The following is a 72,089-nucleotide window of genomic DNA, read 5'->3' on the forward strand; positions in this document are numbered from 1 at the left end:
CTCTTTATGGTTGCCACACTTTCTGGCCTTTCCGAAGAATATGATAATGTTCGTGATACTATCTTGACTAGTGGGGAGCCTGATCTATCCATGACGTATCAGCGTCTTCTGAATTTGAATAAGAAATCTGCTCCTGCATTGTTTTCTGCTGTTGATTCTACTGCTCTAGTTTCTCGTACTGATTTTTGCGGGAATATTGGAGGTGGACGTGGTCGTGGTAGAGGCCCAGAAGGCCGTGGCCCAGGAGGCCGTGGCCCAGGAGGTCCAGTCGGACGTGGTCAGCGACCTCGTTGTCATTACTGTCAGCAACTTGGTCATTATGAGGAACGCTGCTACACAAGGTATCCTCACATGCAACCTTCTTTTGCTGCTAATATAGCTCAATCGGATACTGCTTCAAATGGTACAATCTCTCTCTCCTCTGAAGAATATGTAGCATTCTAGGCCCTTCTCAGGAAGTCCTCTCCTCAATCTCAGGCCTCCGCTTTAGAAACTGGTAATCCTGTTGCTTGTGTTTCTCATTCTGCATCACTTGGTCCTTGGATATTTGACTCAGGTGCTACTGATCACCTCTGTGGTAATAAGGAACTCTTTTCTTCCCTTACATATTCTGAAAATTTACCCTCTTTTACTCTTGCCGATGGAACTAAGGCCCCCGTTCATGGGATTGGACAAATCTGTCCAACCTCCTCATTGACCTTGACATCTGTGTATTACATTCCTCACATCCCTTATAATTTAATATCTGTTAGTAAATTGATCAATTCTCTTAATTGTATTGTCACATTCTCAAACCAATATGTTTCTGTGCAGGACCCGGGTACGGGGAAAATGATTGGAGTGGGCCGTGAGTCACGGGGTCTGTTCTACCTTGATGTGCCGAGTCCTTCAGTTGCTTGTTCTCTCACAGAATCTCCACAACTCATCCACAGTCGTCTCGGGCATCCTAGTCTTGCGAAATTGCAGAAGATGGTTCCTCTTTTATCCGGTCTTCAAACTTTAGATTGTCAGTCATGTCAGCAAGGTTAGCACATCCGCTCCTCCTTTGCTAATCGTGTCAATAAGCGAGCTGATGCTCCTTTTTCAATTATTCATTCAGATGTTTGGGGTCCTAGTCGAAGTGTGTCTGTTTTAGGTTTTCGGTATTTTGTTACCTTTATTGATGATTTCTCCCGTTGTACTTGGATTTATTTAATGAAAAACCGTTCTGAGTTGTTTTCTATTTATCAAAAGTTTTCTGCTGAAATTCATACTCAATTTGGTGCTTCTATTCGTATTTTACGTAGTGATAATGCTAAGGAATATGTTTCTGTTGACTTTTCTCATTTCTTAGCCACACAGGGTACTTTACACCAAACCACTTGTCCTCACACTCCACAACAAAATAGAGTAGCTGAACGTAAGAATAGACATCTCATTGAGATTGCCAGGACTCTTCTTATTCACATGCATGTTCCTCTTCACTTCTGGGCTGATGCAGTCCTTGCTTCTTGCTTTCTCATCAACCGCATGCCTTCATGTGTGCTTAATAATGATATTCCTCATAACTTATTGTTTCCGGATGTTCTTCTCTTTCCTCTATCCCCACATGTTTTTGGTTGTACCTGTTTTGTTCATGATCTCACTCCTGGTAAGGATAAGTTAACATCCAAAGCCTTTAAATGCATTTTTCTGGGTTATTCTCATCTTCAAAAGGGTTATCGCTGTTACTTTCCTGATCTCAAGCGTTATTTAGTTTCCGCTGATGTCACCTTTCTTGATCAACAACCCTTTAATTCTATCCCATCTCCATTGTCACAAGTTGATCATGTTCTTCCTGTTCCTTTTCTTGACTTGTCTTTGCCAGATGCAGGTGCTTCTACTCCAGATAAGCAATCACCTATTGCTCCAGTACCTGAGAACCGTCCACTTCTCACTTATCAGCGTCGTAACACAGTACCTCCAGTCGACTCGACCCCTGCTGACTCATTGCCCCCTGCAGTTGATTCTTCCCCTCCGGATCCTTCACCAGAGGCTCTTCCCATTGCTCAAAGAAAATGTACACGTACTACTCGTAAGCCTTATCCTCTTTATACCTTCTTGAGCTATGATCGTCTTTCTCCTCCTCATTTCACCTTTGTTTCTAGTCTTTCTTCTGTTTCTATTCCTAAGACCACAAGTGAAGCACTTTGCCATCCAGGATGGCGCCAAGCGATGCTTGATGAGATGACCGCACTTCATACCAATGGCACTTGGGACCTTGTTTCTGCTCCTCCAGAGAAGTCTATAGTTGGTTGTCGCTGGGTGTTTACTGTGAAAGTTGGACCTGATGGCCATGTTGATCGTCTCAAGGCACGCTTAGTTGCCAAGGGTTTTACTCAAATATTTGGTCTTGATTATAGCGATACATTCTCTCCAGTCGCTAAGATGGCGTCCGTCCGCCTATTTCTTGCCCTTGCTGCTGTTCGTCACTGGCCACTCCTTCAACTTGACATCAAAAATGCCTTTCTTCATGGTGATCTACAAGAAGTTTACATGGAGCAACCACCTGGTTTTGTTGCTCAGGGGGAGTCTGGGAAGGTATGTCGTCTTCCAAAATCCTTATATGGTCTCAAGCAGTCTCCTCGAGCATGGTTCAGTCGCTTTAGTTCTGCTGTACAGGCGTTTGGCCTAATTCGCAGTAAAGTTGACCATTCTGTATTCTATAGGATTACATCTCCTAACAAGTGCATCTATTTGTTAGTCTATGTTGATGACATCATCATCACAGGAAGTGATCAAGACGGAATCCGTCAGTTAAAACAACATTTATTCAGTGCATTTCAAACAAAGGACCTTGGGAAGCTGCGTTACTTCTTGGGAATTGAGGTGGCGCAATCTAGACAGGGCATTTCTATCTGTCAAAGGAAGTATGCCTTGGATATCCTAGAAGAGACTGGTATGTTGGGGTGTAAACTAGTTGATACACCCATAGATCCTAATGTTAAGTTATTGCCCAGACAAGGGGAGCCGTTATCTGATCCTGGACGTTATCGAAGGCTGATTGGGAAGCTCAATTATCTTACTGTGACTAGGCCAGATATTTCTTTCACTGTCAGTACGGCTAGTCAGTTCCTTGATTCCCCTTGTGATTCATATTGGGATGCTGCTGTGAGGATCCTCCGATACATCAAAGGAGCACCAGAAAAATGTTTGTTGTATTAGGATCAAGGAAATACAGAAATTTGTGGTTACTCAGATGCCGATTGGGCAGGATCACCCTCGGACAGACGCTCTACTTCTGGTTATTGTGTCTTCTTCGGAGGAAACTTATTCTCATGGAAAAGCAAGAAACAACCTGTTGTTTCCCGATCTAGTGCAGAAGCTGAGTATCGTGCAATGGCAAATACTACCTGTGAGTTGATCTGGTTAAAGCAGTTGATTCAGGAGCTTCATCTTTGTGAACAGAAACAACCCATGACACTCATCTGTGATAATCAAGCTGCGCTACATATATCCTCTAATCCTGTTTTTCATGAGAGGACCAAACATATAGAGATTGATTGTCACTTCATTCGGGAAAAGATTCAGTCAGGAGAAATCTAGACAGCTTTTGTCAACTCGTCTAATCAACTAGCAGATGTTTTCACTAAAGCTCTTAGAGGTCCTCGGGTTGAATACATTTGTAACAAGCTTGGTGCTCATAATATATACGCACCAGCTTGAGGGGGAGTGTTAGAATATTAGATATGATATACGATTAGATATGATTAGATATGATTGGATTCCGTCTTATCCGTAAATATTCTGACTGTATTAGGATTAGGTTTGGGCCTTTCACTTAAGCCCATTAGGGTCTCTATATATTGTAACTCCCTGACACAGATCAATATACAACATATTCTTTTACATTTAACTTTATCAAAGGAAGCCCAATTCTTCCTACGAGAAGATCCCTCGGTATAAATCAAGGAGAGTATATGTTAGAAATAATGATGATGGAGGAGATGGGACAAATGTAACTGTGGCTTCTCAGTCCAAAAGTGTGGCTTCATCTGAAAGTGTGGCTTCCCAGTTCAAAAGTGTGGCTTCTCAGTCCAAAAGTGTGGCTTCATCCGAAAGTGTGGTTTCTCAAAAGCCGTCACAAAGCATCTGCAGATACTGGATGAAGGACAATTGCGCACATGGTGACCAGTGCCAGAATTTACATTCATGGTTTTATGGTGATAGGCTTTCCAAAGTAGCAAACCTTCAAGAGCATGAGAAGGTTCTTTTTCTAATACTCACTTTTTGTATTCAGTACAACAAACACGTGCATGTATATCAATGCTGTGTTTTGTAGAATTGTTCTTTATTAGCATTGGTTTGTATATTAGGATGGGTATCTAAATTAATTCAATTAAACTTGATATGTCATCTGAATTAATTTTTTACTGATACTTTTAATAATTACTAATTATAATCACTGAGTTTTATAATTGAACTATATGGTGTTTAAATTGGGAACTACCAACAACATCCAAATGAACCAAGAGTGAGCCGGATTGTTTTTCAAATTACTCTTTCGACTTCGATTCTTGAATAATCGATATCACTTCTTCTATTGTAACAACAAATTACCTTTTTATTTGGATTATGTGGAACCAACAAATGGCAAGTGTTTTTCCTTGTGTGGATCCTATTTTCGCGCTCCGGTAAAAAATCTCAATTCGTATTCGTTTAGAAGAACTCCATTCACACCATCTTACTTAATAACGTTGCAAAAAAAAAATCTACTCTTAATATATACTCTTCTTCTTATATTCTTCTATTGTATATTGGATTTATGGTTTCGATTGGTGCAAACCCAAGTTTCCTAGGAAATGCTAAAAATTTTGTGGTTTTCTTTTATGTTAATATTTACTTAAACTAAAACTTTTGACAATAGGTTGTCACTGGGATTGCACTTCCAGTTGGATCAGATAAACTTTATTCTGGCAGCGTTGATGGGACAGTTCGGATGTGGGACTGTCATTCTGGTCGATGTGCTGATGTGATAAATCTTGGTGTTGAAATTACCTCCTTCATCAGTGAGAGCCCATGGGTTTTTGTTGGGGTGCGGAGCGCTGTAAGGGTAAGCTCTAACTTCAGTTTTCGAGTTGTTTCATTGTGCTGTCATGTCTTATATATAGTAGCATTATTACATGTAAGCTGATAATGTGGTTCTGGTTGTTGTGAAGGCTTGGAATATTCAGACTGCTTCTGAGTTTACTCTTAATGGTCCTAAGGGGCAAGTTCTTGCCATGATTGTTGGCAATGATACACTGTTTGCTGGAGCAGAGGTAACTTCCCATACAGCGGTTTATGGTCTTTATTTATTACTATTTAGACTTTTTTTCCTTTCTGTAATTAATAATCAGAATTCTCTCTTACTTTTGAACAGCTCTATTCTGTAACTGTCGATTTATGTCATCCGATGATTTTAATTGTAGGATGGTGTAATTTCTGCATGGAGAGGCAGCTCTGAAGCTATTTCCCCTTTTGAACTGATTAAATCACCAAGTGGCCACACTAAAGCTGTGGTTTGTCTGACTGTTGGTAGAAATAAGCTGTACTCTGGGTCCATGGACCATAGCATAATGGTATGTATATTGTTCCTCAACATTTCTATTTTTTATTTTCTTTTAAATGTATGTTGTACTCCATGTGGAGCATGTTAAAAGATAGGTGATTTCACTGGGCCACTGATTGAACAATTTTAAAACCATCTTTTTAGTTCTTCGTAATGACATAGTAATTGCTAAAATGTTCTTGGTCTTTCTGCCGTGTAACGTTGAAATTGACTAATTTTGTGTTTTTTGGTTGATGTTTTCTTCATTATGAATCTCAGGCTGCATACTGTTTTTCTATCTTAGCTACTCAACTCATGTTGCTTGTTTCTACTTTGTAATTTTTCTGAAAGGATTATTTTTTAACTTGTTTTCTTCAGGTTTGGAACCTTGATACTTTAGAGTGTAAAATGACCCTCAATGGGCATACTGACATAGTCACATCCCTTATTTGTTGGCACAATTATTTGTTATCAAGTTCATACGACTGCACAATTAAGGTCTGGACTGCCACCGAAGAGGGAACTTTTGAAGTGACATATACGCACTCTGAGGAAAATGTGAGTTGCGTTACCACTATAACATCTGTGCATAAAGTAAAGTTTTTATTTTATGTCAAATATCATTGGGTTGTATTTTCATTTGTAGATATTTTTTTATAATTGGTAGAGAAGTACTTAGTTGATTCACCATTTACATACTTTGTACTTTTATTATAGGGTGTTCTTGCACTTAGTGGGATGACTGATGCAGAAGACAAGAATATACTGTTTTGCTCTTGCAGAGACAATTCAGTTCACCTGTATGAATTGCCATCGTAAGTGAACTCAAACTTGTGTCCTTTTTGTTCAGTAACAGTTTTTGTTATATATCTGCGTTGGGAAACTGTTGCAGTCCCTTACCATGTCTACTTTTACAGATTTTCTGAGATGGGTCGAATATTTGCCGAGAAAGAAGTTCAATCATTAGAAATAGGTCCTGGTGGGCTTTTTTTCACTGGAGACACGGTTTGCTGACAGTGTGGAAATTGCTGGAACTACCCAAGATGCCATCCTCATGAGAAATGTCCCTGAACCGCGAGCGATATTGATTGTTACAACTTACAAGATGTTTATATTAGATGACAAATTCCAATTTTCTATTTCTTGTGGTGCTAGTTTGTTTTTTCTAGCAGATGTATGGGTGAATCTTGTATGGCTGAATATTTTATTAATGGAAACCATTTTTTTTGTATCAACTTTTGTTGGTGTGTATCCACTTAAAAGTTTTATTTATTTAGTTGAGGCTAAAGTTGAATTTAAAAGAGTAGGTCCTTTGGTTGGTAAGGAGAAGAGTATGGTAGTTTTTGAGGTGTCTCCCTGATTCTCAAATGATATCCTTCGTGGGTAATAAAGGATATATTTTATTGTTTTGTATGTTTTCAACCAAAAAAAAAAATGAATTAGTTGTTGCTCTAAAGATGAATAGAACAATCAGTTTCTTAGCTTTTGAGTATGGACAGCATTTGCTGAGCTCTGGTGGTGATGGCCAAAGGTATCACAAGTATCTGAGAACAATGGCTTGCATACACTATTTCGTGAGGGCATGATGAGGAAGCCTATGAAGGCCATTGATAATTTCTTTACTTTAGTGGATTTTATGAGAAATGGTCATGATTCTCAAATATTAGCGATCTGTTCAAGCATGAAGAAGGGCAGTTTAAAATTGATACTGAATTTGTTGCAATGCAACTTTTGGTTACCCTTATCGATCATGGCATACTTTTTCTTGAGCAAGTATACTTCAGAATTTCTGGTTTGATTTTTATTCATGTGTAAAAGGGAAGTGTGTAAAAGTATTAAAAAAAGGAAAAGACAGTCCGTAAAGGACTTGCATAATTTGTATAGGGTCAGTGTTCGTCCATGTAAAAAAAAAAAGGAAGCGTAGAAAACTAATTGTAAGAGTAACTGTTTTGCCATGCTAGTGTATGAAATGATTTTGATAAGTTCAACTTCGTTGCCATTATATATTATGACAGTTTTTTTTTTTTTTTTTTGAGCAAGTATGCTTAAGAATTTTTGTGATAATTTTAGGGAGATTCATTATCTTTTCTAATAAGCAATGTTAAAAGGAATGTTGAAAGTGAGTTTTTTTTTTTTTTTTTTTTTGAATACAAAGGAAATTAAAAACCAACTACAGCCCTTTAGTCACACGAGACCAGGCCATTCCCCTAAAGTCATCACATAATAAGCTAACACATTCCTCCGGAGGCGAGTCTAAGAGCATTGTCTCCCACCCTTTAGTGGTAGCAAAGTTTGCTAACCAATCTGCCACCCTGTTTCCTTCTCTGAAAGTGTGAGAGAATTCTACTTGCCAATCATAATTCTTCAAAGCGTCAATCTTATTAAACAGCCCCCTAAGATTGTGCCCCTCAGCAACACCATCCTTTATCATACTAAGAGCAACCTGAGAATCACTTTCAACAACAATTTTCCTAAACCCAAGCTCCCAGGCTGATTGCATTCCCACCAAGACTCCCCACATCTCAGCCATGACCGAGCTACAACTTCCCAGATTGCGCACATAGCCTTTCAACCACTTACCAGAAGCATCCCTCAATACTCCACCACAGCCACAATTCATACAGCTTCTGTTTGCTGACCCATCTGAGTTCACTTTTACCCATCCTACAGGGGGAGGCAGCCACTGAACTTGAATTTCCCTCCTCATGCTATTTTACAATCCAGATCTGCAATACAGCTCACGAGCTTCAACAAAATTCATGAGATAAGAAGATGCCACTCTTTCTGTATCTCCCTCCCTTGGCATTATATTGTCAAATACTAACCTGTTTCTTTCTTTCCAAAGAAACCAACAAACCAGTCCAAAAAGAATATTTCCATTACTCCCTCCCACCATACAATCTTTCATCCCAAGATTAATAACAAGCCAGTCAAGAAAAGGTAAGGTACAAAATTCATGCCACAACTCAGGTTTCACCAAATTCATCCATACCTTTTTAGACCAGTAACACTCCCTTACAACATGTAGACAGGACTCAGGCTCCATGCTGCATCTGGGGCAAGTTGATGAGACCTCCAAATGCCTCTGGACTCTCCTTAGATTCGTGAGTAAGTTCTCTCCCATCAACATCCAAAGGGAAGTCTTGACTCTAGGAGGGCCATCCCACTCCCACACTGTTTTCCACTTACCCTGATCATGATTTATCTCTTCATCCCCCAACTGCTTAAATGCAGATTTAATACTGCAATTTCCATCCTGGGAATCTTCCCAGATCACCCTATCAGCTTCTGCATCCAGACTAGGGGGGCATATACCAGCAAGAACACTTAAGGCTTCCTGAGACAAAATATTCCTGAGCTCCTCCCACTTCCAGTCACCCTTAGAATCTACCGTAGAAGCTACCTCACCCTCAAGGAAGTTTAGAGGAATCTCTTGAACAGCATAATCCACCAAGGGGCCAATAGATAGCCATTTATCCTTCCAAAAATATGTACCAGTGCCATCTCCAATCCGGATTCTTGAACCATCAACCACCATAGGCCAAACTTTGGAAATTCCTAACCACATATTCGAGCTACCAGCTTTCCTGGGTATATCAGGGATAAGGCCCTCCCCAACCTTATACTTGTTCCTCACCACTTGAACCCATAGCTTGTTCCTCTGAGATAATAAACCATGTCCTACTTTCATCAAGTAGGCTTTGTTTGTCCTCCTTAAATTCCTGATGCCTAAGCCCCCATCCTCCTTCGCTCTGCATAATACATTCCATGGAGCAGCGTGCATTTTCCTTTTGTCCCCACTTGATCCCCACACAAAACCTCTCATCTTCTTCTCAACAGCATCACAAAGCCCAACAGGAATTAGGGAAGTTTGCATTGAGTAGCTAGGGAGAGCCGCAAGCACAACTTTAGTCAGGACCACTCTACCAGCCATGGATAAAGATATTTCCTTCCAAGCATTCAATCTACTATTAGTCTTATCCAGAATATACCCGAAGGTGTTTTTATTAACTCTGGTGTGCAAAATAGGTATACCCAGGTACTTACCTAAATCAGCAGCAATACCAAAGTTCAAAATCTGGCTTAATTCACTACGTCTTGTATGATTTACATTCCTGGAAAAGAAACATCTTGTCTTGCTGATGCTCACCCTTTGCCCAGCAGCCTCACAAAACTGTTCCAGAATTGAATTTATCAAAATTGCCTGATCACTTCCAGCTTCAGCAAATAACAGTAAGTCATCTGCAAAAAATAAGTGGGATATTGGAGGTCCTTTTTTTCCCAATCTCACAGGCTTCCAGCTTTTCTGGTCAACAACAGCATTAATGAGATGTCCCAGCCTTTCCATGCAGAGCACAAATAGATAAGGAGACAAAGGGTCTCCTTGTCTAATGCCCCTTAGAGGTCTGAATTCTTCTGTCTTCTCCCCATTCCACAAGATATCCATAGTGGAAGATGTAACACAAGCCATAATGAGCTGAACCAACCCCTCAGCCAAACCAGCCAAGATCAGAGTTTCCTCTAAGAATTTCCAACTAACCCTGTCATTTGCTTTCTCCAAATCCACCTTGATAGCAATCCAACCCTTCTTGCCTTTCTTTGATCTCATAGAGTGGAAAATTTCCTGGCAAATTATAATATTGTCTGAAGCATGTCTTCCCTTCACAAAACTACATTGGTTCGGCATAATCAAGGTCCCCATATGATTTCTCAGTCTCAAGGCAATCATCTTTGTGATAATTTTGTACACCACATTGCATAAGCTAATTGGTCTAAACTGGCTAATCCTTTCTGGATTCTCCACCTTAGGGATTAGGAAAATTAGAGTTTGGTTAATGTCAGCCACCAAATTCGGGTTCCTAAAGATATCCTTAATGAGCTTGACCACCGAATTTCCCACCCTATCCCATTGGGACAGGAAGAACACAACATGGAGCCCATCAGCCCCTGGAGCTTTATAAGGGTGCATCTTCCTAATGGTATTCTTGATCTCATCCACATTCGGACTTGTACCAATGTTTCTCCAACTCACATTGTCAATCACAGGGAAAAAATTGCCACTAAGATAAGTGTTTATATTATCCTCCTCCACATATAGACTTCTGAAAAAATCAATAGCCATAGCCTTCACTTCCTCAGGATCCTCCACCCAAACATCATCCTCCTTCTTAAGAGCTAAAACCTTATTCCTCCTATTTCTAGCAACAGTGGCAGCATGAAAGAACTTGGAATTTCTATCTCCAAAGGCTAGCCAATTACATCTAGACCTTTGGAACCAAGTAAGTTCTTCTTGGATGTAAATAGTATTTAGCTCTTTCCACAAAGACCTATGCAACCTGTCCATAGCCTCATCTGGACCCCTGCTCAATTGAATATCCACTCCTCTGATCCTCCTTTGAATCTGGTATTTCTTATTTTGATCCTCCTTGAATCTACTGTGGTGCGAGTTTGAAGCCTCACTATGAAACTTGTCCTTTGCAAGCAACCAATCAGCCTCGTTATTCCAGCAACTCCCTACCACATCCTTGAAGCTTGAGTTGGTTAACCAGGCAGCTAAGAACCGAAAAGGTTTGGGTCCACCAGTATTTCCACTCAAACTGCTGTCCTTAAGAATTAAAGGCCTATGATCTGATCCATTAAAATGAAGGTGTCCAATGGTTCTGTTAGGAAACCCCAACTGCCATTCTTCATTCACCACCAATCTATCAAGTCTTTCTTGTAGATTCCCTCTCCTCCAAGTGAAGTTAGGGCCAGAAAACCCCAAATCAGAGAGACCACACTCACTCAGGCAATTATCAAACTCCAGCATGGTATCCCAGCACACACCAGAACCCCCAAACTTCTCCCTCTCCAGAAGATAAGCATTGAAGTCTCCCATCGCAGCCCACTTCCCACCACAACTCTCAGCAATTCTCCTCAAGCTATCCCAAAGGCACCTCCTCTCAAGCCTTCTAGGACTGCCATATATGAAGGTGAACAATTCCTCACTCCCTGAACTTAGCCATCGAATATTGGTGTGAACAAATTGATGGTCCTCCTCTAAAATATTAACACTAGCTAGGCTTTTATTCCATAGGATCCATATCCCACCAGAAAACCCCACAGCCTCTCTAAGGAAAAAAACTATCAAAGCCCAAATTTTTGACCACTTTAGCAGCCTTATTTCCACTAATCTTAGTCTCTAGCAACACCAAAATCTGAATCTTATTTTGGAACACAATGTCCTTGATCAGGGCAGAAAATCCTTTCTTTCCTGCCCCCCTACAGTTCCATGTACACACAGACATGAAAATAATAAAGCATGTATAGAACACTAACCTCCAGCTAGATCCCAACAAAGGATCTTGACAGTTGCCCATCAGCATTGGTAATGTCATCCAGAGCCATCACTACTCTTCCCTCTTCACAAAGTCCCTTTGATCCCCCAGCTCCATCAGGGGGGTTCTCTTTGAGCTCTGAGCTAGTACTATGACCACTACCAATTCCAGTTTTGATAGTATCACCTCCAACTGGACCCAAGTTAGCCCCAAGAGAAGACTCTCCCTTACTGTTACTCCTCAAAAATCCCCTGTCCACCAGAATAGCTGCCCTATTCTTAAATTTCTGGACTGACTTTCTATTGAATCCTGAGTTCAAACTCGAAATCTGTTTCCCTGAACCCTTAGGTTCAACTAGATGCCTCTGACTTGCATCCAAACTCTCAGAGTTATTAATTTTTTTCCTTCTTTCTCCTTGGACTTTTTTCTGTTTACTTACATCACCAGAAAGCTTCTCACTAATCACACCTTCTGCCCTCCCAACCTCCTGAGGAGGATCTCCATCTCCGTTACCTTCCCCTAACAGATCAAATCTTGACCCAGACAAAACAGGAACAGGACTATGACCTTTACCTTCTGAGACCGGTTTCTCTTTGTCAGTCACGAGTTCCTTTGGCTTTAGCTGTTGAGCTGTTCTTTTATTGTTCTTTTTCTGGACTGTCATCCAGTTCCCAAACCCATCTATTTCCTGGCTTTTCTCAACTCCCTCCTTAGTGACTTCCTCATTCTTCCCATGTCCAGAACCTTGGCCCTGATTTCAGACGAAGACTTTATATACATGGATTGGAAAGTTCAGTAGTATATGTAGATGTCGGACATTTCATATTAAGGTTCAAAGACTGTCATTTAAAAAGGATTCAAGTTGTGTTCTTTTAGTTAATTATACAAAATTTAACCAGTTATATTTTGTGTAAATCTAAAAAGTTACTCTCTCTTTTTCACTTTACACGTCAGCTATGTGACTGGAGAGAAAAAAAAAAGTAACTTTTTTAGATTTACACAAAGTATGATATGTCAGACTTTGTGTAAATTACCTGAAAAGACACAAACTTGTATCATTTAAAATAATATTTCTTTTTCCCTTCATATTATTACAGTGAAAGTGGCAAGAAAATGGCATGGTTACATGCTAGGCAGAACCCTTTGGTGACCAGTTCAATCATTTACCATGAAATTTAAACTGAACTATAAAATTGGGTATGTTTAAACTTAATGTTTGAATGATTGAACTACAAAAGTTTTACGTCATGGTCATGTCATGTAATATTACTACAAGAAAAATTATATTTTTTATTATTATGGACAATCGCTTAGGGGTGTGCATGACAATCATTCAGTTCCCTGACACTTTTCTGAAAAGAAATAATTATTTTCTAGTTTTGTGCCTTGGAACAGTTTCTGAGAAAAAAAATATGTTTGACAACAGTTCTATTTTCATTCCGAGAATGAGAATTGCATTTGATGACACAATAAATAATATAATAAAAAATAATTCCTATTAAACATAAAAAAAATTCTGATCATCACTTTCCTTTTCATATGGTGATGGTGGCGACAGTGGTGGTGGCAGCAGCATGGTGGTGATGGTGACGGCAATGACAGTGGTGGTAATAGTGGCGATGGTGGTGGTATAGTGGTGGCAATGATGGTGGTGGTGACAACAATGGCTGCGACAGTGGTGGTGATGGTGGCAGTAGTGGCGGCAATGGTGGTGATGGTAATGTCAATGGTTGCGGTGGTGGTGGCGATGTGGTGATGGTGGCGACAGTGACTGCGACAATGATGGTAGTGGTTGGTGACGGTGGTGGCGTGGTGGTGGTGACGGTAGAGGCTCCGACGATGGTAGTGGTGACGATGGTGGTTGAATGGGGTGACGGCAGTGACAGTGGCATGGTGGTAGTGATGGGTGGAGGCGGTGGTGATGGTGGCAGTGACATCGTGGTATTGGTGGTGGTGGTGACGACGACACTGGTGGTACGACGACGACGGCGATGATAGTGGCGGTGGTCGTGTTGGGGTGATGATGGTAGAGGTGGAGACTGGAGAGTGATTGAGAGATCATTTTGTGCCCAGAAACAAAAAAAACAGAAATTTTTTTATTCTTTTTTTTTTATTCTTCAGCATAAAAATTAAACCTGTTTATTTCAGGATAAAAAAATAAATTAATTTTATCAAACGAGTTTTCTATTCATTTCTATTCCCAAAAAAAAAAAATTGATTCTAAAAAGGTTGTTATGCACGCCCTTAAAATTCATCATAATTGCACACGAATTATGTAACGGAAATTGATTCAAACATGTATTGACTGTATTTATGATAAAATACTCGGAAAATATTGTGGATTGGAAGGTACTCCCCTGTTCTTCGTTTATTTGGTTTTTGATTACGACATTTTGGCCCGAATTTGGGATTTATGGTTTGACATTTGATTCGCTGAGAAAGGAATAAAAATCAACTAATATTGGGATATGGTTGGTATTTTATGAGTTGAGTCATGTCATTCAACTGAGGCTCCTCTTTTATGAACAATGACCATTTTGTCACGTTTGGCAAAAAAATTTACTAAACTGTCACGTCAACAGTAAATTTTGTCAAAATGTCACGCGGCATATTTCACTACACTGTGTAGCGAAATATATTTGCGAGTAATTTGCTACACAGTGTAGCGAAATATGCCATGTCAAGCTGCATGGTCAGCAAAAATGACACGTGTCAAGCAGACAGAATTCAAGCATAATTCGCTACACAGTGTAGCGAATTTCTGTCTGCTTGACACGTGTCATTTTTTGCTGAATATGCATCCTGACATGGCATATTTCACTACACTGTGTAGCGAATTACTTGCAAACATATTTCGCTACACAGTGTAGCGAAATATGCCGCATGGCATTTTAGCAAAATTTACTGTTGACATGGCAGTCTGATAAATTTTTTTGCCAAATGTGACAAAATGGTCACTCTTCCCCTCTTTTTATCTTTTCGCATTGAAACCCAAATGATTAGAATTTTAACAATTCACATTGGAAATTTACGTTATATGCTTCAACTCATCAAATATTGTATTATTAGAATCCTTTTATACATGTCAGGTTTATAAATTTAAGGACTTGAGCATGAAAGTCACATTTTTAATAGATTTATCCGTACTCGCAATATTAATTATTAATTATTAGGTAAATAATATTTTTTTTAACATTTCAAACCAATGGAATCAAATTTGAATAACTTAGCTAATGTAAATCCATATTTAATACTTGTTTATCTGTTTTTAATTATTTAAATTTTGTTATAAGTTTATTTTTAAGCATTGAATTTATATATATTTTAACTTTATAATTAATTTTACTGCAAATATCATATAAGAATGAAAAAAAATATAAATAGGAAAAAAAATCTTTCACTTAAAATAATTCAAAATAACATTGTCTGAAATTTTTAAAAATCTTTCATTCAAAATAATTCAAAAATATATATACACATTATATTTATATTTATAAATATTTGAAATTTTATTTTTAAATGATGAGCATTTTGGTAGAGAATTTATTTTTTTTACCCTTAAGTAAATCTCAACCCAGCCCACTTTTTAAACATTGTCCGAAGAAAACACTTAATAGAATATGGACTTTTACGAATTAGGGCCTAATATAGAATTTTATGCGGTGTTTGGAACGAGAGAAATTTTGTTTACTGGAACTATTTTTTACCAAAAAAATGGTTGAAAGTTTTTTTACCAGGTAAGTTACAAAAAGATAGATATTTGGTAGGCTAATTTTTTTTCCAAAAGACTTGTGTTAATTTTACTAACTATGTTTGGTTGATTGTAAAAAAATGATGGGAATCTTACCCAAAACTACCAAAGTAGTCATAAATTTAAATATTGTTGAATTTATTCTGTCATCAAACCTTTGTTGAATTTTTTTCTTTCACACCACCATAAACTAGGATTGATTAAAGGGTGTTTTTGTCTTACAAAACTTTTTTGACTTTCCCCCCACGTGGTGAGTTTTTTTTTTTCTCCATGTTTTGAATGCCAAAATTGGATAATGTTTTCATGTGGAAAATAATTGAATGGGAGAAATTTTTTCCAACCTTCAATTTAGTTCTTCCCCCTACAAAACATGGCAAACTCATTTTCCCTATCACTCTTTCCAGGGAATTTTTTTTTTCCCTGATACCAAACAACCCACGATCAAGACAATTGGCTGAATCCCGTGAAACCATTTCATAGAAGTTCATTGATATCCTCTTTTTGTAAAGCAAATCGACTTCGATTCTTGAATAATCGATATCACTTCTGCTTCTATTGTAACAACAAATTCCCTTTTTATGTGGATTATACCTCATTCAAGAATTGTTTTTGATCAAATCCGGAGGAATCAATAGAAAAAGGCAAATCCGTTATGATACACCAGATCTGGCTCGGTTATTGATAGAGTGAATAGATCTGCCATTTTTTGAAATATCTCTTCTGATTCAAAATCGTGGTGTAACGTGTATCCCCCCTTCTTATAAGCTAACACAAAAGCCACCACCTTAAAGTGATGAGAAAATGAGGAGAAAAGGAAACATAATCATAAATGCCATTCAATATTCAAATTAGAGGTGTACAAAATAACCAAAAAATTAAACCGAACCGATTCACCCTTAAAATAACCGATTTTTAAAAACCAGTTTATGAACCGAACCGGTTTTTAAAGAACCAGTTCATGAACCGAACCGGTTTTTAGAACCAGTTTAAGAACCAAACCTTTTTGAACCAAACCGAACCGTTTTCAAACTGAACAAAATTGATTTTTATAACTTTATTTTTTAAATTTTAATTATTTTTTTCAAAATAAGGTCGACCTGAACCGGTTCCGATCCGAACCGAACCGTTTCCAACCAAATCGAACCAGTTTTAAATCGAACCGAACCAAATCAAACCATTTAAACCAATTCGGTTCGATTTTTAAAAAAATTCGGTTTGGTTCGCCCCATGCACATCCCTAATTCAAATAATAGTTTGAAACAAAAATGAAAGATGAGTAGTCAGTGTTTGAAAACTCCGTCCTATCCCAGGGTTGACCCCGTCGGGTCATTGACTCCTTCTCTATAAGGGTTGGGATCAGTAGTTAGACGCTACATGCACGTTGACCCCCGAATCAAATCGTGTTTGGAAGGAGTCTGCGATCGAAAATCATATATTATGTTAATTATTCTTTCATTAAAAATAAAAAAATGTTTCTTTTTTTTAGAATAAATGCAGATAAGTTATCTGCATTGAGCCTAAAATAATATTATTTTAAGGCAAAAATTAAAGTATTTTTGTAATTTTAAATTATTTTAAGATTATAATAATTTTTATCATGGTAATTTTTTAATCTTTCAACCCAAAATAACGTCTTTTAGGGAGTGAATTATTTGCAATCACTATTGAAATATTTTTCCAAATAAAAAACATTATTTATCAGATCATAATTAATGATGATAAGTTTAACATTTTTAAATTTGCAAGATTCTAATTACATCGATTATTATTTGACTAAACAAATATTTATGACACTAATTAATATTTAACTTGGGTGTGGTGACAGGCTTGTTCGAGACTCTGTAGGTGTGGCTTGGCCTAGGATGATTTCTTAATTGTTTTTATTTTATTTTATTTCCTTTCCTGATTGTTATAAAAAAAAAAAAAAAAGAGCAAGTGTTACATGACACGATTCCATGAGTTGTACACAGAACCGGTATGCGCAAGCACAACTAATAGGAAATTTTTTTGGTGTTTCGGGCCCGTCTGGTCCTTCTATTTAGAAGATGAAATTTGGATTATTTTTTATTTCTCTTCTTTTCTCTCCTCTCATTCCTCATTCCTCATTAATTATATTATTTTGATTGATCAGAATCATTGAATTAATGATAATCCAGTACCACTGAAATAATTCTCCAACTAATATCGTTTGGGTGTTTACACAACTGTTTTGGTTGCAGCACCTCGCAATTGCACATCTCATATGTGGAATTAGTTGCGCTTGCGCATCCTTCTCCTACTCCTACACAATTAGTTATATTATTTTGAAAAATAATTTTAAATTTGGTAATTTATTTTTAAAATTTTCATTAATTATGTTCGTCGGTGGTATCTTTGTAAAAATAAATAAGATAAAGTTACCCATTTCGAAACACAATACGATACAATACAACAACAGAGGCCCAGTTCCTTTTCCGAACTCAGAGTTTACCTCGTAAAGGCTCGTCGAATCTTGTCCCACCCTTGTCTCCTTCTCTCCTCTGCATTCAGAAACGAGGTATGTAGCTCCAACCCTTTTGCATTCTTCGCTCACCCTTTTGATTATTTTGCTCTATTCTCCGTGCTTCATTTTGATTCAAGCGAAACCCATTTTCGGATTCTTGTAAATTTCACCTATTTCTTCGGGTTAGATCACATCATTTACGATCCCGTGATTCATCCGAATCTGATCTTTGTCTTGTGGGTTGCTTGCTGTTACGATGATTTGGGTTTTAACGCTGGCAGTTGTTTTTTCTGAATTCCTGGAGATTCAAAATTTCAAACCAAGTTGTTGTTTTCAGTCTTAGTTAAGTTTCTATTTTTGGGTGTTATGGATGGGTGGCAATAGTTCATCTAATTCTGGGGATTGGGTGGTGTTTCAGCGAAAAGCATTCACTTTCTGGTCAGGATTTCAGTTTTGTGAATATAGAGTGGGGTTATAGAATAAGCAAGGAGTGCTAAATTAAAAAGCCCCTGGAGGGGGAAAAAGGAGTAAAAGAATAAGTAAAGATTAAATTGACGTGAGCATCTACTTTTACTATAAGCAAGAATTTTGAAGTAATTGACAAGTAGCTTTGCATCTAGTGGAGGAAACTTTGCATCTAGTGGAGGAAACAAAAGGAAACATTTAGTTTACTGTAGCTGAATTCTAATCTGCTTGAGTTTGGGTTTTTTAAAAGTCCCCTGCAAGTTAGTTCATCAATTCTTGAACTAATTTTGGCTCATCAACCGCTAAACCTTTGAGAATCATTAAACTTATTCCAACCCTCGCCCGTTCCTTTTACTGTCTAAACCGATTTGAGATTAACCTTCGTCTGTCTGCTGCAGAGGTTATGTGTACATTCCAGTGTCAAGTGTTTGGGATTGAAGTTCTCTATAATGTTTCTTCTGTAATAGCTGCAGCAAAAAAGTTATTCTTTGATTATATATTTAAAAATGTCGAGGAGAGGAGAAATATGCTGAAAACTCGTGTCTTTCTTGCTAATAGTCCTTTGCCGATATTGTCAACCTGACCTTGTCATAACATAAGAAAATAGCGTGTTGTTATCTGAGTCCATGATTGATCATCCTGTAATGATAGAGTTGCTTTACTCTTTAAAATAATCAAATATGTAATTCTATAAGGGAAAAGCATTATGGTATTGATAGGCATCATATATTATGCTTCACCTTCCTTTGGTGGTGTGAGAACTAAGTTGAAATGATCAATTTATTTCTTAATGATATGACGCATCCTGCTTGACAAGAAGGAAGCGTGAAAGTTGTAGTGTATGATGCAAAAGATGTTAATAAATAAGAAAGACTATGGTAAAGTGGAGATAATTTTCTTTCAGCATTAAGTGTAGCAGTCAGTGGGTTATATCTTATTTTTGTTATCAGAAATCATATTGTACTTATGGTTGTACTCTAGGGTTTGAAACATGATTCTTGCTTAAGATGAATGATAGATTATAACCACGATTAGGTTTCAATAATGTGGTATTCACAGTCATCACAACAGTATGCTTATAAAATTAGAGTTTGAGGTTAGATGCTCAAGTAAATTTTGATTTTAGGTCAAATTTCTAATACCCGATTGACAATATGCTCGTAAGAAACGGATGATTTGTGGTATAAGGAAGCTTTATATAATGTGGTACTCTTAATTTCTGATATTCAGTTTAGCCTAGAAAGTTGACTCTTCTAAGCAAGATAGTTAAATATTGTGTTGATTTTATTATTCTTCCCATACTTTACATGCTACATCCCACTCTCTAGGTGCCAGATTGAACATTGATTGATATGAACATCAACGCTCATTTAAAAAATTTTAATCAAGACTTTTATTTGTTTACTAATACAAAAATGTTATTTCTGACATAAGTGGCAGTTGAAGACCGTGAGAGCTACAATGAGTCTGGCATGTCTTGTGTGCCATAGTGTGGAAAGTCCATCACCCTCGCACTCTTTTAGAAGTTCTGTTTCTAGTTCAGAAAATGAAGGAAGATGTTATGCTATTGCTAGCTGCTTAACTAAGAAATTATCTGTTCAACCCCCTACAACACACTTGTTTCATGCATCATCTTCATCCAAAGTTACCCCGCAACCTACTGTTTCCTGTAACAGTGAGATACCTGGTAATCCACGGCTTGTACGAAGTTGTGCTGTGAGGAGGGACCAAGTGCAAGATTGGAATTTTGATGAGGTTGCAATGGCTTAGTCAACTATATGCGGTAGAAGAACACTAAGACTTTTCTTGCGGGATAGTTTTTCTTTCTTTTTATTCTTTTTTTTTCTTTCACTTTTTGGAAATTTCTTGTGGATTAGTTTAGAGGGAGCATGACATTGCTATCTGGCTACCTAAATTTTGTAATGGGTTCAACTAAACTCTCTCCAGTTTTCTTTTCTTGTAAGAGAGTTAAAACATTTGTGACTCTCAGCAAATTTTGATGCAAGACATTGTTTCTATTTTTCTTGGCATTTTTCTTCTGGTTTACGACTTCCAAATTTAAAATTTAAAAAGTAATATCTACCAAGGTTTATGAACAAACCCAAGTACAGAAAAATTGGTTTGCATTGTGTATCATTTGCTTTTCCACCTCATTATAGTACTATTATATTGCTTCCCTGTCTTCATCATGTTAGAGAAGTTATGTTATTACACCATGAGACTCGCAACTACATTTTGTGAAGTTAAATCTGATAACTTTTATGGAAGATTTTATTGAAAAAGAAAATTGAATGATATTTCATAAATAATCTTGCAGTGAACCGTAAGTTTCTTCATAGTTGAATGCAATGTGTGCAGTCAAAAGGGGCTGAGTATTTATCTATCAAATTATATCATCGATTTCAAATCCATTTTCTAGTGGCTTTTTGTGTTCTTATGTATGGTTGTCTGTAAAGACCGGCTCACATTCTCATCAATATGTTTTTCTCGGATCTCCCCTATATCATGCTCTTCCCCATCTCACTATAATCCTACACTTTGTGTTTAACCAATTTTATTATACAATTCTCATTTAAAAAAAAAAGATAAAAAGATAAGAGCACAACAACCTACATACATTTACATTTGTATAATTTCTAACATTTAATTATAGTTGATTCTATATTTTAAATTCTAATTTGTTTTTTACACACTTTAGAATAGCGTCACATATATCAAATGTGAGATGATATATTTCTTCTATGCTTGGAAGAAGCATTTTTCTTATAAAAATTATCAGTCATTTTTCACTCATAAATCAATCAAGATTTGATTTGTTTTTTTATAAAATTATTTATAAAACTAAAATATAGGGATTAAAAAAAAAAAAAAAAAAAAAACTCAACATTTATTTATTTCTGAAACTGCATAGTGCATATAGCTTCTTCAGTGAAAAGCACTGACGCTAAACTACCAAAAAAAGAAAAGCAGTTACGCTGAATCACATCACAGAGACAAGAAGCAAAGAAAACAAATCAATGCCTGTGATTGTGAAGAACAACAACAATGGTCCCTTCTCTGTTCCCAAACTATTCGTCGTGTTCACCCTTCTCTCCATTCTCTCTCTCGCTTTCTTCTTCTCGACCTCCACCACCAACACCAACATCAACACCTCACACCCTTCTCTTTCTCTCCAATCTTCCACCGATTCAAGCATCAACGTTTACGTGGCTGAGCTTCCCAGATCCGTCAATTACGGTCTCCTCAACCGCTACTGGTCCTTCGGCACCGATTCCCGACTCGGCAGCGACTCGGATCGCGAGATTCGATCGAACAATTTGGGGAAAACCCTAGAATTCCCTCCATATCCCGAGAACCCACTGATCAAGCAGTACAGCGCCGAGTACTGGATCATGGGGGATTTGATGACCCCTCCCAAACTGCGAACTGGGTCCATTGCAAAACGGGTTCTTGACGCACGTGACGCCCACGTGGTCTTCGTGCCCTTCTTTGCCACTGTCAGTGCGGAAATGCAACTCGGTATGGCAAAAGGGGTGTTCAGGAAGAAGGTTGGGAACGAGGATTACCATAGGCAGAGGGAGGTCATGGATTTTCTGAAGAAAACCAAAGCTTGGAAGCGTTCTGGTGGCCGAGATCACGTGTTTGTGCTCACTGGTATGTTATGTTCTCTTTGCTTGCAAGTTTGTTTGTGTTATTGTTAAGGTTGTAGTTAATTGTGAATTTTAATGTAGAGGTGTCAGTGAAATGTGATTTAATGATGTTATTTGGAGTGCTTTCTGTTGATTTAAATTGTCTGAGTTTTTTGTTTCAAAAAAAAAAAAATTGTCTTAGTTTTTTGCACGTGATGAGTATGGATTCGAAATGAACAAAAATTTCGAGGAAAGAAGGTTGAAAGTGTTCATTTAATTGCACCGTATCTTTGCTGGAATAAGTTTTTTGTTACCCGTCTCCAAATATTGTGTTCTCTTAGAAGTCTAATGCACTTAGGATGAGAAGTTTGATCTGCATAAATAGGTAGAGGTAGTCCTGCTTCTATCTTTTTGCTTTTGATGCTTGAGTGTCTGGCTGCATGTCTTGAAAATTGATTTATGTTGACCATGATGGTTTTGGCACAACAATAAGATTAAGTGGATAACGTAATGCATATCTAGAAATGAAAAAGGAGAAAATTCCGAGGCATGCTGTTACGAGCTTATGATTTAGTCTTTGAATTGTCAGGTTATGTTAAAACTGAAGCATTCTTTGGCAGACCCAGTCGCAATGTGGCATGTTAAAGATGAGATCGCCCCAGCTATTCTCCTTGTCGTGGATTTTGGTGGTTGGTACAGACTTGACTCAAAATCATCCAACTGTAGCTCATCTGATATGATTCAACACACCCAAGTTTCGGTACTTAAAGATGTGATTGTGCCATACACAAATCTACTTCCCAGGTTGCACTTGTCAGAAAACCAGGAGCGCCACCACCTACTGTATTTTAAAGGAGCTAAGCATCGGCACCGGGTCAGTATTGTTTCTTTTTGGACTAGCTGTGCTTACTTTTTTTTTGCCCCCCTCAAATTTTGCAAACTTTACCCTAGCATCTCTAATTTTTTATTCTTTGACTACTCTGTCCTTTTTGAGTTATCAAATTTGTTGAGTGACTGTTATTCTTTTTGTCTCGTTGTTCTTGTTCCTTGAGGATTTTTCATATCAGACACCTCTGTTATCAGCTGAACTTAGCATATAATCTTTATTTTTATGGCTTAATACTATATTCAAATTTCCCTTGGTGAGGCTGAAGACCATTTGGGTCCAAACTAAGATGTATGTGTGTGTCTCCAATTATAAAAATAAAAGAAAAATTGCATGGACCATATCTATTATTTGGTTGCCCACAGAACCAATCCTTGTGTATTTGGAGGCAAAATAGTCTCCCTTCTTTCTTTCTCTTACTATAAGACACTCTCCTCATGTTTTGCACAAAGCACATGCCTTGTAATAAGAATTTATCATTTTAGTGTCCCCATCCCCAAAACAATTTATTCAATTATTTGGTCACTTCCTATGCTTCTTACATTTGAATTCGATGATACCTGTGATATTACTCTCTTCCTGTCCTCTTAACAGAAGGGGGTTATTATGCCACTAGATGTAGATCATCGCTTACAGTACAAGTTTTCTAATATAATGCTTGATTTTAATAGCAATATGAGCATTATGGTTTTGACTTTTTTTCATATATCATTTCACAGATGTACAGGAAGTGTTAATCATATCCACTATCTGGGAAAATAGGGTTCTTGAAATTTAATGACATTTTGATTTACTGAAAAATCAGTTAGCGGGAAGTAACAATTGTATGGTTTGCCTTTGAGAAAATTTCCTGCCTCACATATCGGACCTTACTTTTTGACACTACAGAGTTATTTATTTGTGCATGAGTCAATTATTTAAAAGCCTATGAGAATCCATCTCAGATGTTTACAACTGTTTTAGGATCAAAGTTATTAATAAATTAAGGATTGATTAGACCTGTGAAATTAACTTGCGGAATATATATCTAATTATGTAATCAAATTTTATTCGTTGCTATCTTCATGTTGAAGACTGTGGATTTACCTTGACACATTTCATTGTATAAAAAGCCTATAGCATGATGTTGATGGTAAATGTTTGACATCCTTGTGGTGAATTCTCTGCTTTTTTCTATTGGTCTAATATGTGATTTAAGCTAAATCTGTTCCAGCTCTCAAGAGCACTGGAAGGTCAATTCCAGTTTGTGTTTTATTGTAAATAGATACTGATGATTTATTTATATCCCTATCCAACAAACGTATGATTATGCTGATACTTGGAGTTGTGAAAAACTAATGCAATATCTGTTTCATGCTTATCTCATTGACAAACTATTCAATTTACAGGGAGGCCTAGTTAGACAGAAGTTATGGGATCTATTGATTAATGAGCCTGGTGTTGTAATGGAGGAAGGCTTCCCTAATGCCACTGGGCGAGAGCAATCAATAAGAGGGATGAGAACATCAGAGTTTTGCCTCCATCCAGCCGGGGATACGCCCACTTCATGCCGACTATTTGATGCCATTCAAAGTCTTTGTATACCTGTTATTGTCAGTGACAACATTGAGCTCCCATTTGAAGGTATGGTGGATTATTCAGAATTTTCAGTTTTTGTGGCAGTTGATGATGCACTGAAACCAAGCTGGCTAGTGAATCATATTCAAAGATTTTCAAAGGAGCAGAAGGACAGGTTCCGCCAAAATATGGCTGGAGTACAGGCCATCTTTGTGTATGATAATGGTCATCCTGGTGGAATTGGACCAATACCTGTGGATGGTGCAGTGAATCATATATGGAAGAAAGTTCACCAAAAACTGCCAGCGATACAAGAAGCCATAATTCGAGAGAAAAGAAAACCACCTGGTGTTTCGGTTCCACGTCGTTGTCATTGTACTTGAATTTAACTGGTTATTTCTGTTTCTCTTCTTTCAAAGGAGCAGTGATATGGGTTAATATCTGGTTAAATTTAGCTCCATAATGGCGATTTATTTTTTTACTTAGAGAGAGAGAGAGAGAGAGAGAGGGGTTCTTAGATTGTGGATGCTTACGTGAATGGTATAGGAGAAATTAGTTTCGTTTTCACTTCATTCTCTTTGCACCTGAATTGATATGTTTCCATGTTTTTCTGTGTCGTAGTCTGATAGCTTTACGACAGGGAAATATTGATTTACAAATTTGTTACTGTTTACTGTTTGTTCGAGTTGCCAATTTCTCTCTAAAAAAATTTCTCTGCTAGGGAGGGGGTGATGTTCAATTTATCAAACTTTTAAATGGACTTGTGTACGGCTGAAAATATAGGGAAGCCCAACAAAAAAAAAATTGAGTGATAAAGTTCCCCTCATAGGAATGAGTTTTTAAGTGAAAATTTTGCAAGTGAAAAGATTTTGTTTGAAGAGAAGTGTATAAGTGGAACTCATGAAAATTGAATGATGTAGCTATATCTTAATTAAGAATAAGTTAATTGATTAGGAATAGGTTAAATGAAAGTATAAGTAAAACAACTTGTAGATTCATTGTTTTGAAGTTTTGGGGATATTAGTGTCAAGTTAATTATTGGGGATTTAATGCTAGGTTTATTATTGTGGTTTTCTTGGGACAATTGAGCCCTTAGAAGACTTTTCCCAAGTAAACGAGGGCGTGTAGGTTACTCTGGGATATTGATACAAGTTACACAAATCTCTGATTACATAGGTGAAAATCAGGTCTCTAATTCTGCATGGTCTATGCAGAAACTCGGAGTGTTTCAATGTAGAGTAAATGGGATCCGGCTGCAGCAAGAAAGGATAGCCAATTCCTTTTCTCTTTGAAGGAAACACTACAAAAAAATCTGCTCACTACAAAATCAACCACAAGGGGAAGAGTGTTGGTCACCTTTCTGGGCATTCCTGTGTCACATCATCAAAGTGTAATCCTGCTAAAAGCAAGAAAAGAGAGCAAGGATAATGATGCATGGAATTGATCAACCCATTTAGCCTGTATTCTGATGGCACACATAGTTTCTTCTTGCCACCATAGAAAGTCCATATCCCTCTGAATGTTGCCACCTTATAATAAACCTGCCTTCTGAAGGCGTCAGTGAAGGTGAATAAGACACAAGAAACTGCCAAGATAAATAGAAAAGTGCCCATCAACAAGCGATTCAGTGTGCTACATTCACCATCATTGGTTAGAATAGGTGCAAAAATGCTGAAGGCAAGTGTGGTGACTATGGGTAAAAGAACATTGAGCCTAGCAGTACCACTCAGTATTGCATTGATAACAAAGAAGTAGTAATATTCATCCATGTCATAATCATCAATATTATAATAATCATCCTCATTCTGTTCATAATAAACAAACCATGTCTTTGGCTGGTCGAGTAGTTCAACACCATAAAACAGCTATCAGAAATCCAAAACAAAGAGGCTACAAGAGATGTGTGGAAGAGGAAGCTTGTGCTAGTCCTTAAGTGCATGTGTGATAAGCATATATTCAATATCCAAGTAAAGGAAAAAAGCTGTTCTATGTGTTTCTATACTTTTTTTTTTTTTAGGTTCCTTCCTTTTAAAATGAAAATTCTTGTAGGAATATTCTTTTCCTTTTACAGCAAAAACTTTTCACCGGAATTTGCTTTCAACTTGGGCAATGTTTTTTCTTTCACTTGTTTACAGAAGAAGGATTCTGCAACATAATTTAGTATGGAGAAATGGTGGATAAAACTGGGAAGGCATTCCCTTCTTTTCGCACCCTACTCTTCATCATAGTTTATTTGTATATAAACAATGTGATTATTTCGGATGATTACGCAATGTATCCTATATATTATGGAGTTTGGAGGGATTTATACTCAGAAAATGCCATGTGTACAATTGTAAATAAATTTCGTAAAGATTACTTTCCTTCTTATTTTATTCAAATGATTCTTCAAAAAATAAAATATTTTATTTTAATTAGTATTTTTATTTTATTAGATACCATATATGAGACTCCAAATTATTTGAAACTTCAAATGTAATAATGCTGGCATAGGGAAATGTTAACCTGATTGCCATTTAATATAGCCTGAATAAGTTTACTTAATTGAAATATATATAAGATTTTGAACATAATTGATGTTTTTTAATAATAAAATTATTGAATTTTAGCTCAAAAATTCATGAAATTTAACATAATCCAATTTAAGTTTTGTATTTGGTCCTGGGCCTCGTCATAAAAATTAAAGAGACCAAGGAATAACCGGCTCAAATCTCTAATTAAAAAAATTAAATTTAAATTAAAACAAAACATTTTAAACAAAAGTTAAGGATTTTCCCACAAGTTTTGGCATAAGGGCTATTAGAATGGATGAAGAATATAAGGATTTTTGATTAATTTATTTTTTTGTTTCATACACCTTTTTTGAAGTCTCTGTAGATAAAATCCCTTCTAAAAATTATCCAACTTATGTTTTGATTTGGCATTGATTACCTATCATTTCTTAATGTATAGTATACCTCTCTAATGGATTTCTTTAGGTTGGAATTTAAATTATCATGTCACATGCCACCAAAGAAAATTTGCATTTAATGGAAATCACCAAATTCACTCCTTGACACCATGTTTTTTTGTTTTCTTTTAAATTATAATATTACTATTTTTTAGTCGCATCATAAATGATAAAATAATTACGCATGAATAAAAATATTATGAATCAAACCTCATGATCAAAGCATGTATCTGAACCGAAGTTACAAGAGAAAGATGTGAGCATTTTTTTTGAATCATGAGATTATTATTTCTTAAGTCACCTAGCAATGATAAAATACATTATATAGGAACAAAATTATCATGTATCAAATCTCATAACCAAACTACACAATAAGGCGAGCTTTAGCACAGTAAGAATAAAAAAAAAATTGAGATTTTGGAGTAAATCAAAATATAAAAATATTATGACCACTTGGTGACTATCTCACTTATAGTCATCAAGGGGTAATGGGAAGTGTGTAGGTACTAGATCTTGTCTCAGCCTTTGCAATCACCAAGTGAAGACCGACTATAAATGTAGAATATATATGGGTTCCAAGAAACCTTCATCCTAATCAGAATGAGTTTTAGGTTTCTTAGACTCTTCTTATACACTAGACCACCCTAATAGGCTGAAAAAGCAAAACCCAACAAGGAGAAGAGAAAAAAACTTAAAGGTAGAAGCGGGAGATGTCATTTTTATTTTTTATTTTTTGAGAGAGAGGGTTGAAAGTGGTGAATGAAAAAAAGAAAAACTGAAAAAGTGATTCTCGTTTTGTGCCCTGGCAAATTTGTTCCTATTTTTTTATTTCCCAGCACAAAAATTAAACTGGTTCATCTTGGGAACCAAACAAAAAATCAGTTTTAACAAAAAATTTCGTCTTTCTTTTGAGTTCTTTTAAAATAGGATAAAAAAATGAAAGCCGATCTCGGGGATAACCAGTAAAAGGCAATTCTACTTCCACAAATTGTTAAAAAACAAAAGTTATTTTTTTTCATTGGTTTTTTTTTTTCCTTTTCCAAGGATTCTAGATTGGATCGATGCCAAGGTTTAAGACGAAAAGGGAATAAGATCTTTATCTAAATACCATCTGTTAGCCATTTTTTTGGAAGAATTTTCGTGTTGTTGATTCCTAAACGTAGTGCTTCTTCCTCCGTGCTGCCTATTGGTAGTAATGGTGTAGGGTTGGGCTAACTCCATAGGTATAGGTATAACCTTTCGCTTAATAGTATAAACTTAAAATTGAAGCATATCAGGCTGCATTAATCGGGGATACACGACAGAGTGAATTCATCGTTTTATTTACAAATGTCACCCCCAGCAAATGTAGGTTTTTTTTTTCAATTTTTTTCTTCCTCTCCGAAGAATGTTTCTTTCTCCTACGACTGAGGTTGGTAAAACAAAAAAAGAATCAATTCGCACCATCTCTATAATAAGGGATTAGCTACAGCATTGCACGGGTCGATACGCACAGCGCCTAGTATCCATCGTTTACGGCTAGGACTACTGGGGTATCTAATCTCATTCGCTCCCCTAGCTTTTGTCTCTCAGTGTGGACGAATTTTCAATGTACTTGGAGAGCCTATTGATAATTTAGGTCCTATAGATACTCGCACAACATCTCCTATTCATAGATCCGCGCCCGCCTTTATACGGTTAGATACAAAATTATCCATTTTTGAAACAGGAATTAAAGTAGTAGATCTTTTAGCTCCTTATCGTCGTGGAAGAAAAATAGGACTTTTCAGTGGAGCTGGGGTGGGTAAAACAGTACTCATTATGGAATTGATCAATAACAATGCCAAAGCTCATGGAGGTGTATCTGTATTTGGTGGGGATGGTGAGCGGACTCGTGAGGGAAATGATCTTTATATGGAAATGAAAGAATCTGGGGTAATTAACGAAAAAAAATTGCGGAATCCAAAGTAGCTCTAGTATATGGTCAAATGAATGAACCACCCGGAGCTCGTATGAGAGTTGGTTTAACTGCCCTAACTATGGCGGAATATTTTCGCGATGTCAATGAACAAGATGTACTTCTATTTATCGACAATATCTTCTGCGTCGTCCAAGAACGACGTTCCGCGGAATATATGACTCAAGCTCCTTTAGGTTCTTTAAATTCTGTGGGTGGCGTAGCTACAGAGATCAATGCAGTCAATTATATCTCTCCCAGAAGTTGGTTAGCTCCTTCTCATTTTGTCCTAGGATTCTTCCTATTCGTAGGTCATTTATGGCACACGGGAAGAGCCCGCGCAGCTGCGGCAGGATTTGAAAAAAGAATTGATCGAGATTTTGAACACGTTCTTTCCATGACACCTCTTAATTAAAACAAGAAATCTAGTGTTGGAACTAGGAATTTTTTGAATTTCACCATACGCATTGGATTGAGTCAAGCAGGTAGGTCATATTGAAAAAGTCTTTTCTTTTCCCTTTTTTCAACTCATTTATATTTATTATCTAATCTTTTTTCTCTGTTTCTGTTCCCGAGAAACAGAAATTTAAAAAAAAAAAAGATTCTTAAATAATTGTCATGCACACCCGAATGTCATCACATTTTTTTTTTTTGAATTTTTTATCCACTTCTTAATTACTATAGAAACAAAAATGAAATGTAAAATTCTTGAACAGTATGTCCCTTTCGAATGCGGAATCCCGTTAAATCGAATTCTTATTATTAATTCTTTATTATTTTTAGTGAAAAGAATATCCTGAAATTCATAAGGGAGACCGTCCGATTTGATTCATACTCGATAGTCACGAGATGGTTATCTTAGGGTGATCCTTTTGTCACAGATGCTCCTATTGTACTCGTAGTCTCTGAAAGGTGAGAACCAACTATGTAGCATCTACATCGAATTCAAGCATTGTCTACGACGTTTGCCCGATCCTTTCTAAGAACTACCCGTAATAAAATAAATCTTTTTTCTCATAAAGGTAAGAATTAGATCAAATGGAATAAAGGTGTGAGTATGTAAGGTAATTTGTCTTAATTCTAGGGCGTGGCTAGCGAAAATTAATTTTTGGAGACAAACAAATTGGTAAAACAGCATTAGCCACCGATACGATTTTCAATCAATAGGGACAAAATGTAATATGTGTTTAGTATCTAGTTGTTGGCCAAAAGGCATTTTTTGTGGCTCAATTGGTGACTACTTTACAAGAAAGGGGACCGATGGAATACTCTATTGTGGTAGCCAAAACGGCAGATTCTCCAGCCACATTACAATATCTCGCCCCTTATACAAGAACAACTTTGGCTGAAAATTTTTATGTACCGGGAACGCCACACTTTAATCATTTATGACGATCCTCCAAACAAGTACAGGCTTGTCACCAAATGTCTCTTCCATTACAAAGACTATCAGGTCGCAAACATAAAGATAAAGTAATTTTCATTCGTCCTATTTTCAGGATTCTTACAAAATATCACGGGAGAACCATAAGTTCAAATTAATTTATTTTTTTATATTTATTGTTAAAAATTATTTTTTAAAAAAATCATTTTTTAAAATAATAATACTTTCTCTTAAATAATGATTTTTTTAAGTTTCATTTTTGAAATATTAAAAAAAATAACAGTGAAAAATAATAAATAATTTAATTCTGCTGGATAAAGACTTAACACAAATTAAACTCCAGGTTCGAGTTTAAAATTTCATGAGTGGTTCTGTTTACAATTAATGAGCAAAACTCAGATTTGACGAGTGAGATTTGCAGAATTGATTCGTGAAATTTATTTTTTATATTTAATTGGGGAAGGATATTGTGACAATCAAGTTGTGTTACTACCAAGTGACTACCAATCAATCTTACCGTTAGATCGATTATATTGATCCAACGGTTATATTTATTTCCATCTTTGTATGGTCATGATTCCCCAAATTTAATATTTTATATTTATTTTCATCTTTGTATGGTTATGATGACCATAAAAAAATGGAAATAAATATAACCGTTGGATCAACATAATCGATCTAACGGTGAGATTGATTGGTAGTCACTTGGTTGTCACAATATCCTTCCCCTAATTAATTATCGTTGCAACAATCATTTTATTAAAATTTTAAAATGAAGATTTCACAATTTATCTATTTTAAACCTGTCTCAAGAAAATTCAATTCAAAATATTTTTTTATCAATTTCATGCAAGATTGACAACACTTCAAATAACTTGAACTTTCAAAATAATAATGCTGGAATATGAAAATGATACCTTATTTTGCATTTAAAAAATTCTGAATAAATTTGCATAAAGTGAAATATGTGTAAGATTTTTGAACATAAATTAATATTTTAAAAAATAGATAAAATTTAACCTTGTCCATTCTAAATTTTGTATATGGTTCCGGGCACCAAAGAATGATTGGATCAAATATCTAATTAAAAATAATTTATTTAAAATTAAAAATTTCACATAATATTTGGCATAAGGATTATAAGAATGGATGTAGAATATAAAACTTTTACTGAAGAATAATAATAATAATAATAATAATAATAATAATAATGATAAAAGTTTTTTCTTCCGGACACTATTTCGAAGCGTAGATAAACTCTTATCTCTGTTTTTATTTGGCATCGATTACCTTTCATTGTCTAGTGCATAATTCACTCGTCCATCTGGTATTCTTCAAGTTAGATTTGAAACTGAGATACCACGTGCCACCTAAGAAGTTTTCTAAAGCTATTCCATGAACTCCTCAATTAGTTGTGACGTAAATTAAACAAAAATAAATCACTTTCATAGATTTACAAAATATTATAAAAAGATTGAAATGAACATATTTCCCCTTACCACTATCTCAAGAGCTACTCACAACTGGGAAGGTTTAATAAATTAATTTTTAAAAGAAAATGTTATACAGACAAAAAAAAAAATATTTTTAGGGAAAAATATTTTTCAATAAATAAAATTATCTTATACAACCTCAAAATGATATCATTTTAAAGTACAGGGAAAAAAAAATATAAGATATTTTAAAAAAATTCTTTCATTTTGTATTATAAATTGAGTTTTATATTGGTCATGTTACAAGAAATTAATTCTATCATGCTACAAACACAGCAACTAGTAGAGCCCACCACTTTTAAAAGAAAAAATACACATTTCAAAGGGTCAGGAATAGAAACTACTATCCTATTACATAACACTAGTTTTTCCCTTATAAATTTTACTAAAACGCTCCACATTTTTTTCAAATCCCAAAACGAAGTCATGGAAATAACTTTATCTCATACCACAGAAAATATATTAAACCCATTATTTTATACAATAAGTTGACATACTTAAGGACTCTTAAATAAATAATTAGTTCCTACTTCTTATCTCTTTATCTCTATGTAACAACTACCATTGGATCTAGCATATTTCTACAAAAAAAAAAAAAAGTTATGCGCAACACTACTCTTTAAAGAAATAATAATAACAAGGTGATAAGGAAAAACAAATAAATTCAAAGCATATGCTTTTACTCTATAGTCTATATAGTAGAAGAGCATGACAACAAAGGAAGGGGGAGGTATATTTTGGCAAGCCAGCAACTGCACTTTTCATTGACTCAAAATAAACCTTTACATTTTTCCTTAGGCTTTACAAAAATACACTCATCTCATGCTAGATAGGATGGACCTGTATAAAAGACAACATCCCTAGAAATTCGCTAAAAATCGCAGAATAGCAGGGGTAGGTTTATAAACAATATTGACTGTCCTATATACAGTGCTAACTAGTTGCATAAATTTTAAATTTGAATAAATAATTTAAGAAATTTAAATCAAAAGATATGGGCAGAGAAACCATTTGGCACCCCTGTGCTATGGTTTTTGTTGGGAAGGGCCATCTTCCCCTGTGCCACAAAGTTTGCAAGGACTGGGGGATTTCTGTGAACACCAGTGATCTGGAACACTCAAAAAATGTGTAGACATAAACTTTCTGAACCTCTTCTTGTATTCTTTTGGAGAGATTACTGTTGGCAACACATTCTTGGGCACAACAAGTGAAGACTTCATCCATGTCTCAAGATGCTTGTCCCAGGTATACTGCCTCAGATAATCAATGATCCCACAAACCAGCTGGCCCTTCTCTGAGTCTACTCCAACAAGTAAGGAATAATCCATCACATTGATATTCTGCATATTGAGCAAACAATAAAATAAACTATGAGAGAGCTAGGAAAAAGTCAAAAACAAGAACAAATTTAAGGAAAATATGAAAACAAGGGCAACAATATGCATAATATATATTGTCTACTAAGAATTTAGGAACCAAACAACAGTCATGTACTAAGGGAGTAATTAGTAGGATGAACATGGGAGGAAAGAAGGGAAAGGTATCAGAAATTCCAGATGTTTGAAAATATAGATCAAGTTCAAATCAAGGGTCAGTTTTTGGTCCTTTCCCTTCTATTCCATCCTACCGAGTATCAACACAGAAATTGGTTCGGAGATGCAAGCCCACTGGTAAGAGAAAAACAAATTAAATAGAAGATTTCAATGAGAAAAGTTAGGCTAAAAGGCAGAATGCTTTTAATGCAGGCTTACATTGAGAAAAGCTGTGTCATTCCAAACAGCCCGTTGAAGAACACGCTTTGCTTTATGACTGACATAAAATGGAGAAGAGTTCATGTCATTCACGAAGTTCTGATCCAAAAGAACATCTCCAGCACCACCACCAGCAGAATTGTACCGGGCAAAAAGGGCACCTTTAAGATCATACTGGCGAGTAATATTTCGATTGTAGGTAAGATTTTCCATCACCATGAGATCATGTTTAACCTCTTTTCCATTTTTGATATGTCTTTTAGTAACCTACATAGAGATTGAAATGCTTAAAATTCCATGAAGCAAGACAATGAAACAGGAGAAAAAGTTAGGAAATGGCAACGAAAAAGATATGTATAAAACAGTACAACAACCTGATATATTCCCAAGACTTTAGCAAGACATGTCTGGCTCCCAGACTCAAATGACTCTCTCATGTGTTTGAAATACAGAGAAGAAAATCCCAAAAATGAATCAAGTTCTGTCTTCTTGATTTCCTTTATGATGAACCTGTCATCAAGTGTTTTTGCAAATAGAGACTTGCTTTTTCCACCTTTAGCTTCCCAATTCCTACAGCGGCTTAAAGAAGCGATATAATCAAGCTCAGATGGGCAACACCAATTCCTAAGTTCGCGGAACTGCTTAACAAAATGACAAATCACTGAATACTTTTCCCTCCCAAGTGATTTTGCATATCCCATAGCAATCTCTACACTATGGTGCTCTGCAGCACGAGAGGCTCGTGACTCTTCTGAAGAAGTGCTTCCTGTAGAAAGCACAGAATCTGAATCTGAAATACTTTCTGTTGATTTGGTAGCTATTCCACTTTCTCTTCTATCATCCTCGTTATCAACTCCTGTCACCTCAGAAGAATCTTTCAAGAAGGCCAGTGCACAAGCAATCATGCTCGAGGGTTCACAGTCGAAATCAGACACAATATGATTATCTGTCTTGAGAGGGACATGCAACCTTGCACCTTCCTCAGTGATTAATTGATTGGCTGTGGGCAGGTATTCTGTCATAGAGCTGCTTACAGATTCAAATTTCGGCAATATTTTTTTCTGAAACTCCCTTATACCTATCTGCCGAATGTCAGCAAATGGCTTCCAGAACCATTCATTTGAATCCAGAAAGGTGGAAACTGGTGAATGCAGTGAAGCACTCTTGTTTAATACCTTTAAATCAGCAACAGGAGGACCAGATTGAAAATCAGTAGAAACTGGAAAATTTTCATGTACTTGAAGATGATTTGATAAAACAAAATCCTTTTGCTGGAAATTACCATCTGCTGAAGGGACCTGAGTGAAAACATCTAGACTCAAGTTCAACTTTTGGTCAGAAGATCTCTTTGATCTCAAATCATCAACAATTGGTATCTTCACATTCTGTGGGAAATCAGAAGTATTAGATGGATCATCCTGTTCATTGCAATCTAGAAGGGGTCCACGAATAGGAATTTCCTTTATTGGGAGTTCATTTACTTCCATAGATGTGTCTGACATAACTTTTCCATTGGCAACCCCATTAACATTGCCATTTTGCATAACTTTCTCAGAGACATCAGATTCAATTCTTAAATGATCAGGCGAGTGTAATGAGTACAAGCGTCGATCCCACACACAGGATTCAATCAGAAGATCCCACATCAATCGGTTTAGCCAGAGAAGTTTGAAGGCAGTCCGGTCTGGATCCCCTTTATTAGCAACAGCAATCTTGATGTTTGCCTGTTATCATGACACAACAAGTCAGAGGAAGAGGACAGTAGTATTCATACTAATAGCAGTAAGCAAAGCTTTCATCAGGAGGAAAAACTTGAAATCAAAGAAATGAAAATCCAGAACTAATGTATCACATGCAACAAAATGAATCTTTCCACGTCGTATGTTACACTATAAATTAAATCTTGCCATTGGCGTTAAAACTTCTAATTAGAGCTTTAGTGCTAGCAATATCAAATTTTAACCTTACATAGTACTATCTCTCACTTTCATTCAATGCATTAGTATCGTGGTAACTTCCACTATTGTTAATTATTTAAGAGAAAAGTTTTCAATAATTGAAGGATAAAACATCAAACAGATGAATTGTGACACCAAATTTAAACTTCATAGCTAGAAAAAATATATTTAGGGCATGCAACTTTTAGAAGCACATTTCAAATTTCAACCAAGTTGATTCCATGCCACATTTCATGTAAAAAAACATGCACCAACAGAAAGCTAACCTCAAACTCTTCTTGCTCCAGCTTTAACATCTTCTCGACCTCAGAGAACTCTCTTATTGATCCTCCAAGGTTCAAGATTGATCCCTCAAATCGTATTGTCTTCAAATAGTTTGCGATTTCTGTGAAGAGTGAAACGCCTTTCATGTACACCTTACAATATATAAAAAAGAAGGTAATTTTAATGCAGGGAATGTATCAGAATTAGGAACATAACTACGCCAAACTCATTTATGTTGTATTTCAGCCAGTACAAATCAAAAAATATCTATATGAAAATAGCCTAATAGGGAACATACATTCTCAGTCTCTTTCAAAAGACACTCTTGTCTTATTGCACCACTGAACTCTAGCTTTTGAGGAGGCAAAGACACAGTATAAGTGGTTACAGAAGAATATCTGAACATTGCAGCCATGTGACCTAATCTGCATGATAAGGAAAAATACAATAAGACCCAACATAAATGCCACAAGATATGGACTCTTTAGAGAGCACAAGATGCAAATATGCACACTCAAGCACAGTAAGGTACATGGCCAAAAAAAAAGATTTGGTAGCACTTCAAATTTGTAATGGTCCAAAATGAAATCAACTAAATTTCATTTAATAGCCTAATGTAAAAAACCACTCCCCGTTAAACCCGACTAGCGAGTGTGGGGTGGAGGAAATCCTTATACGCAGCCTTACCTTTGCATAATTGCAAAGAGACTGTTTCCTGGATTCGAACTCATGACCTTTCAGTCATGAAGAAACAGTTTTACCACTACTCCAGTTCGCCCCCTTAAATTTACAATCATTAAATTTAGAATTCGAGGCAGACATGATACCATGTTAAATAATAAATTGAACGAAGTTAAAGCAACAACATAAAATAAATTCACAGCAGATTATACTATAGAAGGGATTAGTAGATCATATTACCCAAAGAAGTAGAGAAAATCACTATCAAGAGAATGGCCACAGCACAATTTTCTGCTAAAAGAATATTGAGAAAGGCTAAGTTCCAAAAATTTCCCAAACGATAGACTATGGGCAGTGGTAGATATCAACACTCTCTTTGTAGAACCAGACATGCATTTTCCACAACGGCTCCACATCCAAATTTTCCCTTCTGCCTCCCCAGGCAAACTTTTTTCCTGGGGCAATCGTTTAACTTGTATGGTAAGCTGTTTATTGTGATGAGCATAATAATAAAAGTGAGCTTCTGGCAACTCTTGACAGGTGTCACAAAGTCTTGTCTGTATATATAGCAATAACAATCAGTTAGAACTTGAACATAAAGCTAGTCCAACCTCAGTTTGCAGAGAAAATACACACATGCACACACACAAATATAGTTCGTATCAAATTATGTTGCATTTGAAAACTTCATTCCCAACATACTTGCTTATTCTAACAATACATTCATGAAATGAACTTATTTAGAATCATGTCCAGTCATGTAACAATTATCCCAAAAGCTTAATCTTTTAGATGAAGACACTATGAATGATTTTTATATTATATCTTGAGAGTCCTTTGGACTTGAAGCATGGACAATGCATAAGCCTGCCTACCTACCTACCTTGTGCTAGAATGCAATTTTTTTAATTAGAAGAATGGAGGGCAGCAAAGAACAAACTCTAGATCCGTAAAGGCTCAAATATAATGTCATGCAACCAACTATACGAAAAGCTTAGACTTTCAGGTGAAAACACGTGAATGGTTTTTATATTATATCCTAACATGCACTATATCATATGATTGCCATTAGTCAACTAGAAAAAGCAAAGAAGTAAGGGGATAAAAAAACCAATGAAAACCTGATTTAGCAGGTTATCCTGCAAAAACTTTCCAAGTGGAATATCAAAATTCTTGTAGAACATAATATGAGAAAAATGACTTTGCTGGCATACAGTCCCTCCTGAGGCATTCGTGCTAGACATCAAGACCAAAATACTCTGAGAATCCAACACTGCATTGATATCATCTTTACTTTGGAGTTCTTTTCTATCATGATCATCATCTTTACTTATATCCCCATTGGAATCTAAGCACACAGGCAAAGACAGGGATTGTCCATCAAGTAGCTTTACTTCATTAGAATGATATCCTGCGTCGATCCTGGTATTTTCATCTTCCTCCGGAGAGTCTAAAATAGAAATTGATCCATCTTCCTCCGGAGGTTTCCTTCCATTTAAGCCAAAGTATGCTGATAGAGACTGATAAGGAGCATAAGATGCAAAGGGAAAACTGTCCCCCATAACTTTCTTCAGAGAAGATGAAATAGCTGACAACCCAGAAAAGACAGCTGGATTATATGGTTCATAAGAAAATGGGGAAAACTGTTCCCATTCTAAGTTTAAATCATTGGTGCTTTTTTCCTGATGACCATTGCATATGGGGATATCAGTACTAACTGTTCCATTTTCAGCAGAAGACACGAGAGATGGAATGCTTGAATCAACGGATGCTGAATCCTGGGATTCTTGATTATTTGGCAAGATATGTGCTTCTTTCACAGCAGGAATTGTAGAGAACATTGCTTTCTGATCAGCAAGAAAGGAGGTCTCAAGGATTAAGTGATATGCCACGACAACTGCACACCGCATGACACATTTGATCTTCTTCAGTTCATCACTGTGTGATCCTTTAAGCAAAATCTGCAATTGCAGGTAATGCAGAAGTTAATAGCGCCCAAAACTCTAGATGAAAAATCATTTTCCGGAAGAAAAACCACAAACTACAACAACTTCATGGTCTCATAACAGAAGATAATAGTAGGAAAAATCAATAATACTTGACATCATACACCAATAGAAGCACAGGGTAGAGAATAAATATCTTGTAGGAGCAGTTTGGAAATAAGGAATTACATCTTAAGGTTAACTGACTACTAAACTGATAATAACCAAGCAAAAATTGTTCAAAATTTCCTGTGTGCCAAAGTCAGTGCCAATACTCCCCAGGCAATTAGAGCATACTTATACTTTGAAGTATCTATTCATTGAAAAATGAGAGTACGAGTAATATTCAATGTTTATCAAACATGCTACATCACATCAACAACCATATGATATGGAATTTATTTGCTTAAGTAGTGAAAACCAGCATCAGCATATATTTAACCAATGCTAATTCATTATTTAATATAACGTCATATACACGCGTAATATCATACTGTATCCACATCTGCATCCATGCTTCATATCATGCTAACTTCAACAAAAATAAAAACTTTGGACACCCAAGCCACGGATACTGAGTATTCAAGTATTCGTGCATGTGTGCTTTCAAATGTATTGCAAATAAAAAGAGGTTCCAAGTTACAAATAAAGGCATACCGTACAACCCAAACGTGTAGGACAGCCCTCAATGAACATCAAGGTCTTGATGGGCCTCTTTCCTCCTTCACCAGCACCAGCATGTTCCTCCACAATCTTCTCAAAATAAATAAAGTCACAGTATCTTAGCTTTTGACCGTTCAAATCATCACATGATAGAATTGGTGAACCAGTACAACGTGCAACTCTTTCCAGTCGATGAAGCTTCATATCAAGTACTAGTGTCATTCCCTTTGCTAAAATTGACTCTTGTATATCACGAGAAACAGTTTTCTCCACTAATATAACATTTGGATGGCACATTTCTATAAGATCCATTTTAGATTTTAGATAGTCTTTCTCCTGTTAGCAAGCAAATAATCAGCTAGATAATGGTGCGTCAATAAAGACAGAATCCAATCTAATTAAGTTACCTGGTCCATGGAGTCAAATGAAGACAGCCCATTCATAGAATGGCCAATCATGCCGCTTATCAGTAACAACCTTGGATTTTTGTACTTAGTTGGCATATGCTTGTGAGCAGCATGTTTTTTGAAGACCAAACCTTTGATAAGTTGACTGCAATACAAAGTATTTTCTTTTAAGACTTGCTACCATGACACATAAAATTGCTAGCTAAATATTTATAAGCTTAATTTCCATTGAAATGATTATGGGACAAGAAAGACTCCTACAAGTTACAAAAGTAGCAAGAGATTACCGAAGTGAAACCTATTGCTAAAGGAAAAGCTCAACAATAATAGAACTCTATATGCAGTTAAATAAAAAAATAAATATATATACATATATATATATTCTTAAAAAGATAAGAGGAAAAACATCTTGATAATCACATAATACAATATGAAGGATTCTGAAAAACATAAACATATCATCATAAAACCATTATGTATTTTAAATGAAAATTCTATTCAAGTAAAAAGACCATCATGTCCCAACTAGTAAGTATGAGTTCATTCAAATAAGTAAAACAACCAGAAAGTAAATTCTTACTGAAGGAACTATTTTTACCTTTGGCTGCGAGAACCAGCTGCAATGCATTTCATTTTAACATATCTATCAGGATTACCTCCAATAGCATCCGGCTTCAAAAAAGAAGCAGCTTCCCAAGATAAGGATGTAACTATGTCCACCCAACTCTTATCACCTTCATCAGAAGACGAAACACCCACAGATATAAGAAGCTGACCTACAATTTCCTTGAATTTCCCATTCATTACTTCTTCCATTGCTCTTTGTTTTTCCTCTTTGAACCTATAGCAGCTCCCACTTAATTCATCCTTAGAACTACTCATAGATGTTGGCTCGCCCCAGTTTGCAATCTCAACTCCCTGGTCTTCATCATCATCATCGCAAGTCACACTATCATCCATATCATCCTGTGGGTTTTCTGGCTCAGGAGGTTCCCAAGTTTGGATATCCAAATCATAAGGAAGAGAATATTCAGTTTCTTCGACAGAGGATGCAGTAGGATCTTCAGAACCATCAACTTTTGCTTCTTGAAAGTTATGTCCTTGTCCAATCTCCACATCTCTCACTGTATAACCCTCATTGTCATTATTGTTTTCTTGGAAATTGTTTTCCATTACTTCTTGGGATTTCCCATTCAACTTATGATCAAGATCTTCCATAACACCTTCATCTGTACTTTCTTCTCGACTATTCCTAATAGAAAAAACAAAAAAAGTATTTGAGCATAGCTAAATTAAGCATCATACTCACATCTGTATGGACGTAAGTACCTGTTACATGAGTTCACATCGACGGAAAACTCACCTGAAAGATCAGATATTGAAGAAAGACAGGGTTAGAAAAAGACCATTTTGCAATATAAAACTAACATCATCAACATTACTAAATAAAGACAGGGGATAGTAATTTACTGCAAGTGGAGACGCAGCTATCAGTACTTGACAATGATGTAACTGGACTGATATGGGTTGTCGCATAGGGACTTGTACTATGCCATTTCACATTTTCTTGTTGTAGCTTCTCTCCACAAAATTTACAAGGTCTTAAGGGAACTTTACCATTCAATTTTAAACTACTGTCATTTTCCTGTTTCCTGTTGTCATCATTTGATTCCATCACGTCTGCACCGCAATAATGGCACATACTACACATCTGATCCAACACTTTATTAAAAAGAGGCCTGATTCAATAAAAGGTATATTAGTACTGAATGAGTTCTGAAATTCTTTTCCTCTTTATTGAACTAATTCATAAAAATTCAGTAAAATTCAAAATCTTAATATTCCTATTCCGTTATAAAGACCAAATAGAATAACCAAATCCTCCAAACCAAAAAAGAAATTATACATGTATGATATTCAATTTCAGTTTGCTTTTCCCTTCTGACTAAAGTAATATTTATCAAACACTACATATTCAAATTAAAATGTCTACATAAACAAAAAGAACCATTGCGTGTAATGAATGAAACAGAAAGAAGAAAATGAATCATCTACCTGAATAGCAGCCAAAATACACAATAACAATCAATGACAAACAGAATAAGAATAATAAAAGAATCAAACAACTGCTTTAAGATCCTACATGTTTCATGGAGTATAAGAAGCTTATAGAAATCATTACCTATGCTAAATACTTTATTTTGCGAAAAATATTTTCACCAAGAGAGAGGAAAGAAAACTTGGTTTTCAACAAAAGGATTAAGAAGATAGAATGAAAAAGAAAATATAGCTAGTCTAGAAAACAGTACACAAATGAATTATCAATTACGGTGGTTTGTTAGTGATATTAATTCCCAAACAAATACCAACAACAGAAATACAAGATCAAAAGAATTAGTACAAAAAGCTCAACAAATGAGAAGAGTCGGATTCATTAACCACATGGAAACTAAAATACAAGACAGTATAAAACTCAACCAAGTGCTACAATTGCAGATTTAAAACGTCTTCAAGTATTTTTTTCTTAATTTTTACCAAAACCATGGTAAAAAATTGACTTCAGATACACATTCTCTCATGCCAACAACACAAACAATAAATAAATAAATAAATAAATAACTCAGGATTGAGAACCCTAAATTTTGAATTGGAACCTTTAAGGTGGCAAACACTCACAACAGCTAGACATAGCTTGCAAACAGTGAAAATAGATCAGATATCAAAGCAGAAAGAAATGCATTTCAAGAAGGGAACCCACATAAGACTGATCTACAAAATTGGATTAAGCCCTCAGTTAAATCTTCTGTTTTCAATACAGTAACTAAGTAAAATCTTCAAAACCTTTCCACAGTAGATCAAGATTCATCTAGAAAGCTCCCATTTCAAGCTCAGGCAAGGCTTGAAATAAGAACCCAAAATTTGAAAAATTTAAAAATAAAAATAAAATAATAATAATAACAGGAAATACGCACCTTACCTTCAAAGCAAACCCAAGAACAAACACATGGATGTGACCTCCCAATCAATCCCTGCTCCCAAGTATAATGGATAAAACCCTCATCCCACAAAAATCCACTGTTTTCACAGATAAGCAAGGAATTTGGTACGCAAGAGTCACACAAAACCAACCCAGAAGAACAAAGTTGCAATCTTTTTGGAGGAAATAGAAGAGGGAAAGCAACGAAAAGGAGAAATATGAAGAATGGAAGAATTGTTGAAAGCATAAATGAATGAAAGAATGAATGAAGAAAATTAAGTAAAAGAAGAACTGTGTGAGAAGAACAAGAATAAGAAAACATGAGAAGAAGAAAAACTTTACACGAGTGGACCCCACCCTGTTGTTACCTTGCTTGCCTCCGAAAAATATCAAAAATAATTTATTTTTTTCCTATATTTCTGACCGAAATGTTTTATTATTATTTATTTGTTACTTGCAGTGTCGCGTGTACTGTATACAGACAGCTATATACGCTAGATTTTATGGTGATCTTTGTCCAAATACGTAGAATTGTAATTCTACGCGTCGTTCATGTGAAAGCTATTTTTCCTTATCTTAATTAGCCCCCCAAGGTTTTCTATATTTCAAGATTCTTCACTTTCGTCATTCCACGTATTATTATTAATAATATCTGGTAATAAAAGGTAATAAACTGTAAACAAAAAATCAAAGCATATAACTATTAAGTTTTCTCGTGTTTATCTTAACATTAGGTATATAAAATTGTTTCAGTTATTTATAGATAATTTAACGATGGTAAGAAAAGAAAAATAATATGTTAGGATAAAAAATAAAGAAAATGAACGTTAATTTTTTTCTGTGAAAATTGGCTTTTGGATATTAATGGATGAATAGATATTAATATTTTAAAGCACATGCATGGATATGGAAATGCGCGTGGACCTGTATTAAAAAATAAATAAATGACTTGAACAAGATTTATGTAGAGAAATTGTTCGTTGTCCTAATTTTTTCAAGGAACAAGATATTATTAGACCTCCCTTTACTCGTTTTATTTTCAAACATTAAATTGCATATCTAACATTAGATTTTCCTTTACTTCGAATTTGAGGCTTTTGATTAAAAGGAGCAAACTTTTTAGCATTTAGATCAATAATTATTGATTTTATACATTTACCTTCAATAAAATATATTTAGATTTGGATTGAATATATATTTTTTCGGGAGTGGATCCTCTAATGTTGAAAAAGACATGACATGGTCATCTGAACAATCATAATCATACAAAGATGAATCAATAATAATAAAAGAAAATAGAGAAAACAAATATTAAAAAAAATAATTATTAAATAATAACCATTGATTCACCTTTATATGGTTCTAATTATCTCACATGACTATATTATTATTATTTTAAACATAAAAGAATCTATTTCCATTTTTTCCATCAAATTAATAGAGTTATCCTATGAGACTTTCTTTCACAATCAATGATTCGACTGCCATATGAAAAATCAATTATTTTTTTTGGTAGAAAAAACCAAAATATTTTTAATAAAACTAAGTTCGATATCTTTAAAATAAAAACTTTATTTTTTGTAGAAAAAATTGAAAACATCTGTCAAGCCTTTATTGCATTATACATAAAGTTAGTCTACATAAAACTAAAGTTAACAACTAGGACATATTTTATGGTTAGAGGAACTAGTTTGTTCACTTTTAATTAATTTATTTTTTATTTCTTAAGAAAAATGGTTATTTATGACAGAATTAAAAAGTTTATTTTAAAAAGTATGAAATAACATATTTTATATATATAGTGTCTGTTTGAGAGTTTTTATTTTTAGTCTCTTCTTCTTATAAACAAAAACTTATTCAAACATGATTTTACAAAAGTTATTATCATAAAAGAATTTTTATAATGAAGAAAAAAGCTAAAAATAAAAAGCTTCCATGATAGACTTATTTTGTATTCTCCTATATTTTTTTAAATTATTTTCTTATTTATTTATGAATTTTATCATGTTCCCTAATAACAAATCATTTTATCTCTCTCCTTTCAAAACCTTAAAAACAATTTTATTCAATTATCAAACAGTTTTTAACTTTATTTTTTAATTTTTTTTTTTTAACTTTAACTAAAAATAATTTTTTAACTTTAACTAAAAATAATTTTTTAACTTAAAAGAATCCCAAACAGCCTCGTAACAAAACAATATGCTCTTTTGTATAATGCAGTTTTTAGGACAGAAAGCAACTAATTCCAATTCAACCATCAACAAAAATACAATGTACCAGACATTTTTTCTAGTCTCATGAAAGAACTTATGACTAGCTTAATTTTTGTATTTTATTTGGACATCCTCACAAGTATAATAAAACAATAGTTTTTCAAACTACTGTTGCGTTGCATGACTTGCTGTGTTAGAAGACTGAATTATTAAGTACATAATTATATTTGATTTGCATAATAACCAATGTATCTGAATTGCAAAATTTTGTTTCTGGTCTATGCTTATAAAATTCTATATGATTCTTGTAGTTTTTTCAACTTCAAAAATAGTACAAAAATATCTTGATAAGGCATGTTCTTTTCATTTTTGTTCATTCATGTTTATATCTACATCATTGTGTCATTTGAGCTTCATACACCAAGATGAAGTTCTTTATTTCTCTTAGAGATTAACCAATCATAGTTGACAAAAATTTCAAATTTTTCCCTCGTGCATCGCACGGATAAAAAATAAAGAAAATGAACATTAATTTTTCTATGTGAAAATTGACATTTGGATATTCATGGATGAATTGAGGTTAAAATTTTAAAGTGCATGCATGGATATAAAAATGTGCGTGGACCTGTATAAAAAAAAAATTAAATGACTTGAACAAGAATTATGTAGAGAAATTTATTCGTTGTAATGATTTTCTCAAGAAACAAGACATTATTAGACTTCCCTTTCTTGCACAATCAATGATTGGCACGGTATGATAAATAAATAAAAAATGGTTGGAAAAACCAAACTTTTTTTAATAAAACTAAGCACACTCTCTTTAAAATAAAAACTTTGTTTTTGGTAAAAAATATTAAAAACATGTCATTTTTTATCAAGCATTTATTGCATTATAGATAAAGTTCGTGTACATAAAACTCAAGTTAACAACAAAGTCTATGGTTAGAGGAACTAGTTTGTTTACTTTTAATTAATTTGTTTTTTATTTCTTAAGAAAAATGGTTATTTATGACAAAATTAAGAAGTTCATGTTAAAAAGTATGAAAAAGAACCATTGCGTGTAATGAATGAAATAGAAAGAAGAAAATGAATCATCTACCTGAATAGCAGCCAAAATTCACAATATTTTAAGATCATAAAGATAATAAAAGAATCAAACAACTGCTTTAAGATCCTACATGTTTCATGGAGTATAAAAAGCTTATAGAAATCATTACCTATGCTAAATATTTTATTTTGCGAAAAATATTTTCACCAAGAGAGAGAGGGGAAAAAACTTAGTTTTCAACAAAAGGATTAAGAAGATAGAATGAAAAAGAAAATATAGCTAGTCTGAAATAGAGTACACAAAGGAATTATCAATTAGGGTGGTTTGGTAGTGATATTAATTCCCAAACAAATGCCAACAAGGGAAATACAAGATCAAAAGAATTAGTACAAAAGTTCAACAGTTGAGAAGAGTCCGATTCATTAACTACATGGAAACTAAAATACAAGACAGTATAAAACTCAACCAAGTGCTACAATTGCAGATTTAAAACGTCTTCAAGTATTTTTTATTTTTTTTTACCAAAACCATGGTAAAAAAATTTACTTCAGATACACATTCTCTCATGCCAACAACACAATAAATAAATAAATAACTCAGGATTGAGAACCCTAAATTTTGAATTGGAACCTTTAAGGTGGCAAACACTCACAACAGCTAGACGTAGCTTGCAAACAGTGAAAATAGATCAGAGATCAAAGCAGAAAGAAATGCATTTCAAGAAGGGAACCCACATAAGACTGACCCACAAAATTGGATTAAGCCCTCAGTTAAATCTTCTGTTTTCAATACAGTAACTAAGTAAAATTTCCAAAACCTTTCCATAGTAGATCAAGATTCATCTAGAAAGCTCCCATTTCTAGCTCAGGCAAGGCTTGAAATAAGAACCCAAAATTTGAAAATTTTAAAAATAAAAAAATAACAGGAAATACGCACCTTACCTTCATAGCAAACCCAAGAACAAACACATGGATGTGACCTCCAAATCAATCCCTGCTACCAAGTATAATGGATAAAACCCTCAACCCACAAAAATTCACTGTTTTCACAAATAAGCAAGGAATTTGGTACGCTAAGAGTCACACAAAACTAATTTATCTGCATTAACTCTGTAGAAATATTTTTCTGTTATAATTATCCCACATCACTATATCATTATTTTTTTAAACACAAGAGAATCCATTTCCATTTTTTTCCATCAAATTAATAGAGTTATCCTATGATACTTTCTTTCACAATCAATGATTGGACTGGCATATGGAAAATCAATTTTTTTTTAGGTTGAAAAAATCAAAATATTTTTAATAAAACTAAGTATGATATCTTTAAAATAAAAACTTTATTTTTGGTAGAAAAAATTGAAAACATCTGTCAAACATTTATTGCATTATACAGAAAGTTAGTCTCCATAAAACTCAAGTTAACAACTAGGACATATTTTATGGTTAGAGGAACTAGTTTGTTCACTTTTAATTAATTTATTTTTTATTTCTTATGAAAATGGTTATTTATGACAGAATTAAGATGTTTATTTTTAAAAGTATGAAATAACGTATTTTATATGTATAATGTCTGTTTGAGAGTTTTTATTTTTAGCCTCTCTTCTTCTTATAAACAAAAACTTATTCAAACATGATTTTACAAAAGTTTTTATCATAAAAGAATTTTTATAATGAAAAAAAAATGTTAAAAACAAAAAACTTCTATGAGAGACTTATTTTGTATTCTCATATTTTTTATTTTTAAATTATTTTCTTATTTTAAACTTTTATTTATGAATTTTATCATCTTCCCTAATAACAATCATTTTATCTCTCTCCTTTCAAAACCTTAAGAACAATTTCATTCAATTATCAAACAGTTCTTAACTTTATTTTTTAAGCTCTTTTTTTTAACTTTAATCAAAAATAATTTTTTAACTTAAAAAATCCCAAACAGCCTCGTAACAAAACAATCTGCTCTTTTGTATAATGCAGTTTTTAGGATAGAAAGCAAGCTAATTCCAATTCAACCATCAACAAAAATACAATGTACCAGACATTTTTTCTAGTCTCATGAAAGAACTTATGATTGGCTTTTTGTATTTTATTTGAACATCCTCACAAGTATAATAAAACACTAGTTTTTCAAACAATATCACTCTTGGTTACTGTTGCGTTGCATGACTTGTAATTATTGAGTACAGAACTATATTTGATTTGCATAATAATCAATGTATCTGAATTGTAGAATCTTATTTCTAGTCGATGCTTATAAAATTCTATATGATTCTTGTAGTTTTTTCAACTGCAAAAATAGTACAGAAATATTTTGATAAGGCATGTTCTTTTCATTTTTGTTCATTCATGTTTATATCTACATCATTGTGTCATTTGAGCTTCATACACTAAGATGAAGTTCTTTATTTCTCTTAGAGATTAACCAATCACGGTCGACAAAAATTTCAAATTTTTCCTTCGTGCATCGCACGGATAAAAATAAAGAAAACGAACATTAATTTTCTATTTGAAAATTGGCATTTGGATATTCATGGATGAATTGAGGCTAAAATTTTAAAGTGCATGCTGCATGGATATAGAAATGTGTGTGGACCTGTATAATTTTTTTTTTAAATGACTTGAACAAGAATCATGTAGAGAAATTTAATCGTTATAATGATTTTCTCAAGAAATAAGACATTATTAAACCTCCCTTTCTTGCATAATCAATGATTGGCACCGTCTGATAAATAAATAAAAAATGGTTGGAAAAACCAAACTTTTTTTAATAAAACTAAGCACAATCTCTTTAAAATAAAAACTTTATTTTTGGTAAAAAAAATTAAAAACATTTCATTGTTTATCAAGCATTTATTGCATTATAGATAAAGTTCGTCTACATAAAACTCAAGTTAACAACAAAGTCTATGGTTAGAGGAACTAGTTTGTTTACTTTTAATTAATTTGTTTTTTATTTCTTAGGAAAAATGGTTATTTATGACAAAATTAAGAAGTTCATGTTAAAAAGTATGAAATAATGTATTATATATATGGAAAAAATATTTCTACAGCCACTTTAGATAAGGTTATCTACAGCTATCCAAAAATTACTTCGTTTTGATTAATGAATGGTGTTTCTGTAATTTTAGGTGAACTAATGAAGGGTATTTCAGTAAAATGTATATGATAAAAAAATAAATAAAGTACGGAAACACCCTTAATTAATTAAAACGACATAATTTTGAGTTGTTGTAGATAACCTTATCTAAAATTATTGTAAAAATATTTATCCCTATATATATAATGCTTGTATGCGAGTTATTATTTTTAGCTTATCTTTTCCTTATAAGCAAAAACTTAGTCAAACAATATTTTACAAAAATCCTTATCATAAAAATAATATTTTTATAATGAAGAAAAGAACTAAAAGCAAAACGCTCGTAGGAAAGACTTTTTTATATTCTCAATTTTTTTTCAATTATTCCCTTATTTTAAACTTTTATGCGTAAAGTATTTATTCGGTCAATAGATATAAGTTATTATCTCCGGTGAGCATAAAACGACGTCATTTTATGACAAAAATTAAGGTGTTTTTGTATTTCTAATTTATTGCAGGGTTATATTAGTCTTTATAATTATATTTTTTCAATCTTACAACTTAAAACGACGTCGTTTTGAGCTCACTGGAGATAATTTTATCTCTAGTGACTGGATAAATATTTTTCCCAACTTTTATTTATGAATTTTATCATTTACCCTAAGAAGAAATCATTTCATCTCTCTTCCTTCAAAACCTTAAGAACAAATTTATTCAATTATGAAACAGTTTTTAATTTTTTTTTAAATTCTTTTTTTTAACTTTAACTAAAAAATAATTTTTAACTTACAAAAAATTCCCAAACAACCTGTTCTTTTGTATAATGCAGTTTTTAGGGATAGCGAGGAAGCAAGCTAATTTTAATTCAACCATCAACAAAAATACAATGTAACAGACATTTTGTCTAGTCTCGTGAAAGAATTTATGATTGGCTTAATTTTAGTATTTGATTTGAACATTCTCACAAGTATAATAAAATATTAGTTTTTCAAACAATATCACTATTGGTTACTAACCAAAAGGTTCTTCCCACAACTATAATTTGAACTTTGGTCCTTATTAGAAAGTTACAAGTATTGTCATGAAACTGGGCATCAATACTCTCATTATTGGTTACTAATAAAAAAAAATTCCAACAAATTATGATTTGAACTTCGGTCATATTCTGATCGCGTGTTTTGTTTGTCACCACACCAATTTATTGTTAATATGGTTAATTTTGTCTATACAACTTGCGAAGAATATGATCAGACCAATTCCCTCATCTAAGAGAGAATAATAAGCGTATAATATCACGATGAGGATTTCTAAAAATAAGGTTGACTTTTAAAATAAATAAGAGTGTATAAAATTTTAATTCATTTTAAAGTTAATCATTATATTAATATAGTAAATTTTAACAGTGAATATTCTCGTGCTTACTCATTTTAAAGGACCAACTCACCTCTAGAAATGCACTCCCACCTCACGATAAGATTTTTTTGTAGGCCGGGACCATGGTAGTCTCTCCTCAAAATAGAAAAAAAGAAAGGACGGAAGGGCAAAATATCAACAAAAAAAAAAAGGATAAAATGAAAGAAAATTTTATATTTATAAAAAAGAGACTACTGAATAAATAAATGATGGGCCTAGAGCATATTAAATGTTTTTCCACCCCAACACCCCCCAGTGTAGACAATGTACCCTGGAGGTTACATTACATCATGTATTTCTATTATGGAATATATTATTTCATACTAGATCTTCACTTCAATAAATATTTGACATTTTTTTTTAATATTGTATTTATGATTTAGTGAGTTGAGCCTCGCTAAATAGTCTAAACACAAGCTTTAGAGATTAGTATTAAACTCTACCTAATAATCAAAAATATATCAAAAGAAAAAATTATTGACATTTTTTCTTCTTTTGTATAGTTCGATAGCCAAATTTGAATACGAGCGCACGCCATTTGATGCATAAGTCAAAAGTTGCGCATGACTATGACCCATCTTTTGTAATTAAATATTATTTTTTATATATTTATAATGACATTTTTTTTAGCACAAATGGCATCCTTTTTTTTAAACGTCTCTTTTCGTCGGGAACATAAATTTAGAAAATATATGAAAGGTTCAAATATCATATGAGAATAAATTTTAAAAATTATATTGATTTTTCTGATAGAGTATTATATTTGACAGGCCAAACAACACAAGAATTTAAATGTACATGAAAGCTATCACTAAGCTTAAACTCAAATAGCGAGTATATATAGACACTTTTTATATTCTTAATTTTTTTTTTTTTTCAAATAATCATGCATACCATAACCAATATTCCCGGACACGGGTGTTCATCAACATATTTAAATCGATTCAAATTGTGATGACCAAATCAAAAAATAGATAACTGAATTAACGGAAAATAGGAAAATAAAATAAAAAACTTATATTTTAATTGGATTGGATCGATTTTTTGTATCGTTTGTGAAAATCGATCAAATTCAAATCAATAGAATGTATTATGTATTTATTATTTTTGAAATATGGTGACTTGAAATCTTGTGATTTTGTAGACTTGGAATCTTGAATGTTATTGACGGCAAACTATCTTATTTTAATTTTTTTGTTATATATTAATCTATTTTAACTCTTCATGAGTTTAAAGATTTGTTTTAATTTGAATAATTGAATTTTTCAATGGTTTATAACTTTGAATCAGTGTTTTAAAAATAGGTTTGGACCAGCCGGGTCGACCCGGATCTCGGTGACTTGTCAGGTTTCCTGGTCCGAGCGATCATTTGAACCGGTTCTACAGTCAACTCGGTTTGGACCGATTGACTCGGCCGAGACCCAGCGACTTGGTGATCCGGTTGACCTTTTTTTTTTCTTTTGTAAAACTTTTTTTTTTTGGTAAATATTTTTTTGTTGTTGCTGGAAGCTCTTGAATTGAATCATGTTCATATTTTACGGTAAATATGATTAAAAAGTAAGGTGGAAATAAGAAGGTACTTTGAATTAGTGTATTTCGTTTACGTAATTTAGTTGTATCTTATAATGATCTCAATAAGTTAATTGGGGATAAACACTGATGGTCTTATCTCAACGCCGAAAACTTTCTCTATAATGTATATTTTATTGCTACTATTTGTTATCATGATTTAGTTTATCTGTGTTATGTCAAGGCACAAAAGTTGCATTTAGCTTACATTGCAATTTTAATCCAATGTTAGGATATGATCTAGAGTTAGAAGTATATATTATTTGCTATCATTGAGAACCAATTTATTTTTTGAAGTCATTGGTAATTTTTTTATGTGAATTTTTAATATAAGTAATATATTTATATTTTTTTAATATGTGAATAATAAATTCGGTTGAACCAATGATCCAACGACCCAATACCTCGACCGAGTCGATGACCGGTCCGAGTTTTAAAACACTGTTTTGAATAGCTTTATGTTGACATAGTTAGTGATTGTATGATTGAAATTTTAGGTTTTTCGAAAAATAAAAAATTGATCAAATCCAAATCAAATAAAATTGAATTGAATCTAATTTAAAAAAAAATCTAAATCGAATGAGTGATTAAATGATCAAATTAAAAAAATTAAATCAAATAATGTTTACTTTAAAATTGATCCAATTCAGAACACAAACATCCCTCCTTCTCCCTCCTTCGAGAAGCACGACACATTATAAAATGGATAAATCTAAGGGCATGTTTGGTGCATAATATAGGATAAGGCCTGATAGTATAAGACCTGATAGTATAAGACCTGATTGTATAAGACCTGATTAAATTTTAATACTATTCAGTATTTAGTATGATATTGTATAAGATAATATTCTCTAATATTTTAAAAATTAATATATTAAAAAAATTATTTTAATATATAAATATTAAAATGATATATCAGTTCGTGGGAATTGTCCTTGTAAGCAATATTAATACATCAATTCTTTATCAGGCCTAATCCACCACTCATATGCTGATTAAGTTATACATCATTTTAATGTATAAAGGGATCTTGTTGTATAAGCTTATACTATACGATGGTCACACCAAACAACTGAAAATATCATAACGTATAGTATAAACTTATACTATCAGACCTTATACATCATACCAAACATGCCCTAAAACGAATACTGTGTAAAGTTTTGAAATTCAATTTCAAAATGTGCGTCCCTTCAAATAAAAATAAATAAATATCGGTAACTAGAGAACTCATTGGCCTTTGAGATCATTTATGTATGTTGTGCATTTCCTTGGTACTCGTAGTCTGCAATTTGATGATTAGTTTAACATGAAAAAAAAATATTTAATCCATAGTTAAACTATTATTTAATATTTTTGTTGCCTCTTTCATTAATTATTCACCCACTATGACCTGTTGAGTCTAGTGCATGTAGGCCCTACATCACCATCTAAGAATAAAAATAATAACAATAATACTGTTCTACAAAGGTGAAAGAATGTTAATACCTACTACTTTTCGAGTTTCAAATATATCAAATTCTGAAGCTGATTGAATATGATTGACTGATTGCTATATAATTCATAAAAATATGCTATTGGTAAAGTCGTGAAGGGTTTATATAGGATACAATAAGTCATATGTTTAAGCCTTGATGATGTAATTGTACATAAAAAATGATTTTTTTTACAATATGCCATTTAGATATAATTATTGAAATGCCTTCAGAATAAATAAATTACAAAATTTTTAGGAAAAAGAATTCTTCAAATATAAAGGATTGAAATAGGAATAGCTAGTGGTTTGGTAGAAGTGACCGTTTATATTGTCAGGGTGTGAATGAATGGGTGGGACCGCGGGGCATAAGAAATAAACACACCAAATGCAAGGAACCTTTTTATCCATGAGAAATTTTCAGACAGAGACATTTTATTATTTTTTAAACATTTAAATTATAAATAAATATGTAAAAAATATATTTTACATATTATAAAAATAATTTTAAAGATATATATTTTCTAGTATTGAATTTACAATTTTATATGTCAAGTAAAAATTTAAATATCTATAATAAATCTTGCAATGTTAAATATTACTTTCATTTCATGATCACATATTCACATGCGTAGCGTACTTGAGGCGCAATTATGGTAATGTTGAGGGGTCCGATTTGAATTAAAACACGTTATAAGGTCTGAAACCGAAACGAGATTTGATTTAGGAAAGACGGCGTTGTCTTTTGCATTTACGAGGTTACATGTCTGTTTCTTTTTCAACTTTTTGAAAATTTCAATTCTCTTTGACTCCCTTTATATCCAACGCACCAACACCTGATTTCACTAGAAATTTGTTGCGTAGAATTTTATTTTATTTTTATGAATATTTGTTGCGTAGAATTTGTCGTTGAAAACTCAGGTAAACCCATGTTGGATTATGCATGTTTCTAAACCAAACGTCAATTACAGAAAAAATGGTTTTAGAATTGCCGTCTTTGTATAGAGTCCGATAATATTTGAACTGAATTAATCCAAAAGATAAACGAGAATAAAAAAAGTTTCAAGTTATAAAATCACAACTTACAAGAATATTATTTAGCGTTTAAATTATTATTTTTACGCTTAAAAAGCGTGAAAAAAATTAAATTAAGATAATTAAAATTTATTATTCCATAGTATATATAAAGATATTTCCATATTAATTAAATTTTATGTTTAAAATAATAAATATATTAATTTATAATTGTTTAAAATATTTGCACGACATATTTTAAATTTAAGCGAATGTTTGAATTCAAAAAAATGACCTTCACGTTAACTTTTTAAAAAGACATAATATTTTTAATGATATTAGGATAAAAAAATGAAATTTTAATGTATTAAAATTAAACTTATAATTATAACCTAACTAACTTACTTTAAATATTTCACTCAACTTTAAGCAAAAATGCATGCATACATAGGACAAGACGTTAAATATGTATTTTCAAATTTTATAGAATTTGCAATAATCAAATTGCGAGTGCAATCACTGATTCACTGTGATGTGGTTAAACGACAACTTGTGTAATTAGCAAAATATTTTCATTGGTCGAGCATCACGCAATAACTTGATTTTTTCTCTCGCAACATCAATATTTTCTTTATCTTTTTATTCCTATTATTTATTTATTTTTTCATTTTTACCCTTTCATTACCATCCAAAAAATAGTAGTTACAAAGCATAATAAAATAGTAAATGCTCTCGTAATTAGCCGCTGATCAGAATCACGCCTCATCTTCTTAAAAGAAAAATAAAAATAAAAATAAAAATAAAAAGAATCGCAACTCAAAAGTAAGTGACGTGGAGTCTCGTGATTGGTCCACTTGTTACTGAGGGATTGGAAGCAGTGATTTGGGCTATAGCCATAGGAGCCGCTGATTTTGTTGTATTGCTTGTATGATTGGGATAACATGGTGTTGCCTTCGTGGCTTGCTGCGTGGCGTTAAGGGCTAAAATATGCTTGAATTATTGGAAAAGAGTTTGTGAATATAATGGTTTTAGATATGGAGATGGAGCACTGTGATTGGTGGGAGGGTTTCCGTGTATTGAATGGAAGCTCATAATTCCACCCATAATTGGTATTTCGTATTGACCTCCAAGCCCCTCCCGTATTTGTCACCTGATTTGGCATTTTAACAAAAGGTTTTATGTTTATCATTTAACATAATATAACTTCACTTTTCTACACACACATTAAAGAGGTGGGGTCCACATATTTTTTTTTCTCTTTCATCATTCCACTTTCTCTCTCCCTTTTGATGTGAGAGTTGGAAACAACAGTTACATTATGTCACATAACACTAATAAAACCCTTTAACAAAATAAAAAAAACACAATTCATCCAAAAAAACAGATCTTTTTTTCCGTAAATAAAAAACACATCCTTATTTAACAAATATAATATAAATTTAACGAAAAAAATTAAAATGTATTGTTTGAACTTGATGTTGTAACTAAATAATTGGTTGAAGAATTATAACAAAAATAATAATAAAATGCAGAATATTCAATATTTTGAAAATGAGCTTTTAAGGAATATAAAAAATGATTGACGGGCCTTCATTTATAAATTTAACTTTTTGGATTTAATTGATTGTTTTATATATAGTATTCTTAACTTTTTTTGTTGAACTTAAAATATTATAATACAGAGAAATGATCTGTTTATAAAAAAAATTGTAAATTTTTATAAATTATATTATGTACGCTTGGAAATACATAGTGTAACCTAGTATATTTTCAGAAATATATAATGTAATTTGTAAGATTTTATAAACAAAAAATTTATAAATATAACATTCCCATATAATATATCCATACATTCCGATTTTATGGTTTTATGCAATAGTAGCTAGCATCCTTCATATACTGAAGACAAACAACGGTTATTTAGACTTTTTTGTTTCAAAACTAGACCATGGATGGATTTAATTTGACAATTATTATCCGGTGTTTACAATGGATTAGTATTTTTCATGTTATAAGAGATAATTTTATCTACTATAAATACATAAAAGTGGATGAGATTCATATTTTTTTTTTTTCACATGAGTTCACACATTTTTATACGTGTGTATGAAATAAAATTATTTTTTAAAAAACATTAATCCCTTACCATAAATGCGTTGTTTTTACTTTGTGATTATATGCATTTAAAATTGGGGAAAACATTTATCATATTGCTTAAGAAGTGTTTTCTGCAAGTGATCTATCGAATTTTGTACAATATATATTTTTTTAGTAGATGCCCCACAATAATTGTGTCTTCAACGGGAGATTAACTTCTCTATGAGAAGTTTAAAGCCCTTTAAAATTAGGGTGAAAACCCCATGCATAAAAATAAATTATATGATGAGGGACGAATAGCATTGTGACTAGCGGTGTAAATGGATTAGGTCGGCCTACAGGGGCTTACGGCCTAGCTTATATTATGACAGACTTGGCCTATTATAAATAGTAAAATAGAACATGCCTAGGCTTTTAAAAATACCTATTTAGAAAATAGGCCATAGGCTTTTTTGTACATGTCTGGCCTATAAGCCTACAGGCCGGCCTATATCATATTATTTATTTAAAATATAATAAAAAAATTATTATTTTAATAATAAAATAATATTATTTTAGTTATTCTTTAAATTGTTGAATGTTTAATAGGTTTAAACAATCTAACAGGCCTAGGCTTTTATTTTTTAAATGTAAGGTAGACCAGACTTGTAATTTGGGGCTTACACAGACTAATAGGCCAGGCCATACCAAATGTTTTTTGCACAAGTCTGTCCTATTTAAGTCAAAGCCTAGCCTAATTCAGTCCATTTACACCCCTAATTGTGACCTCAATAGCACGGACACGTTGTTTTGTTGAAAATTTACGTGTAGGACACGTGTCCGACACGGACTCGCTCCGACACGCTTGGACAAGCGTCCGACACGCAGTCAACATTTGGGGACACGCGGTCAACTCTCGGACACGTTCCGACACGTTTTTTCGACACGCAGTCAATTGTTTCGGACACGCGGTCAACGCTCGAACACGTTTTTTTTTGTTTTTTATTTTTATTTTTAAATCTTAATTTTATTTTTTAATTAAATATAAAAGAAATAATTTATAAATTAATTTTTTTCTGTTATGAAATTTGACATAAAAAATTAACAAAGTACAAAAAATTATTTATATTTATATTTATGTTATGAAATTTAAATATTTGATTGGTTATATGACTTATAATGAACTCTTATATGTATTAAATATAAATTATATTATATATTAAATTTTTTATTTAATATCAAAACGTGTCCCAACGTGTCGAAATATGACATTTTTCAAAATTAATATATCAGCGTGTCGTGTCGTGTCGTGTCCCATATCCGTGTCCGTGCATCATAGATTGTGACTAAGTCTTGATTCAGGATTATTCTCGTAACTGACTAAAAATTGAAGCTTGTGGCCTCAAAAAGACAATAAGGATTAATATATCAAAAATAAAATTATATATATATATATAAAGAAAATATTCATTTTTTTAGAGGGTATAACTTTGTTTCATTTTAGATCCTAACCATTAATTTCCGTTAATCAATGGTTATAATTTATTGTGAATTTCTAATTAATTAATAAGTTTGACCCAATAAATTATTATCGTTGATTGACGAAAATCAACGGTTAAAATATAAAATTACATAAAGTTGTATCCTTTAAAATAAGGGATCTATTAATCTCATGTTGCATGAGATAATTATCTCATGCAACAGAGATAAAATGATGGGGTCCACTACTTTTTCAAAAAAAGAAAAATAGTGGACCACACTATTTTGTCTCTGTTGCATGAGATAATTATCTCATGTAACATGAGATAATTATTTCCCTTAAAATAAAGGACAGACATTTTAATATATATATAATTATATATATATATATATTAAAAGTTTCTTATTATAAATATTATGGAAGTGAATGTGCAAAAGTTACAATAGTTGCAAAATATTACAAGAATAAAAAAGGTACATAAATGATTACCAAAAAAAAGAAAAAGGTACATAAACTACAGTGATGCCCCTTACTGATATAAAAGGAATAACTACAGTGATGTTAATTCATTTTAGCACTTAATTTATCTGTCCTCTTTACATTATATTTTCTATCTATCATTCGGGTTGTTTATATTTATTTATTTTAATTTTTTGATATGATTTTAAGAGGATATGAAAGACCACCAAAGTGGAAAAATAACCATGACTTATGGTCCACGGTGCCGCCATGGGTTATTCCAGAGTCTTCCCTCCATATTGCAAAACTGGGTTATTATTCTTTTCAGACCAGCCACCGCCTTCCTTAGCCAAACTGGGCTAACCATTGAACAAGCCACTACGTCCAGCCAGGAACGAACGTGGATATGCCAAATGGCTCCGTTTATGAAAATACCCATCCAAAAAGTTGGTAAGGATGTAGAATTCAACTGGGTATCTCTGAGAAAAATATATCCCGATTCCTAACATAAGTAAATATATTATATGGGATTTATTATTCTTATGTCACATAAGGTAGAATTTATCTCCTACACACACAAATTCAAGATGGGTCCCACTTTATTCTTTTTCTCTCTCCTCCTAAAAGTGGACCCCACCTGCACATATGAGTCTGTAGGAGATAATATTTATCTCCTACTACATGAGAAAACTATTACCCATATTATATATCATTACCAATATATATATCCTAACATATCCCGATTCCTATCTTCTGCAATGCCATGTGTTATGTTTTCTTTTTATGCTTACATATTCTTTTCAGGAAGGATATTTTTATTATTAAAATTTTCTACTACCAACTTAATACTTATCTAATCATTATTGGATCAATATTTTCTCTTTTTTCAAAAACTTTTTAGCATTCTCTCTCTTTGATTCAATAGTGATTAAATAGGTGTAAGTTAGTAGTAAAAAATTTTGATAGTAACAATATCCTTCTTCTTTTTTTAATCCATACAACATATATTTTTTATAGGGATGTTATATTTTATATATTTTTAATCTTAGAACAGTTATAAAATAATATAAAGTGAGAACCACTAATTTGTTTTTAATCAAATTATAATAAAGAAATTGTAAAAAATGATAAGGAAAAAAATAATAAGTATAATCTATTTTATTCTTTTATTATTAAAATTTGATAAATTTTATATCTATTTTGAAAAGTTGAACAATAATGAAAAAGTCAACTTTTGTAAACTCTAAGGAGGAAAAAAAAACTGTGACAGTTATTTGTGAATTGAAAACAAACTACTTGGAATTTGACCTCACCAAAAAAAAAAAACAAACAAACTAGTAAAAGCAGTAATCTTTGAAAGAAAGAAAGAAAATAGTCAAAGGATATATTTCAACAAAGACGTTTGGTATAACGGAATTTTTTTGAAATTTTTGAGAAACTGAATTTTTTTAAATTTTATATTTTCGAATATATTATTGTAAACTGAATGTAAAAATTATATTTTTAAAAATTGAAATTCTCAAATAAAAAAAAATTTCTCCTCTTCCAAACGCCCATAGTATTATATGGAGGATTAGATGTGGGTCTTTGTCTTACGAAGTTACGATACCTGTTTGATTTAGAATTTCATTATGATAAGTATTTCAAGATTCCAGGGGAACACAAATCGTTTGAAATTGACAGTTGAGTAATTATTTCAACGGTTATATTCCGGAGAAATATTTTTTTCCTATTTCAATTATCTTAAAGGAATGTTTAATCCTATTTATATTTTTTATGTAAATATTTATCCTTTTGAAGGATATAACTTTATGTTATTTTAGATCTTAACCGTTGATTTTCATCAGTCAACGATTATAATTTATTGGATTAAACTTAATAATTAATTAATAATTTGCAGTAACTATGACTATTGATTGATGAAAATTAACGGTTAGAATTTAAAATGACACAAAATTATAACCTTAACAAAAGACAAATATTTTTTTTCCTATTTCAATCATCTTAAGGGGAATGTTTAATCCTATTTAATCCCAAAACCGAACGTTACTTACGTCTTTTACAAAATGGACCCAAGCAAGGTGTTGGATCTTATTGTAATCACCAACGTTCTGTATGAACTTTTTGACATAAAATCAACTTGTAAGATGGGAAGATTTTACTGTGCAAATTATACCCAAGGAACATATTTTTTCGGAAACATAAGGAAATGAAATCACCTATGTTAGTGGCATATAGCCTAATTGTTAGATGGAATCACAGAACCTAAAAGGCTAGTCTAAACCCAGTTTGGATTGATTTATTTTAGGGTTAAATTATTTTTCAGCTTTTAATTTTTTCAAAAGTATTTTAAAAAATTATTACCTAACATGCATTTTTTAATATTTTTTTTTTAAAAGTATTCTAAAAAAACTGTTTTAAAAAGTTATGGAAAAAAAATTTAATCCTAAAAGTTAATCTAAATATGCACTAAACTCATTGTTACGTACTCGTGTTAACACAGTTTTCATAAAGGTCTATTGATTCTTTTCCAACACTGCATGGCGTTTAAAAAGTTTATAAACAAATATATGGCTCTGTCATATTCATGCAACTTTTGATTTCCAACGCATCCAATATTGGACTTGAGGACTTTGAAAATATTAATCTTAAGGAAATAAAAAAGTCCAACCACGAATATGAAAATATTTTTTTATCCTTTGATACCATCGGTAAAAGAAAATTAAAATTTTCGAGTGGAACAAGTATTCAATAGCTCTATATTGTGCAAATTCAGCATAAATGGACTCAACGATCCCGTGAAGAAAAAAAATAAAGAAGATGATAATTGTCAATTGATATGTGAAAAAAAATATTTTTCCTCCTGAAATTTGTTGTTTTTGCGGTTCTTACGAATTAATAAATAATTGGGTGCTTAGTATAAGAATCATTTGATATTGACAAAATATTCCAAACATAAATGAGGTTTTGCCAGAATGGATGCTTTCTTGTTAAAATTTGATATAATCATGTGGATTTTTGTATCAATCTTTTTCTTCATTTATATAATTGAACCTCATATTTAATGAGAAAAATTGACACAAATTTTTTACATAATCAAATCATGTTAATTTTAACACGAGGAGGATCCACTCCCAAATTTAATAAATGTCAACAGACTAATCCTACTCAGTTAGGAAACTTTAAATTTGCAACTTGCTATTTGTTTCATTGGGGTAGGCAACGCAACTTGCTATTTGTTGGATCAGGTTGGGTACAATATGCAACTTGCCATTAATATAAAGGTGTAATTGCTAATTTCTAGGCATATTGCCCGCCATTTGTAATTGCTAATTTCTATCCCTCTTTTTGCGGCTGGTTGTACTCTGCCTTGTCACTTTCAATCGGTTTATGGCAATCTATAAACTATAGGTGTTGAATTAGTATGTTCTTTGACAATGAAATTGAATTAAAAAAAGAGAACAAGAAAAAAAAAAAAGATTTAGATTAAGAATCCAATAAAATATTAAAAGAAGAATGCATACAGATTGGAGTAATCGTTTGATTAGAGCGTTAGATTTTCACACACAGCCAATTAACTACTGTATTTCAAAATGAATTTTAGGCAAGGTAGCCGTCACAAGAATAACTTACATAAAAATTAATCTTATGAAATTGAGAGCAAGTAAGAAACAAGTTAAATAAGGCAACAAAAACAATAGTCTTTTTCTTTGTATACAAGATATGAGATTCTATTTCTAAAGTTTAATGATATTCAAATGGGTATCCTCCACCTCAACCCCACCTCCCACCCCTAAAAAAAAGGAATATATAAATAAATGAGAATTGTATATAAGAATATTAATATTCGAAAACAAGAAAGAAAAAAGAGAACTCAGATAACCATAATCAGCTTAGAGTCAGTGTCAATGGGCTATTCAAGGGCTTCTAACAGTGTCTATTGGGCTTCAGACATCAGCCGGATTTAAGATTATTAACCCAAAAAACCCCACTTCCAAAGTTTGAAAGCTCATTGAATTAGAGTAGCAATATTGTCATTTGTGAGGTTTGTTTGGTTTACTTTGATGATTTTGCATGCTTTATTTGTAGTTAATTCAGCCTTTTAAGCATAATGTTTTGCTTGTATATCTTGTTTTGTTTTTTGAACAAGGGTTCTTGTTTAACTTATGAACTCACGAGACAACGAGTACATACTTGTTCCTTTATGGACAGCAAAGTGATTGATAAAATGCCTGAAAGAAGCTTTCAGGGTATTTCATTATTTGCTTCCTTGTAATGAATTAGCTTGTAAACAAGATGGTCTGCAGCGAATAAATCCCAGCTCCATTGAACACACTAATCTTTTTGAGTTAGTGTGAATGTGAACATCAAAATCAACATTAAAGAAGAAAAGTAAACTAATTTTTTTTTTAACTTTTTGTTGTAGAATGTCTCGGTCCATGAAAACCTATGCCACAACAGTTTTTAACTTCAACCATAAAAATAACAATCTGGCTTCTATAAATTAACCCCCAAACGGACATAAGCATAGAGGCATGCGCAGACAAGGGGCTTGCTTAGATGATTGATGACCTCGTATCATATACAATGATACAAGAGGCTATGGTTACTGAAACCCTTCAATCTCAAAAACACGAGCTGTATGATCAAGTGAAGCCGAGACAAGGTAATCCCGATTAGCAGACACAGAGAGAGATTGAATGGGATCAGAGTGCCCCTTGAATGTTTTTACACATTCACCAGACCGGCTATCCCATATTCTCACATTTCCATCCACACATCCAGTAGCCACATACGATGCACCAAGCCATGCCAAACATGTTACTCCATCCTGTCCATATGGCAAAACTCCTTTCATCATACATACAAATGAAAATTTACAATTCCAAGCCAAAGAATAAATGCAACCAAAGCTCATTTGGTCTCTAAATAGTAAATACACAAACATGAGACTAGCACAAAGCAAGATTCCAACAAACCTCATGGTCACAAGTGCCTCGGGATAAGGAATGCTCTATATCCCAGATGACCAGTTTTTGATCCATGCCTCCAACTGCAGCCCATGAATCACTATCATACAATATCAAGGGACAAAATTACTGATGGCTCATATCTAATTTAACAGTACAAGGTCCAAGTCATTAGATCATATTAAACAAACCATGCAATTATTGAAATGTTGAATTGATATAAATGAATGAAATCCCAATTATGATACAAAATGTTCATAATTCCACTTGTACAAAGTACTCATATTTAATCAATGTTTATGTCATTTTGCAGTCTATTATTCCTTGGAAATAAGATGGAATTACTTTCGAAAACTGTGTTATACTACAAACCAGGTTATTGAAGGTTAGGTCAAGTAAGTCTAATAACATATGATTCATGATCCATGACACTTGGTTTTGGTTCATATTTATTAATGTACCATTATTTATTTTGCATGTTACCAATAAGACTATTTTTACTTTTTAGGCTATAACGTTATAATGTTGGACCTATTATTATTATTTTCCTTTCAAACTATCTCTGCATAAGATAAAATTTCCATCATATACGTGCAACCCTGAAGCATACATGGACATGAAAATGAGCACTGACTGCACATCCACACAGGCTATGAGAAGTTTGTTAATCTTAACACATACCTTGGTGCGAACCCAACACACTCAATGGAATCTGAATGAGAAGCCAGGGTATTAATAACCTGTCGACCAAGAAACTCATGTTTCTTAGAGATCTAGCAGGAAGCTAAATTTATATGCTCAAACCCCATTACGAAGAAAAAAAGTTTGCAACATGCAGAGACAAACGGAATAACTAGCACAATGGATAAGTGATGAAAGTGTTGGGGTCTGGGGTCTTGCACAATTACTATACAGGCTACATTATGCAAGGACATAGCTTTTCTAAGAATTACATTTTCATAAAACACGAACAGTTGAGTTATGTTGAAGACTTTCTCAAGCTTGTAGTCTTGCTTGGTCACAGAACCACCAAACCATATTTCTGATTAATTAATTCCATAAACAAATTAACCAAGAAACTTTTATATCAATATATTTGAGCAAGCCATAATATGCCAATATTGACCCATATTGGGGATAAGCTAGCAGCTGGCTTCAAATTGCTGTTGAATTGAGCATCACTTAGACTAGTCTTGCTATTGTGAAAAAAAAAATTCAATTAAAGTACCAAATAGTCTGAAATTGGTCCCACTAAATGTTCTTTGCTTTTAAATTCTCTTACATGTTCACATGCTTGTTCCCTTTAGCCCTTGAAAGGTAAGATGATTTTATGAGCCAACAGTAATCCCTCAAAAATCTGTTTTTCACTCAAATTATAGCAACTGTCAACTGAAGTTGGAAGTTATCTTTCTTTTAATAAATGCTAAGATATTTGGCATAAATCACTGAATTAGAAGATTTTATGCTCAACTTTTGCTTTAAGAAAATATTATCTCAGACATTTTAGTAGAACTTCAAAACTTGTAAAATGGAAAACATATAAGCCACATGATAGAAACATTACCCAAGACACAGCTCAACGGTTTCTCAAAGTAATGAGACACCAAACCCCAAGACAAAGACACAAAACAAGACAAGTTGATTAAGGAAAATAGTGCAGTGAATAACTGAATATCAAAGCAATGAAAAAACATACTTTTCCTGAAGTGATATTCACAATATGGACAGATCCATCCTTGGAACCAGTAAGAGCAAGAGTCGAAGTTGAATTTATTGCTAAACATGTCAATCCCTCAGCATGATATGGATGACCTAGAAAACAAAGTTTACCAGGTTACCAAAAACAATAAACAAAAAAAGAAAAAAAAATCTACAGATGAAAGACAACAAATTTGACATCAATCTTTTGTGAAGCTATCATGACAGGATATTTCTCAAGTTTTATCTCATGAATGTTGGTCCTGCTGGATAAAGAAAAAAAAGATAAAGGATACATGTGAAGATGCTTTTAATTGATTTTAAGAATTGCTCAAATTGCATCCTATCTCTTTTTTTTTCTTTTATGGAAAATTCAAGATAATATTTTGAAAAATAAAATAACCATCGAGTATTATAAGACCACAGACAATTTGGATTAGAGCTCTTAATAGTTGACAAAATGCATTATTGAAGAATAGAAAACAAACACAATAAACACACACATTCACACAATTGAAGCTTCAAGAAAAACAAAATATGAAAATGAATAAGTAATGTATGCTCTTGCATGAGGTGCTGTTTTTCCATAGAAGTTAAGCACTAAGCACAGATATATTGGACGAAAAATATTACAAGTTTTCTCATAGACAAAAGGAGAGGTGTTTTCATCGTACATACCCCGCACAACATGAATATTTTCTCCAGTTTTCGGATTCCATATTCTCAAGCTTGCATCGTCAGAACCAGTACATATTATTTTCCCTAAGGCACCAAGTAAAAGGAAAATGAGAAATGTAAAAATATAAAACGCAAATAATAACAGTTAACAAAAAAATGCACCAAGATGAAGAAAAATAACTACCATCAGGAGTAAAATCACCACAGGTCACACTACCACCATGACCAGAAAACATATTAAGAAAGGACCCTTTATCAGCATTCCACATCCAAACAGTGGAATCCTCAGAACCAGCTAATAGTATGTGTCCTCTTGGATGCCACCTAAGCCACTGAAAGATTTCATTGAAACAAGTTTAGTAACTAGTTAAAGCAGGAAAAGCAAGAAAATTAAAGGTGTGTTTGGTTTATCTTTTGTTTTCATTTTCAGTTGATATGTTTTCACTAATTATTAGAAAAATGCCACCTTGTTTCCACTTTGTTTCCTGTTTTTAAGAATTTGTAAAGGAAATAGTGAGTACAATAAAATCTTGTTTACCATTTCTTAGTGCAAATTCTTGAAAACAGACCAATGTGAAAACTAGGTAGCATATTTGTAATTATTACTGAAAACATGTCAACTAAAAACAATCAAGTGCATGCCAACAATCTTACCTCAATGCCCCCTCCAGGACCTTCCAGTGCACCTTTCAGATTTCCAGATGCATCCCAGACTTGAACAATTCCATCTAAACTTCCTGATGCAAGAAACTGTCCATCATAGCTAAAAGCTAAACTAGATACAGAATCTTTGTGACCTGCACAGAATTAAAAACAAACTCACTGGACATTCATTAAATTGCATGTAACATGAAATTGACTTTACCAATTATCATGCATCAGTATCTCTTGTATCTGCAAATACCTTGAAGCTCAGAAGCCCAATCTCCTTGGCCAATCTTCCAGAGAAATCCTCTGTCATCACCACCCCCTGTAGCCACCAATGCCACATCTGTTGGGCTGCAGGCAACTGAGTATAATTCCCCTATTCAAGAAAGCATGGAAATATTCATAAATTCCCTAGTAACACCTTGCATAATATGATAATTGACTTCAAAATTTGAAAAAGAAACAGAAAAAAATTATCAATCAGTCAATGAAACATTGAAACCCTAAGCAGAATAACTCACTACTAAAAATCATGATCAATCTAATTAAAGCTTACTAAGAATCAGGATAACATAAGCAGAAAGCCAGAAACATAAACAAAAGATTAGAAAACTTACCAGTATGACCAGTGAAAATGTGCATAGAATCATCATCATGCTCCTCTGAAAATGTTAAAATAATATTACTACTAAATATATCAATACACTGAAACGTAATACTTATAGAATCTACATTAATGAAAGTATAATACGCAAAATAAAAGTTGACTTTTTTGACATAGAGAAATCATACACAGGACTGGAAAGTGGAAACATAGAAACAGATTGAAATTGCAGTTTAGAAGGATTAACAGCAAGTTCATACCATGTTCGGTTTCAGAATCATCATCTGCATCAGGAAGATCTTCATAGTCCATGGAAACTTCATGGATGATGTCAGACTCGTCAAGGAAAACTTCATCATCATTATCATCTTCATCATCATAAATAGGAGGAGCACCAGGGAAACTCATTGTATTTTGCTCAATTATCAATGTAATAACTCTAAACCTGTGGAACAAAGTATGAGAAACTAGCTGCATAACTTTTAACTTTCAATTACTTATTCTTTGTCCAACCAAATATTATATTACTTTCTTCTACCTACAGGATGCGAAAAATAGAGCCAAAAGCAACTTTGAACTAATGAATAAAGTCAATAAACAAAATAATGAAATTATTTTGTTAATAGAATACCAAATCCGTTTTTACAGAGCTGCTTTCATTCTTTGAGCAAAAAAAAACAGAGAGGCAAGCACGAAACAGGAAACATAATAATTAAACTTAATCCCAAACACGCAGATTAAGCACTTACGTTACGCAATCCAAATTAGGCTGTTAAGTAAGAAGATTACAGCAAGAGAAGCCTTAAACAGAATGATGAGCAAGAGAGCAGAAATTAATGAAAGAAACGCTTAAAATTACATAAAAGATTTCAGAGTGATTCGCTGCTCAATGCTCACTGACATAACATCAGTCTAAGAATATCAGTGTGTGTGAGCTTGACAATTGTAACTCCAGATTCAGGCTCCTACATGTACAAATTGAACCCAGAAAACTTCACACTTGATGATTTGCCAACACGAGGAAGAGAAGAGAAAAGTTAATTGATGTGATGAGTGTACACTGTACAGTGCTTTTTAAGGATATGAATTCATTTATCCTGAGGAAAAAAGTAGAGTTTAATAATAAAGTGCAAGGGGCTAACTATTTTCTAATTTTTTTTTTATATTTAAGATAGATAAGTAATATCAAATTTTTTATTTTACGTTAGGTATCACTTTTTATATTTAAGATAGATAAGTAGAGTTTGCTTTGGCTCAATATATTGATACTCCTGGTTTTGTCTTTTTAAGTCAAATCATCACATGAGAAATAGGAATCATTTTACAGGCCTCAAAACCATCTCTCAATACCTAATTGTTTCTTAAATTGATATAAAGTCTTTGGGCCATTTGTAGGTGTATCATGAAAATGATTGGCACATGCATTTTATAAAGAAAATAAAAATGTAGACAAAACACTGACATGAACAACAATATTTCGAAATATAGGTGTTTACTTCTTCACAAGCATTTAACCATGACTTGTTTGTCTTAAATACAACTGATCATTAACGAAATGAAAATCACCAAATTTTGAAGTTTTCGTACATGTGAAACAATCTTTTTCGGGATCTAGCATTTAACCCAAAAGCTATGGATAACGAATTTGTTTCTCTTAATGAGAAATGACAATATGCAAGAAAAACAGAAGAAAAGACAATTACCCTAATAAGGAACATCCTCTGAGAAAGTAAGATTTCTTTCTTTTCACTTAATTACTATTAGCCTCTATAAATGTTTGGATTAGTAGTTAATTATAGATTGATTGTCAAGACAGATTTAATCCTAAACTTTTACAACCTCTAAGGATAGCATCGGCTAAGGCTAGCTATTTAATTATGGGTTTAAGTAAAGCTGTTAAGGCAATCTCTGATGTATACGCTACCTTCCACTCAGATTTGCTTGAAGAATCCCCCTTAATTTTCTTTGTCATCTAGTGAATTAAATGGCTAGCTTGACCTCTTGACTCTTATCGTGACAAACATGACATTTAGGCGCACCAAATTTGAACACTAAGATTAATGCACCTCAAAATCTCTTCCTCCACAGATATAAAATCCCTCCAAATGAAATGCTTTCATAATACAGAAACTTTTAGCAGAAGCGTTATAGGAGTTGATAACATTTTCTTTCATGTAAGTGTCATTTGGAAGGAAAATGTTCCTCCAAATTATAATGTGTTTTTTCCTTGATTGGTCTTAGTTCCCAAACACTAGTTAGTCACTACAATTTTGTTGTAAGTCCCATCTCATCCTACCGATTCCTTAGTACAATTTTATTGTTGCATGAAACTGCTTATTGTGTAATTCTTCTTCAAGTACATGTGTATATGTTACATATAGTAGTAGTAGTATGTTAGGTTGTAGCTGACATTAGAGTATTTAATAATTGTAAATAACTGATTTGATTAATCTTGCAGGTGAAAGAAGCAAGGTATACAAGACTCTGTTCAACAAAGAGCATATTGACTGTGAACGCAAAATTTCCTGGGTCAACTATAAGTGTCCACAAGGGTGATACAATTTATGTTAATGTTCATAACAAGGGCAATTACAACATCACTTTACACTGGTATTTAGTTTTTAATCTCAAATTTTTTGATGACATTGGGAAACACAACATAATGGATCGATGAAAGTTAATCATATGCCTAACTACAACTGATTAATGTGCAGGCATGGTGTGAAGCAGCCAAGGAATCCATGGACAGATGGTCCTGAATACATTACTCAGTGCCCCATCCAACCTGGAGGGAAATTCAGACAGAAGATAGTTTTTTCTACGGAAGAAGGGACCTTATGGTGGCATGCTCATAGTGACTGGTTAAGAGCCACAGTTCACGGAGCTATCACAATCTATCCAAGAAAGAATAGTACCTACCCTTTTCCCAATCCTGATGCAGACATTCCCATCATATTTGGTATGAAAACCTTTATAGTTGTCCTTCCTCCTTAGTTGATTAAATAGCCATAATAGAATTTTATTTATTCCTACACAGGAGAATGGTGGAAGGCTGATGTCAATAAGGTCTACGCAGAATCTCTTGAAACTGGAGGAGCCCCAAACATATCTGATGCTATCACTATCAATGGTCAACCTGGGGATTTATTCCTTTGCTCAAGATCAGGTAGGCATCAAAATTTCCATTCACAATCATTAACATAATCATGATTAACTATTTCTTCATCAAACACATGTATCTTTGAGGTTTGTCTCTAAACGCAAGATTTTCTTTTAATTTTCAGAAACATTCAAGTTAAATGTAGACCATGGCAAGACTTATCATCTCCGCATTATTAATGCATATATATATATATGGGGCATCTAACGGTTAAGATTTATTAGGTCTCACTCATTAATTAATTTTTAATTCCCAATAAATCTCAACCGTTAGATGCACGGAAATCAACGGTTAAGATTTGGTGTAAGATTTATTATTCTTACACCGGTGTAAGTTGATCCTATCCCTATATATATATATATATATATGTTATTAACATGCATGAAATTCATTTAAAACCAGGATTAATACATGTTTCAGGTACATCAACAAACACAAAACAAACAACAAATTGTTCCGTTCCGAATTCAAAGCAAAAATAATGAGAAATTACCTCCTCTATTTGCTGAACTATAACTATCGCAAGTGAGGGCTTAACTTGGCGTTACTTCTCTCTATTTCCAGATTCTCTCTCTCGCTAGCTGCCGTGGCTACTGTGTTGTGTTTGGATCGAGCCGAAAACGTTCGCCCATGAACTTTACGCCTGTCAGAAAGGAATTTGCTCGAATAACGGCTTTATTCTAATAAATTATTTATTTAGGGTTTAGGGGAAAAAATTAATAAGAAGGAAACCATTAATAAGAAATAAGGAAAAAAATCCACTCTGTTAACCAAATAAGAAAAGAAAAAAATTAATAAATATACTACTAATAGTAACGAAAGAATTTTAAAAAATTAATAAAAATTTTGAAAAATTAAAGAATTCAATACACTTAATTTTTTCGCAAATAAAAAATAATAATCATATTTTAAATTTGTAAGAATTTAATATATTACCTTATAAATTGATATTATCAATAATAAATTTAATATTTTCAATTTACAATAATTTCGAAATATTATTGTATAAATGAGAATTGTATTTCAAAATTTTATAAATTTAATAATAATATGATTATAACATTTTTTTAATTTTCTTATTTATTTAAAAAATTCACACTGAATGAATATTTAAAAAAAATCAATAATCAAATTATATTTTAATAATAAATTTAATATTTTGAAATTTGTAAACATTCAAAAAATTATGTCGAATAATTGAGAATTATTTATGATTTAAAAAATTTAATAATAACTTTTTTATTTGGTAAACATAATAATTTTTAATTATATACTAATTTCTAATTAAACATTAATTTAATGTTAATTTGGTCATTTTAATTAATTTAATATTTCTATATGATATTTATTTGAGTAAATAGTCTTATTTATTCAAATAAATAGCATAAACTTTGATTAAAAAAGAACAAATTAACATATAATTTAG

The 72,089-nt window shown here is 33.2% G+C and overlaps 6 protein-coding genes across 8 annotated transcripts in view; 3 read left to right on the forward strand and 3 right to left on the reverse strand.

The window, feature by feature from the left end:
- Nucleotides 1-6,777, forward strand: part of LOC133290070 (zinc finger CCCH domain-containing protein 48-like) — a 9,768-nt gene extending 2,991 nt beyond the window's left edge. The window contains exons 2-9 of the mRNA XM_061488126.1: nt 3,886-4,003; nt 4,097-4,225; nt 4,886-5,071; nt 5,178-5,279; nt 5,430-5,579; nt 5,927-6,106; nt 6,266-6,363; nt 6,466-6,777. Of these exons, the coding sequence (XP_061344110.1) occupies nt 3,886-4,003; nt 4,097-4,225; nt 4,886-5,071; nt 5,178-5,279; nt 5,430-5,579; nt 5,927-6,106; nt 6,266-6,363; nt 6,466-6,562 (1,060 nt within the window). The 3' untranslated portion in view covers nt 6,563-6,777. The remainder of the gene's footprint in view (nt 1-3,885; nt 4,004-4,096; nt 4,226-4,885; nt 5,072-5,177; nt 5,280-5,429; nt 5,580-5,926; nt 6,107-6,265; nt 6,364-6,465) is intronic.
- An 11,268-nt stretch (nt 6,778-18,045) lies between these two features.
- On the forward strand, nt 18,046-20,612 carry LOC133290107 (uncharacterized). 2 transcript variants are annotated; one of them, XM_061488171.1, is made up of 2 exons: nt 18,046-18,152; nt 19,998-20,611. In XM_061488171.1, the coding sequence occupies exon 2, from the start codon at nt 20,025-20,027 to the stop codon at nt 20,331-20,333; it is 309 nt and encodes a 102-aa protein (XP_061344155.1). In that variant the 5' UTR covers nt 18,046-18,152; nt 19,998-20,024; the 3' UTR covers nt 20,334-20,611. The 2 variants fall into 2 exon arrangements, with proteins under 2 accessions (XP_061344155.1, XP_061344156.1); XM_061488172.1 differs by having other exon boundaries at nt 18,054-18,152; nt 20,004-20,612.
- A 912-nt stretch (nt 20,613-21,524) lies between these two features.
- Nucleotides 21,525-25,245, forward strand: LOC133290099 (probable arabinosyltransferase ARAD2). The gene is made up of 3 exons (XM_061488159.1): nt 21,525-22,217; nt 22,813-23,066; nt 24,467-25,245. Exons 1-3 carry the CDS (start codon nt 21,581-21,583, stop codon nt 25,016-25,018), a joined length of 1,443 nt encoding a protein of 480 aa, XP_061344143.1. The 5' UTR covers nt 21,525-21,580; the 3' UTR covers nt 25,019-25,245.
- A 742-nt stretch (nt 25,246-25,987) lies between these two features.
- On the reverse strand, nt 25,988-26,404 carry LOC133290047 (protein DMP2-like). Its single transcript, XM_061488101.1, has one exon. It carries the CDS (start codon nt 26,402-26,404, stop codon nt 25,988-25,990), a length of 417 nt encoding a protein of 138 aa, XP_061344085.1.
- Nucleotides 26,405-33,133: 6,729 nt separating this feature from the next.
- On the reverse strand, nt 33,134-43,333 carry LOC133290072 (putative 1-phosphatidylinositol-3-phosphate 5-kinase FAB1D). 2 transcript variants are annotated; one of them, XM_061488129.1, is made up of 13 exons: nt 43,085-43,333; nt 41,578-41,846; nt 41,437-41,470; nt 40,706-41,359; nt 40,108-40,252; nt 39,695-40,036; nt 38,174-39,013; nt 37,293-37,609; nt 36,670-36,796; nt 36,374-36,523; nt 34,524-35,873; nt 34,150-34,416; nt 33,134-33,738 (listed from the first exon to the last, which is right to left on the reverse strand). In XM_061488129.1, exons 2-13 carry the CDS (start codon nt 41,816-41,818, stop codon nt 33,424-33,426), a joined length of 4,782 nt encoding a protein of 1,593 aa, XP_061344113.1. In that variant the 5' UTR covers nt 41,819-41,846; nt 43,085-43,333; the 3' UTR covers nt 33,134-33,423. The 2 variants fall into 2 exon arrangements, with proteins under 2 accessions (XP_061344113.1, XP_061344114.1); XM_061488130.1 differs by having other exon boundaries at nt 43,080-43,333.
- A 19,828-nt stretch (nt 43,334-63,161) lies between these two features.
- LOC133290078 (uncharacterized) lies at nt 63,162-71,311 on the reverse strand. The gene is made up of 11 exons (XM_061488137.1): nt 71,157-71,311; nt 67,764-67,948; nt 67,517-67,561; nt 67,156-67,275; nt 66,906-67,048; nt 66,436-66,583; nt 66,252-66,335; nt 65,572-65,687; nt 64,557-64,615; nt 63,885-63,975; nt 63,162-63,736 (listed from the first exon to the last, which is right to left on the reverse strand). Exons 2-11 carry the CDS (start codon nt 67,909-67,911, stop codon nt 63,512-63,514), a joined length of 1,179 nt encoding a protein of 392 aa, XP_061344121.1. The 5' UTR covers nt 67,912-67,948; nt 71,157-71,311; the 3' UTR covers nt 63,162-63,511.
- Nucleotides 71,312-72,089: the final 778 nt, after the last annotated feature.

Source organism: Gastrolobium bilobum, unplaced genomic scaffold, assembly GCF_033153095.1.
Source record: "Gastrolobium bilobum isolate Gb01-03AN ecotype WA unplaced genomic scaffold, APGP_CSIRO_Gbil_v1 utg7782, whole genome shotgun sequence".
Lineage (NCBI taxonomy): Eukaryota > Viridiplantae > Streptophyta > Magnoliopsida > Fabales > Fabaceae > Gastrolobium > Gastrolobium bilobum.

Coding starts and splice junctions, on each gene's coding strand:
- LOC133290107 (XM_061488171.1), top strand. CDS start 20,025: ATGAGTCTGGCATGTCTTGTGTGCCATAGTGTGGAAAGTCCATCACCC.
- LOC133290099 (XM_061488159.1), top strand. CDS start 21,581: ATGCCTGTGATTGTGAAGAACAACAACAATGGTCCCTTCTCTGTTCCC. Junction 22,218..22,812: donor TCACGTGTTTGTGCTCACTG/GTATGTTATGTT, acceptor ATTCTTTGGCAG/ACCCAGTCGCAATGTGGCAT. Junction 23,067..24,466: donor GAGCTAAGCATCGGCACCGG/GTCAGTATTGTT, acceptor TTCAATTTACAG/GGAGGCCTAGTTAGACAGAA.
- LOC133290047 (XM_061488101.1), bottom strand. CDS start 26,404: ATGGATGAATATTACTACTTCTTTGTTATCAATGCAATACTGAGTGGT.
- LOC133290072 (XM_061488129.1), bottom strand. CDS start 41,818: ATGTGTAGTATGTGCCATTATTGCGGTGCAGACGTGATGGAATCAAAT. Junction 41,360..41,436: donor GATGTGAACTCATGTAACAG/GTACTTACGTCC, acceptor TTTTTCTATTAG/GAATAGTCGAGAAGAAAGTA. Junction 39,014..39,694: donor CTACACGTTTGGGTTGTACG/GTATGCCTTTAT, acceptor CTGCAATTGCAG/ATTTTGCTTAAAGGATCACA.
- LOC133290078 (XM_061488137.1), bottom strand. CDS start 67,911: ATGAGTTTCCCTGGTGCTCCTCCTATTTATGATGATGAAGATGATAAT. Junction 67,562..67,763: donor TGATTCTGAAACCGAACATG/GTATGAACTTGC, acceptor TAACATTTTCAG/AGGAGCATGATGATGATTCT. Junction 66,584..66,905: donor GTCCTGGAGGGGGCATTGAG/GTAAGATTGTTG, acceptor GAAATCTTTCAG/TGGCTTAGGTGGCATCCAAG.